General features: G+C 37.3%; 1 protein-coding gene across 4 annotated transcripts; it reads right to left on the bottom strand.

Annotated features, from left to right (window-relative positions):
• Positions 1 to 8,234: 8,234 nt before the first annotated feature.
• Positions 8,235 to 56,766, bottom strand: CNOT6 (CCR4-NOT transcription complex subunit 6). 4 transcript variants are annotated; one of them, XM_043983613.1, is made up of 12 exons: positions 56,641 to 56,766; positions 33,804 to 33,917; positions 30,853 to 31,039; positions 28,728 to 28,813; positions 23,630 to 23,734; positions 23,477 to 23,545; positions 21,980 to 22,137; positions 20,936 to 21,090; positions 19,884 to 20,038; positions 19,109 to 19,339; positions 17,046 to 17,248; positions 8,235 to 12,290 (listed from the first exon to the last, which is right to left on the bottom strand). In XM_043983613.1, exons 2-12 carry the CDS (start codon positions 33,913 to 33,915, stop codon positions 12,078 to 12,080), a joined length of 1,674 nt encoding a protein of 557 aa, XP_043839548.1. In that variant the 5' UTR covers positions 33,916 to 33,917; positions 56,641 to 56,766; the 3' UTR covers positions 8,235 to 12,077. The 4 variants fall into 4 exon arrangements, with proteins under 4 accessions (XP_043839548.1, XP_043839549.1, XP_043839547.1 ...); XM_043983614.1 differs by lacking the exon at positions 56,641 to 56,766 and adding an exon at positions 55,824 to 55,995; XM_043983612.1 differs by lacking the exon at positions 56,641 to 56,766 and adding an exon at positions 55,697 to 55,787 and having other exon boundaries at positions 23,645 to 23,734.
• Between the last annotated feature and the right edge of the window lie 15,323 nt (positions 56,767 to 72,089).

Raw genomic sequence — 72,089 nt, forward strand, 5'->3', positions numbered from 1 at the left:
ATGTGATTGCAAGTGTAAATCCTATTACAATTCATGGCACACCTGGACAGAATTTACTATGCCCAGGCACACCCTTTGATAACTACCAGCATAGAAGGTGGATGTAGAATAGTAGGAATTTGGATTAGAAAAGTAATTTGTGGCCTAAAGACGGAGGGCTATAAATACCATGCTTTAGCATTTGTAGAAAAGAGAACTATTGGGGGAGCAGCTAGGTGGCACAGTGGATTAAGTGCTGGCTCTAGATTCAGAAGGACCTGAGTTCAAATCTGGCCTCAGACACTTGACACTTAATAGCTGTGTGACCCAGGGCAAGTCACTTAACCCTCATTGCCCCTCAAAAAAAGTAAAACAAGGAGGGGGGCAGAGCCAAGATGGCAGAGGAAAGGCAGTAAGCTCTCAGAACTCATTACATGATCACTCCAAACAAACCTCCAAATAATGCCATAGGACAATTCCTGGAGCAGCAAAACCCACAAAAGAATGGGCTGTGATCATTTTCCAGCCAAAGACGGCTTAGGAGGTTGGCAGGAGGCGACTGCTGTGCCAGGGCAGGAGTGGAACTCAACCCCACAGTCACACTGACACAGATCCAGTCCCAGGCAGGCTGAGCCAGGGAAAGAGACCCCCAGAGCCTCTGAATCAGCTGCAGTGCCAATGTCATTTGGAACTAAGCTCATGGTCTGGTTAGAGGGCTGAGTGGTTGGCTGGGGGAAAAATACAGGGGTCTCTGCTGGCACTGAGGTGGAACTTGGGGTTTTCACCCCTGCTAGGAACAATGAAGTAGGCTTGAATGGAGGTGGCCCAGGTTGGGGAGGGGTGCAGGCTTGTTGGAGCTAAAAACCACAGCACACAAAGTTTTGCTGTCTGGTTAATTAGCAAGTTGGCCTGGGGTTATCTACAGACCACCAAACAGGCCAGGCAAGTGAAGAACCTGCCTCTCCTTAAATCATACCACTGGGACGCCCTGAAGCTTGGGACAGTGCAGCCTGGAAACAGTGCCCCACTTTAAGGAGTTAAAAGTCAAGTAAAAGATAGGGAAGAAGAGCAGACAGAAAGGTGAGGACCATAGAAAGTTTCTTTATTGACAAGGAAGATTGAGGTACACCCTCAGAAGAGAATAGCAACATCAGGTCTCCTATATCCAAAGCTTCCAAGAAAAATACGAATTGGTCTTAGGCAATAGAGGTGCTCAAAAAAGACTTTGAAGATAAAATAAGAGAGGTAGAGGAAAAAATGGAAAGATAAATAAGAGTGATGCAGAAGGGTCATGGAAAAAAAAGTCAACAGCTTGAAAAGACAAATTGGCCAAATGGAAAAGGAGGTACAAAATCTCTCTGAAGAAAATCATTCCTTAAAAATTAGGATTGAGCAAATAGAAGCTAATGACTTTATGAGAAATCAAGACACAATAAAACAAACCCAAATGAATAAAGTAGAGAGCAATATGAAATATCTCCTTGGAAAAAACAGCTGACCTGGAAAATAGCAATTGTGAATGACTTAACTACTCTCAGCAATACAATAGAGATAATTTGAAAATTATTGGACTACCTGAAAACCATGATCAAAAAAAGAGCTTAGACATCATGTTCCAGGAAATTGTCAGGAAAAATTTCCCTGATATTCTACAAGCAGCAGGTAAAATAGAAATTGAAGGAATCCACCAATCACTTCCTGAAAGAGATCTCAAAATGAAAACTCCCAGGAATGTTATAGCCAAATTCCAGAGCTCCCAGGTCAAGGAGAAAATATTGCAAGCAGCCAAAAAGAAACAATTCAAGTACTGTGGAGCCATAGTCAGGATAGCACAAGATCTAGCAGCTTCTACATTAAAGGATCGGAGAGCATGGAATATGATATTCCAGAGGGAAAAGGAATTGGGATAACAACCAAAAATCACCTATCCAGCAAAACTGAGTATAATCTTTCAGGGGGAAAATGGGACTTCAATGATTCATGATGAAAAGACATGAACTGAACAGAAAATATGACTTTCAAATACAAGACCCTAAAGAAGCATAAAAAGGTAAACAGGAAAAATAATTAAGAGGGATGTTAAAGGGGAAGCTAGATAGCACAATGGATAGAGCATTGGCCCTGGAGTCAGGAGGACCTGAGTTCAAATCTGATCTCAGACACTTAACACTTACTGGCTGTGTGACCCTGGGCAAGCCACTTAACCCCAACTGCCTCACCAAAAAAAAAAAAAAAAAAAAAGAGGGATGTTAAAAGGTTAAACTGTTTACATTCCTACATGGGAATCTAACTCATAAGAACTTTCTTAGTATTAGGGCAGATGATAGAAATACATTTAGACAGAGAGTACAAGTGGAAATTCATTATGAAGGGATGATATCTGTAAAATATTTATTTTTTATCTTTTTTTGTGGGGTGGTGTGAGTTGGGTAACATGCCTGGGGTCATGCAGTGGGTGTCTTGTGTCAGAGGCCAGATTTGGACATAGGTCCTCCTGGGTCCAGGGTGGGTGCTTTGTCCACTATGTCATCTAGCTGACCCATGGTGATATCTTTAGGGTAAAATTGAGGGGTGAGAGGAATGCACTGGGGGAGGGGGAAGGGGAGAGGAAGAATGGGGGTGAAATCCCACATGAAAGAAACAGGAAAGGGCTTATGGAGTAGGTGGACAGATGGGGGAGGAGCAGGGTAGTGAATGAACCTTACACTCATCAGAATTGGCTCAAAGACCTTAATCTCATCTGAGTTGGCTTAAGGAGTGAATAACATACACATTCAATTGGTTGGCGTAATCTATCTAACCCTGCAGGAAAGTAGGAGGGGAGGGGGATAAGAAGGGAGGGGTAAAAGAAAGGAGGGCAGATTGGGGGAGGGGGCAGTCAGAAGCAAATCCCTTTTGAGGAGGGATAGGGTGAAAGAAGATAGATAATAGAGTAAATATCATGGGAAAGGGATGGAGGGAAAGTTAACAATAGTAACTGTGAAAAAGAGAAAAGGAAAAACTTATACAAAAAATATTTATAACAACTCTTTGTGGTGGCTAAGAATTGGAAATCAAAGGAATGTCCATCAATTGGGGAATGACTGGACAAGCTGTGGTATATGATTGTAATGGAATATTGTTGTCCTATAAGAAATTACAAGCAGGATGATTTCAGAAAAGCCTGGAAAGACTCATATGAACTTATATATAGTGACGTGAGCAGAACCAGGATAACGTTGTGCACAGTGACAGCATTATAACTCTATGAGCAATTGTGAATGACTTAACTACTCTCAGCAATACAATGATCCAAGACAATCCCAAAGGACTAATGATGAAGCATACTATCCTCCTCCAGAGAAAGAACTGATATTAATTGAACACAGACTGAGGCATGATATTTTGTGCTTTCTCTTTTTTTTTTAGTCTTTTTATGTAAAATGACTAATATGGTAATGTTTTACATAATTGCACATGTATAACCTACACTGATTGCTTGCAACCTGGTTGGGGGGGGGGGCGGGCAGGGAATAAGAGAAGGATGGAATTAGCAACTCAAAACTTTAAATAAATAAATAAAATTTTAAAAGAAAAAAAAGAAAAGTAAAAACAAAACAAAACAAAAAGAGAACTATTGAGTCTTTGGGAAACTTGAAGAACAGCAGAACAATGTCTTTGTAGGGGCACTTCTCAAATGGACAAATATAATCTTTGCCACTGCCTTGACAACAGTATTTTCTGACAAGGATCATAGGTTATAGATATAGAGCTGGATAATCTTCAAGAGGCCACATCTAGTCTAACTCTCTCACTTTACAGATGGGAAAACAGGCTAATATATTTTCAAATCTTAATGCTACACAGTTGCTACAGAAATTACACTGAAAAAAGTTTGAAACAGATTTATTGGTTGGCTATGAGTAGTAATATAGTAAATGGTAAAGAAAAAAATACCCTGTGTATCAGGGTCATATGGGCAGACAAGGATGGGAAGAAAAATGGCATGAATAACATTTTGTCTGTACAAGATGCATATCCATTCCCTAATTCTTATTATTTTAAACACATTCACTAATATACTTCTCTTTATACTAACTAAGCTATCTTTTAGATCTGAATTAATGTACCTGAAAAGAGCAGTTAGTTTAAGCCCCGGAGATCCACCACAATGAGAATTCACAATAAATATATTTAAGAGCCCTATGAAAGAGGAAGATAGAATTGTGTCATTTAACCATTTAAATGAATTTTCAGTATTTCTCAAACCATTTAATCTCCCCTTCCACTTCTTTTTACATCTATTCTAAGAAACCAGTGTTTTGGAAGGTTTTCTATATTAAGACCTAAACACATTTTCTTTCAAATAGTTGCTCCCAGCTATTTTCTATTAAAATACTGTAATCCAAAGCTAAACAGATGAAGGAAACAGCACCTGCTTGCCCAGTACACCAACTCTCCCCCCATTCACAATTGACCTCTGGCTACTGAAACTTCACTCTCTTAGCTATTTATATATTTCTTTAGTTCTAAATCCTTCATCAAAAAGTATAAACCAAGGGACATCTTCTCTACATTCTTGGACATTAAAGGAAGCCAGTACAGTGAACCCTAAAAATGGTTTTAAAAATCATAATGGTGCAATAGGATGAAAGTTAGGACATATATAATACAAGCTACCTGGTTGTTCAGTTGATCATGTTCAAACACTGATGTTCCTTGATGTCAATGATTTAGCAAACTTATGTCTGACTGACTAGCCTATCTCCCTTTCCCAAACCAGTCTCTGAAACCCTGCCTGGGGACAACACTTTAATGACACAGATTTGAAGACAGTACAACTCATAGATTATTCTAAATGGCTTTAAGTATCAATAGAAAGACTGAAAGGCCTTCCTCCTTGGTGACAGGGACTGTGTATCATCTAAATTTTGCTTCGTCCCTGACAGCAAACACAGTGCTCTATCCTCAGTAGGCACTTAATATTTATATTGTTACATATATGTCAATCTCAAATACAGGTTAGTCCAAGACTTCTGTTCTTGACAGAAAGTGGTAGGTGAGTCGCTGGGTTATAATTAGGCAGCAGCACTGACTGAATCAGCAGTATGCCAATCTAGCTCACTTTTGCTAGCCAGGTGGTAAGGTAGGATCATGATCAAGACCCTACAAAAACTTCAAAATACTACCTCAGGAATTCCTTGCTGCCTGGTCCACCATAATGTCTGAATGAATCTAGCAATTCATACAATTGGCAGGTGTATTTGAGAAGCTATTAGGTTTGAGTGATTAAAGAAATTTGAAACAATTCTGAACTATTTCAGATTCTAACCAAAAAAAAAATGCCTCCTAAAAAAGGGTGATGTACAAAAATATTTATAGCTGCTCTTTTTTGTGATGACAAGGAATTGGAAATTGAGGGGCTGCCCATCAACTGGGGAATGGCTGAACAAGTTGTGGTATATGAATGTAATGGAATTCTATTGTGCTGTAAGAAATGATGAGCAGGAGGAGTTCAGAGAAACCTGGAAGGACTTGCAAGAACTGATGATGAGTGAGATGAGCAGAACCAGAAGAACATTGTACATAGTATCATCAACATTATGTGTTGATCAACTGTGATAGACTAGATTCTTCTCATCAATACAATGGTACAAGAGAGTTCCAAAGGACTCATGATGGAAAAGGCTCTCCAAATCCAGAAAAAAAAAAAAAAAGAACTGTGGAATATGGATGCGGATTGAACCATACTATTTCTTTTGTTTTTGGTGCTAATGGTTTTCTTTTTTAAGGTTTTTCCTTTTTGCTCTGATTCTTCTCTTATAACATGACTAATGCAGAAATGTTTAATGTTATTGTACATATATAACCTATATTGAATTACCTGCTGTCTTGGGGAGGGGAGGGAGAAAAATTTGAAATTAGAAACCTTATAAAAACAAATGTTGAAAACTATCTCTACATGTAACTGGAAAATAATAAAATACTTTTATAATTTAAAAAATGACCAAAAAAAAGGGTGGTGGTGGGGAACATTTGACCGTTTGGTAGTCATTTATTTTAAAATGCTAAATAGGGTACATGGATCAGTTTGGGGTTGGTTTTTACCGAGCTACAAAGGTTGAAAAAAAATACCACAAAATTCTTCAAAATGTCCCACTCTAGGCAGGCAGGCTGTATGCAGGAGAAAGAACTAGATTCAGAGTCAAATCTGAATTCAAATCCTAGTCCTACTGTTTCTCATAGTGAAAAAAAAAAAAAAAGGAAGATGAGAGACAATAGCTAGGAGGCAGCTTCTGATACCTGTTTTACAGAGGTATGAGGAAAGCATTTAGGAAGCAATCACTATCTACCTCACAGGATTACTATGAAGAAAGTATTTGTAAAGGCTATATAATTGTTATTGTAATTCTTGTTTATGATTTCTTATTATTTGATTTTCTAAACTTACCTATGTGAATGTTTAGCTTACAATTTATATTTATAAAATTCAGATATTGATTCAGACTTTTAGAATATAAGAGCCCTTAGAGATAATAAAGCCTAACCTTTTCATTTCATGGATGATTTGCTTATGCCACCTCATGAGTTAGTGGCAGAGGCAAAATTAGAACTCAGGTCTGAAAATCTTCGAATAACATACTACATTGGTTTGTTTTTGTTTGTTTTTTTAACTTAATGAAATGGATCCAATCCTTGTAAGATTTATAAAACTAATTTTCAGCCAGCATAACAAGAGTCAATGACTAAAGTGAATTTAAACATGTTTAAAATTGTAAAATGCTGCCAAGTCAATATTATGAAATTCAGCATTCATAATAAGCCTATGAACAAATCATGTCTACAAAAAAAAAATGGAAATTCACCTTAAGTCCATGACTCCTCATATAAATCAATCACGCTACCAAAAATTTTTGTTTTATTAGCATGGTAGCCTATAGCACTCAATAGCCTTCCTGTGAAAACTTGGTGCCAAGTATATTCTATAAAGATGAAAACAAAGCAAAACAAAAATATATAAATACCTGAAAAAATTACATGGCTACCATTGCCTTAATAATTCTTTATACTAATGCTACTTCAAATATTGAAGCAGAAAAGACACTTTTCCCATGCAGAAAATAATAAATGAAATCCTTACTCTTTAAGGCTGAGTACATTGCCAAGACAAAATCGAATGCTTTGGCAAACATCCACTTTATTTGAATTATCTCCTAATATGAGTAAATATTTTATTTATATAAATGGTTATTTTTTTTAAAGCACATAAAGCAGGTCTATAAAAAAATGCATCATTTCCATTATTGGAAGAAGATGGAAAAATAATTTTTTGTCTCCTTCCAAATGATTGTGGTTGGGGGGTAGCTAGGTGGCGCAGTGTATAAAGCACCTGCCCTGGATTCAGGAGGACCTAAGTTCAAATCCAGCCTCAGACACTTGACACTTGATAGCTGTGTGATCCTAGGCAAGTCACTTAACCCCAACTGCCTCATCCCCCCCCAAAATAAAAACAAAAACAAATGATTGTGGTTGGGATGGCACAAACATGTTCAAAACCTTTTTCACAACACAAAATATATTATGGGATGTCAAATGTTGGTGGAAGAATCTATCCTAACCACTACACCTACATTATGTTTGAGAGCAAATATTAATCACATATTTTGTTACTTTCAATCCTGCTGGAAGGGCACAAATGCATAACTAAGGGTATCTGTTAAATATGCAATGACCACATTCTTCCCAACAGGATGACTTGAGCACTTTTGCTCTATCAGAGGTCAGTAATATTAAAAAACAAAAACAAAAATCCCACGTCTAAAAGGACTGTTCTCTAAAATATATCGTTCACTCAGAGTTACAAGGAGTAATCTAATCTTGTTTATACCTAAAGCATGAATTCCTTCTAAAATACTGACAAGTCATTATCTAGCCCAAAGGCCTGAAGACCTCCAGTGTTCTCCAAAGCAAACTTTGGTAAATCTGAAATATACATATTGCATGCCCCAAGCCTTCCCTTGCAAATGTTCACTTTGTCAAATGGCTTCATGGTTGGTGTTCACCAAATGCCTTTGAACTTAAGAGATCAGTCCTGTCCTGGGGATAACAAGATTTAGGATTTGTTCCTTAGATCATAAAGTCTTAGATTCAGAACTGGAAGAGCTCTGGCATCCAGTCCAACCCCTTCATTCCACATATGAATATGCAAAAGTACACCAATATTTATTGTTCTTGATACTTGTTACACAATTACTATAGAAATTACACGTAAAAAATAGTTTGAAACAGATAATGAATTTATTGGTCAGCTATGAGTAGGAAAATACATTGGTAAAGAAAAAAGACCCTGTATATAAATATAATACTAGCTAGTTACAATTTGACCAAGAAGAAAGTTCCACTGAAGAGAACAGTAAAAGCCCTTGTTTACCATCAGACCATATTCAGTTTCCCAATAATCTTATTAAAGAGCTGCCTAGACAAATGCAACATTCTTTGAGCTTAGTGCTGATAATGTGCTGGTTTCTGTTACATGAATGGTAAACAAGAGATAGTCCAGTGCATCACACATTATACAGAAGTACTGTGAAGAAAGACTAGATATTCTATTTTAGACACTACTTGAACATACCAAGACATCTATGTGTTATTAAAATATATGTAGCCAAAAAACATTGCCAAGTTAACATATACTAAAATACTGTTTTAGGCTGGGTGAGAAATGCCTACAGGAGCAGTCGCTTGAATAATAAAAAGAAGGTTACAGTTTGGTGGATTGCTTTAAAAATAAATTACAGAAATTATTTTGTCTTGGGTGGTTTATTTCCTTATTAGAGGTGGGACTCTAATGTAGTGAGACTGATTTTATGTAGCTCATAGAAATCCAGCCATATTACTTTAGAGTCATACCATACATAGCTAAAAATAGAATACTGAAAACTATCTGTTGAGAATTTGCATCTGAGAAAAAAAATTGAATGTGAATTTAAAATCCAACATTCAGGAGAATAATTTCCCTAGATTTAAAAGCATTAGGCCAAACTAAGGCTTACTGGATGTCACCGAGATGCACAAGATAACAACAAATTTCCTAGTGGTCTTCTTTGCCTAATTAATGTTACTATTTGTTTTTTAAAGTTTCAATGAGTTCATTTTTCCACAGCTTTAGTTTAAATTGTGCCACAAGTTAATTTAGGTGAACATTATTTTCTCAAAGGATAAATAATCTCCATGGATACTCCAGACTGTCCTGAGCTTCAAGACACTTTACAGCATGGAATTTAATGGCCCCAAATACCTGTTTTCCTATAAGAGAGGAAACTCCAACCCTACACTTTCCCCTCCCCCCTCCCCCCACTTTAAAGAACATTTGTATGATGTGCTTAGCAAGAACACTGAAGGCCTGATATGGCAATACCAAAACTGCATTTAATTAATATTTGTTATAGAGCTTTTGAAGAAAAAAACCTGCACTGTGAAAACATATGAACTTTATTGCATCTTTTTGGGTACGGCTTGTTGGAAACGATGTTGAAATTAGATTCATGACACAGGAAAATATTTTAACACAAAACTTGCTTGACAAGGCATCTCAGTTCAGTTTGGATGTAACTGTTCTTCCCCTTTAGATTCAAAATATTTCTTCTTTGAAGCTGTCAACCATTAGTAGATCCTCGCAATTCAATTTATCACTATCTAAAAGGTGGAAAAGCAGTTTAAACTGACCTGAAGATTGCAATGTGTCTGGTCTAGGCAAGAACAAGTATCTTCAAGACACAACAGGTCATAATATTTTACTCTGCTGCCATAAATTCAAATCTATTTAAGACAGTAACAAATACAGGTGAACATAATGAGTAAAGCTCAAACCTTTAAGAATCTAACAAGTGCACTCCAGCTCCAGCATCTATTAAAGTAAAATATCCCCTACTAACAAATACAAAATGAATAAGTGCTTCCCCCAAACCTGCCATAAAGCTTTCTGGACTTATTATTACATAATCCAGATTATCAGAAAAATAGTTTACTCAATTTGATGAGCTGAACTAGCTCATCTTCACTGGAAATTGTCATGATGCACATTACCAACACATTGTTAAGGAAACATGAGTAAACACCTTTTATTCACACTTTACAAAAAAACAAAAACCAAAAAGAACATAAAAGTTATGCACTGACTCTACTACATCAATTCTACCTGCATTTCAATGTACTGATTATAAACTGGACATGTTTGATGTCTGCACAACTTTAAAAAACCAAAACCAAACCAAAAAAACCCACCTCAAACAAAAACCAGGTCCCAGACAAGAATTCAAGATCAAGAATTTAGAAATTTAAAGTGAAAATATTAGAATTTACATACTATGTAATTTTATCTTAAAATGGTTAAGCACATTTAAGTGCAGAGATTTTATAATAAAATTTTAAGTCATTATTGGCAATGACTCATCCACTGTATTAAAAAATGCTCACAGCATTCTGCATTTTTTCCATTAATTTTCATACAGTGCCCTTTTGCTTCCCTGCCTGCAGTTGAAACAAAAGCAGTTAGACCAAGCTCTTTTGGAATTCATTTAATTGATTTTTGAAAGATGAGAGAGTGGGGAAAGAAAATATAAGTTATAAGTTTTTCAAGATAAAGTTGGCTTTACATCTCTAAACTACTAATGGCACTATGAGCAACAAACACAGTATATGATATAACTTAAGTCTTGCTTGACACTAAAATAAGACTTGGTCACTTTAAAATGATCTGAAGAATTGTCTTAGGAACCTGTTCTGAATATACATCTAATTTACACTGCTTCATAAATGAGAAAACATTACTTTTTTTTCCCAAGGAATGATATTCTCTTTTTTGGAGACAGGAACACACTGAAACTGAAAAGAATTCACATGATACTAGTATTTTGAGTGACAGGCAGCACTGTGCAATGACTCTCTGTGAGCAGTGCTTGGGTTTGGTGAGCTAGGAATTGGGGACCCACATTCTGAACATGTTCAAATATGTGATATTCAATGCTTCACAAAAGGAAAAAATGCCACAGCTTCTACAAAAGCATTTTCATAAAATTTTCACAAATGTTAACAGTATTTTAAAAATATAAAAGAGGATGCACAGATTCTCTCTGCATGCACAGGCAGTGCTTGTTGAGAACAAATAAGAGCAGGCACAGTGGAGATAGGACAAGTAGTATTTTAAACAAAAGTTAAGAAGCTGTACATAAGCATCCCTAATTTTTCTTAACTTAAAAAAGTTAAAGATTTAAAAATATTAGAATGTACATACATTAGCCCATAGAAGTCTACTGATCATTCACTGCTTAGCTTATCTGTCCTGGGAGTCATAAGTTTTTCATACAATTCAGAAATGCATGGATAAGTTATCTCTGGTCAGAGTTAATGTCTTAAGCTTTAAACAGATTTTGATTTAAAAAGGAACGTTCTCAATTTAAAAATAAAGTAGTTCAAGAGGGCCAACACAACCCTAACAGTGCAAATCCTTAGCAGAGAAAGCCTGTGGCAGCTTCTTTTACTTACAAGCTGGCCTAACACATGAAACCAATAAAAATTTAGCCTTAGTTTACAATACAATCATTTCCAAATCGGATTTTTTTAAAGTACAAAATCTCATAAATCAGGTCTTCTGTAGTTCATATACAAGCATAAAGGCTAAATTCAAATTCTATATTTTACAAACAAGTCTGAAAAAAGGAGGGAGTGAAGTACAGAAGAATGGTCTCTGGATGTTACTACTGGCCTCAGAAAGTAGTGCTACAGATTTCTGTGCAAAGAGAATATGCTGTATAAACATTTCCCTATTTCAAGGCATGAAAATATTATGCTGGATAGGAGAAATAGGAAGATTACTTGTAACAAATTAAAGACAGGTGCGAATGCACCAATCCCTGTCTAAAAGTATACAAAGCAGATTGGGCTCAGAATTTTCTCTGTTGATAGCACCTGGCTTTTACTATGTCTTTACCAAATAATCAAGATTTAAAATTCAGATCATCTTTAAGAAAAAAAATCCCTGTTGGCTATACCTCACTCCTCTATATTCAGATTTTACAATTTTACAAATCAGATTGAGGTTGCCCTCTCAATGTACTTGACTACCTCCTGCCAGGAAGGTGGATACCATTGACTGGGGGCAAGAAGGGTAGTAAGAGCTCCAGTTGTGCAAAAAGTGAGAAGTGGTCAGAAGGGATGAGTGGGTGTGGACAGCCGCTTATATTGTTCTCTATTAGCCAATGGTGATCCAGAGGTCCAAGAATGCCTAGGATATTCAGCTGAGGTTTAGAGTAGAAGATGTAGTCAATTATACCCTGAAAAACAAACAAAAACAAAACCCATAAGATGTTATTCAAACATCAAAGGCTTTTTTGAAGGAACTCAGCTTTAAAGTTTTATCACTATATCACTAAATGCTATCACCATTATGTGACCATCATAAATCAAATCATTCAAACAACTTCAGTCAAAGAAAGCAATGAGAATACAAATCATTATGAAGGATTTGACTTAATTCAATGATAGGAAGGAAAGGGCATAAAAGTGGCTTCTAGATTATGCTATTTGGTTTTAGAATGAAGAAAACATAAATCCTGCCTCCTGAGACCCATCCTGATTTCAACCCTGCCACTAATCTAGTACCCAGCAGAATATCAAATGGTAGAAAGGAAATATCAGGTTCCACTAGAGATAACAAAGTTGACTAGCTGAAATGCGTAGAGCTAATTAGTTCCAATGAGCAGTATAAAGCTGTACAAATTAAAATGTTAAATGACCTAATTTGGGGGGTAGGGTAGCAAGATGGTTACAATTATTACAATTAGAACATATCATCTCTATGAAGAAATAATAAACCATAGGAACATTCAACTGAAAACAATTTTTCTTGAACATAAAGTACACTCCCCTTTCCCAAATCCTATTAAGATACTTCATGAGATGATAATGACCCTGGGTTTTCAAAGGCTATGCTTGCTGAGTATAAACATAGGTCATGAACTCTGAGTGTCTCATCTGAACACTATCCTGGTTAAATGCAGAGGGACTCACACACAGCAGGTTAGCCACTACACCAGATGATGAATTTTTGTGGCCCCATTAATTTACTGTCCAAGATGTGGAGGGGCTATAATCTGCACTGATATCTGTACTGATGACTCTTTTGAAGTAAAGTGGTAGGAAAGACATGGCAAACATTCTTTTGGAGGATTAAGGTGTAAGAAATAGCACACACACAGAGAATCTGAATAATTTATAAATCATAAATACATGATGTGGGGGTAAATAATCCATAGAATCACTAAATATGTAGGATAAGCCCTTCTGTGACAGGCCCCTCCATATCCAAAAGCAGTACTTTCAGAAAGACACAGATTATTTCATTGATGCAGCTTTACTTTTTAAAATGAAATTAGCTGCCTTGGTAAGTAGCTATAAATAAATACCTGGTACCTTCTCCTTCACTGATACAGCTAAGTATACAGAAAAGGGACAGGGTTATCCTTAGTAATAACTGACATTTATATAGCACTTTAAAACATGTTAAAGTGCTTTACATACATTCATTCATTTATTCTTAACCCTGTAAGGTAGGTACTTTTGGTATTATCCTCATTTAACAAATGAGGAAACTGAGACACAGAGAGATTAAATTATTCGCTTGCAGTTACACAGTTAAGAGCTGGAATTGGGATAAGAATCCAGGTCTTCCAACTCCAAGGCCAGAGCTTTTTCCATTACAGCATGGGGCGATGTCTTATATAATAAATGAAAACACTGAGAAGGGGATTGTCCCAATGTCCTTATTCAAAGCATAAATCTGGAGGAGCTACTGGGAGTAAACCAATTTTAACATTAAAAAGTTTTTTAATATTTTATTTTTCCAAATTACATGTAAAAAATTTTTAAGATTCTTTTTTTCAAATTTTGAGTTCCAAATTCTCTCCTACCCTTCCTTCCCCCCATTGAGAAACAAAGCAATTTGACACAGGTTATACATGTGTAGTCATGCAAAACACATTTCCATGTATTTGACATTTTCTAATGGGGAAAAGGAATGCAAGTAGGGAAATTAAGGTCAGGGCAGAAGGCTAGGATGAAGAACCAATGAGTACAGTGAACTTTAGCACAAGAAAAGAATGTAAAAGATACAGTTAGAAAGCAGAAAAAGATGGCAAGTAAAGAAAATATCAACACCATCATCAATTAAATGTGTCTTCAGTTTCTTTTCTGGTTTCAGGTTTAATATCTGATGAATCAGATGTTTTTAACATCTTTCTTCTGACAATTTTTTATTGTTTCCCTACTACATTCAGAAAAGTTTTCCTTTAAACACACACACACACACACACACACACACACACACACACACACACACACACACACACACACACACACACTCACACTCTCTCTCTCTCTAAGGTTTTAAAGGGTAGTTTGCTGTTTCCCTGAAAGTTCTATCAATGAATCCTCCCATTTGAGCAATAAGGCAAACACACTCATGTTAACTAGGTTAATAGAAAGTGGAGGTAGGGATGGGGAGGGGAGTAGGGGTGACTCTTGAGAGACAAGCATTTTTTAAAGTACCTATTATGTTGTACCAGGTACTGTGCTAAATGTTTTATCAACATTATGTCATGTGATCCTCACAACAACCCTGGGAAGTAGGTGATACTTTTATTCCCTTTTTACAGTAAGGGAAACTGAGGCAGCCAAAGGTTAAGTAATATGTCCAGGGTCACACAGCTAGTATCTGAGGCTGGATTTGAGTTTAGTTCTACTTGACTTCAGGCCCAGTGCTACCTATCTAAAATAGTGATAATTCCGCTATAGATTTTATTCACAGGCAACAAGTTGCAAACAAGACCAATCTTGGGACCAGCGGTCTACTCTAATGCGAACCCTAAAGTAGAGTTACTATAAATTTATCAAGCATGATCAAGAAATGAAATATACCAGTTAATGAAATATTTTAGTCAATAAAAACTACCCTTTATACACAATAATAGATAATTAACTTAAAAGTTAGAATACATATTATATTGTACATGATTTCCAAAAGGATATCATAGTATCTCAGGAATGGCACTGTAAAAATCTTCTAGACATTACAGTTCATGAAAACATAACACCTTACTTTTGGTTTCACACAGAAATTAAGTGTTATTACATCACCAATTTACATTGAAAAGTTGTTTCTTTCCTCTTATTGAGGGTCATGTATTTTGATCATCATATATTTTTATGATAGATTCCATTCAAATAAGTATGTATTAAGTAAATACATGCTTTTCTAACCTAAAACCAATCCACTCTCCTATTGGTACTTCTTTATATTTGAAAGCTACACAGAAATATTTGGGTGAGGAAGAAAATAACTTTTTTGCTAGCCTGTGGACATAGAAACAGCAATATTTAGTCTAAAGAGTATTAGAATTGGAGCCAATGGGACAAGAGATTTGAGTCCCAGCTCAGCCAGACCTCAGCTGTGTCCATGAGCAAGCCATATCTCTGATTATCAGGTTCTTTCAATGTAAAATGGAGGGATGGGAACCGGAAGGCACCACCAAGACTTCACTTCTATTGCTTTGCTATTAGACAAAGGCAAGTAAGGGGAATTTAAGAACTGCTTTAAAAGTTGACATAAAAATTGAGAATACATTCTTTTTCAAGATACCACCTCACTCACCGCATTTATTTCAGCAATTGACAAATTAAATCACTGAAAGAACAAAAACGATTACATGCTATACCTTGGACATAACCATACTTCAACGTGTACTCTCAAGATGCTTTTTTGAGTAATCCCAACAAGAAAATCAGGAGGTATAACGATAAACTTCCCCATAATTTAATGTTCTAAAGTAAATTTGACTTCACTTAATTCTGACAGTAAAACCAGACACCTCAGTTTTAACAATTTTGCAATCTGAGATGTTGTAATCACTAAAAAAATTAGTTAACATGTCCAATTTTACTCAATATAGTAATATTTCAAATATCCAAAACAGAGCTGGGGAAAAAGGAAGGAAGCATAAGAGGTGCCTAAGAAAACAAAACAGATATTTTCAAAGCTTACACACTGAAACACAAGAACTTTCCTCACAGAATAGTCCCTCATTCAGAGTTTATTTACTCTTATTATGAGTTTGGTAATCTGTTTTCCAAACCCAGAGAAGAACAAAAAGCAGCAAATTGTTGGTTGATTGGAGTGGGGAGAACTGTTAGAAGACATACTAATAATGGCTTTGAGTAACAGTGAAAAAAAGAGAAATAGTGTGGAAAACAAATATAACTTTAAAAGTATAGCATAGTCCAGGGACACAGTCTTATTAACTTCAACAATTTAATCACACTGTATGCAGCACACATTTATGTCATGATCTTGAATAATCAAGAAGAGGTCAAGTAGAGCATACTTTATATATTCCACTAAGGTCCTCCTCTGATGTCTCCCTGTAACATAAAAGGGGCTTTGGATTTCCAAAGCCTAGGTCAGATGAGCACAAAACTAGCTGGTTTTACCAAGCTGGAAAGGCTCTTGATTATAGGGTTGGTGATAAATTATATCTGGTCCAAGGACTAATAACCAAATAAAGTGGGGCTCATCCCTCTCTGAGGTGGTGAGCTGTCTGAAGGCTACCAGATGATAATTGTCTAAGTCATAGAGAAGTAATAGATTTAGTCACTGTCTAAATCATAGATCAATGAAGTATTGAAATATAAATATACTGTATTTTATTAGAAAAATCAGATATCTAAAATGTTCACTGCTGTGAATACCTCCATTCCCAACAAGAAAATGAGGGGTTATTATGACACAAATGTAAGAAAGGTGAAAATTCCCTTTTTATTGATGGTTATATATTTTTATGCTAGAAATGTGAAGCACATGTCACGTGGACTTCTATCAAAGGATTTGCCAGTGCTCTGGAAGAACAGGACAAAAAAGTCTTTTTATCCCCAATTAAAAAACTTGTCCATGTTTTAAAGATGTGCATTTTATTACTTTAAGTGAAAAGGCTACATGATTTTCTAATGGAATAGATGCTTTCTGGTCCAAATCTCACCTTGAAATCAAATGTGTAATTTGTATAAGGCATTAGGCCATTCTCATAGGCACTCTTTAACTTGAAACCATGTGTAATCCTTCCATTTGTCGTTCCATTTTTTCCATTACAGCTGAAGTTAGTAAGACTTTCGTTGTATCTCAGTTCTTTGAAATCCTTATGATTTGTTTCTACTCCACCAGTACTCAAGTATTCTACAACACCTATAATAAACAAAAAAATTCTACTAATTAAATTAAAATTTAATTAGTTAATATTGACTGGCTTGCACTGTTACCTTACACCAATATATAATGTAAGTAAATGCTCTAAAAATACTACTTATAAAAGCATCTTAAAACTCATGTTTACTTAACATCGCATTTCCACAATTTCCAGATACTTTATTACTAAAACTGAGGGATATTACGCAGTGACATTTCCAGAGCATAACCCTCAATCCTAATTAGCAATAACAATTCCCTGAAAGCTTTACAAGATGAGTTGTAGAGGTAAAACTATTTGATACAAAGCTCACTTTTCTAACTGCCCTTAAAGGTTTAGTAAGCAAATGACTTGATATTGTATTTATTCTACCAAATCAAAGAATATTCTTGCACTTTTGATTAGTACTTCAAAAAAAAAGTGGAAATTTTAGTCTTTTCCAATATGTCAAATCATTTCTCCTACCTACAAAGCTTAAGATAAAGGGGAATTTCCTAAGAAAGTCTTGTAAAGAATGAGTGAAAACCAAAAAACTTTATTATTTGCTCCTAGGCATTTTTGATTTGAAAGAAGTAGAGAGGTATTTATGGGTTTATGGAGGAAAAGGGTTGTAAATATAGGAAAGAAATGTAAACAAATATAGCATGTTCCAGTTTGATACCACAAGCTTTACAATCGAATAAAAGTCAAAGGATGAAAGACTTAGAAGTAGAAAGAACCTCAGGGGTCATCATTCCAAACCTTTCATTTTACAAGACAAGGAAACTGAGATCCAGGAAATTAAATGCCTTGTTTAAGGTCACAAAGGTAAGCAGCAAAGCCAGAATTTGAACCTTGCTTCTCTGATTCAAAACTCAACATTCTTTCCACTTTTTCAATCAGCATTACATACCAAACAGTATTTCAATTAAAGTCTGACTCATTTACCCAATTTGGTTGAAGTTAATTTCCTTGAATTTTGTAAATAAAAATAAGACTAGTTTAGCCTACCCTATACCAATAAAAATCTCCTGAGATCCTATGAAAGGATAGTTGGAACCTAAAAGAGGTAATGTTAACAATCAGAATTTAGGTTACACCAAACAGTTGGAGAATACATATAGATAATAAGAGATAAGAACTATCCATTTTTATCAAGGTAAACAAACTTTAATAGTATACATTACAAACAAAAGAAAGACACGAACAGAATTATAAACTATTAATCCTTTTAACTATCATTTAATCCCATTCTAGGTGTCGAGTATAGTGCTGGGAAAGATGCAAAAATAATTAAGATAGGGTCCCTACCCCTCATGGAACTATAAATTTAGCAGGGAAGATAGGACACCTTATTTTTGCCTTTTGAAAATGCAGGATGAACACATCTTAACATTAAATTCAAGTACTGACATGAATTAAGACAAAGAATCTTAACCTGGGGTCTGTGAACAATGTTTACTGTTTGGTTAACTTTCAATATAATTGGTTTCCTTTGTAATCCTATACATTTTATTTCATATATTTAAAAACATTATTCTGAGGACAGAATCCATAGGTGACACTAGGTTGCCTATAGTGTCAATGACACAAAAAAGGTTAAGAACCCCTGATTTAAGAGCACTAATTCAGACACCTAAATACTAATTAGGTCATTTCTCTATTTAAACTATGTGCTTATCATCCAAGAGGAGCAAGGTTTAACATATTAGGATTTTCATTATTCTATTTCATTTTTAAAATGCACAAAATCATTTCATGGCATACATTTGAAGTTGGTCTTTTCAAATGCTAAATCTAATCAACAATATCATCTTCAGTGACTAACACATTTACATTAAAAAATTAGTATTCTATAAAATAAATATTGTTGTTCTTACCAGAGTCTGGCAAAGAATTCAGATCTGCACACAGCACAAGTGGAATGGTTCCAAGTTCTCCCAGTACATTGGACTTGAGACTCCGAGAGGCTTTGTCAATAATGTTCTTTACTTCGGAGAGGAACATCATAGTTTGTACCAATTTAACATCAGAATATTCCGGATCCCAGTGCATATGTGCATTAGCAACAAGAATAAGCTGCTTTTCTGTTCCAAGATGTGGCTTTCCAGCTAAAATCAGAGGACAAGAGAAACCAAATATTTCATTTCATGCAATCTTATGACAAAGCAAATTATTTTCAATGGCTCAGTTAATTTTAAAATACCCTTAGTATCTAAATAGTCTCAAGATCCTTAAAAAAATTTTTTTTGTGCAAAAAATCCAAAAAAACCTCAAAAGAGGAAGACTACTTCCAATCTACTTTTGCTGCCAAAAAAAAGTAGGAAAGTGTTGAAGTTCAATGTATGAATATCTTTTTCATTTCATATTTACCTCTCTATTTCTTTCAAATCAAAAATGCCTAGAAGCAAATGAAGGTTTTTTGCTTTTCACTCATTTTTTACAAGACTTTCTTAGGAAATTCCCCTATATCTTAAGCTTTGTGGGAAGGAGAAATGATTTGACATACTGGAAAAGACTGAAATTTCCACTTTTTTGTAACTAATCAAGCTAATATATATAATCAGCTATTTTCAGATTTCTACTCTTTCCAAAGCTGTCAAGACAACACATTTGTATTTTAGATCCCAATTTCATTAGAAATTAGTCACTTACATGACATTTCAATCAATTCTTTTCGAAGTTCTAGTAGCACTGCAACTCCAATGTTATCTTTTGTCATAACTCTGTTCAGCATAGCTTCAGACCCTTCTGAATTTGCCATTGCTAGTTGATTGAATTCAACAGTATGTTTCTGAACCAATGTGAATCTAAATATAAAAAAAAAAAAAAAAAGCATAGTTGAGAAAATGCTTTCTCAGGAGAGGCAGCATGGTATAAAGGAATGAACCTGGGACCAAGAGACAGGAAGCCTGGCCTTAAGTCCCCACTCTACCACAATGACTTTGGTAAGATACTCTCCTTCTCTGTGAGACTTTTTGTTTCCCCATCTGAAAAATGAGGTTAGTCTGGCTAATCTCTCTAGTTCCAACATTCTGTAATTTGAAAACTGAGGGATATACTAGATACAAAAGATTTCTAATCTCATGTATATTTATGTATATCTAATGGAACTAAGATCACTCAAAGAAACATTCCCCACATTTAATGGCAACTTTCCAAAATTAATTTTACATTTTTTTCAGTTTGGCACCAATCTACATAGGGCTTTAGAATTCTGCACATCTAATAAGGAAGTTCTCTTCTCTGAACATAAATCTGACTTAACCACAACACAACACAATCTCTTCTCATAGCTCTTTTACTATACTTCACAAGGATCAGGCTCAATATAGGCAAGTTAAAAAGTTCTTTGGGAGCACATAGGAAAGCACATTGGTGCTTCCATTGATATGAGTTGAACTCCAACAATTAATAGAAAATAGAAAATAAACACATATGTATATGTGCATATAGACATATACACACACTATGTACGTGTATATGTATGCAGTGTACATGTCTGTGTGTATGTGTAAACACACACACATGAATGAAATCTCCCTTCAATTCTATTTGGAAAAAAAATTATGACAGTAGCTTTATTTTCATTAATAATTTAGTTTCTTTAACTCATTCAATCAACAAATGAGTTAATACCCCCTTAAAAATCCACCTTGAATAAAAAGTTAAATGTATTATGTTTGCAAGGGAGACAGCTTACTTACTTTTCTGTCTTGAAGAATATTGCACAACCATCAACATGTTTTCTTTCCTGTTCTGACATTGTCCTAGCTCTAGATTTTGGACTAAAGAATCCATTATAGCCGCGTTCCTTTAGCTCTACCAGAAAAAAACTGTAATACTGTTCAGTTTCAACCTCCTGAAAAATCATAAACAGTATAGCATTTCAGTTCCCTAAAAACAAAATCATTATGACACACAAACTATAATAAGCACATCCTGCCTACCACAATTAATTGGTTATATTAAAATATAATGTTAGGTGAAAAGAGGCAGTCAGTTTCAAAGGAATACTACTGTTAATAGATGATGATATTATGGCTGACTTTAGTTATAAAATATTAGCCTTTTTATTGCAAAAAGGCATTGTTCAGGGCAATCTTATAGAGGGTATGCCTGTATATCCACATGTTATTTGTAGAGATGTTGCACTTGAGTTATAGAGGTAAGAACTGCAAAGGCCCATTCCCTTTTTTAAATACATTTTCTCACCTGCTTGTTTTTCATTTTACAAGTACAAACTGCCCAGATCAATTCTTTTGGTACCCAGGAACACAGAAAAAAACCTAAGATGTAAAGATGTTGTTTTACCCAGGCAATTTTTAAGTAGTTAATTATAATGTCATTCGAGAGACTGGTATGTAAGCACCATACATGTAAATGTTTCCTATATAAAGTCAATGTGCCTTAATCAAGATGGTGCTAAAAGAAAAATCTCATATACATAGCTCCATTTTCCCAGGTATTTCAGACTAATGTTGCAGCAGTGGGGAAAGTTATGGGCAACACTCAGCTATCATCAAAGGTTAAAATTAATTCACCAGGGCAGTACAGGGTTGCAGTGGAAAGCTGATAGTCTGCCCACCAGGCTCTAGAACCCAGGGGATTACAAGAAACTTATAAATATAGGAACTCAAAACTTGTTAACTGATGGATGCAATTAATGTATACTTCATTTGTTCCTTACTCTAACAATTCTGAAAGATGGGAATTTGTACATTTAAAAAAAGTTTTTCTCCATAAATTACCTGAAGGCTTATGATGTCAGCATTGCAACTCAGGATTTCCTGCATAATGGCTTTTTTTCTGTACTCCCAAGTAAGTGCCCATGACGGACAATAGCCATATAACTGCCGGGTTGCATACTTATCACAAAGAACGTTGTAGCACATGACAGAAAACAAAGCTGTAGGGGGGGGAAAATCACTTATTTACATAAATTTCAGGAAAAAAGATTTTTACATTCTTTAATACTAAACTTTGATTTAAGGTGCCTTAATTTAGAGGAAAACACAATATTAATAAAACAATTCAGACTTGGCTTTTAGATATGATACATGAGCCTCTAAAATGCAGGTTTCTGAGGCTCTCCAATTCCTCCCCATTCTTCTCCTTGCCCTCCCCTCCAACTACATTCATGGAGAAACACGTAAAATTAAAAGAAAGTTATATTAAAAGCCAAGAATGGTCCACTTCTGCAGAAATGCACACTTAACTTATGCCAAAGCATAAGTAAAATCCTGTTACAACTAATTACAAAGTAGTAAACAAATTATTTTCATCAAATTTAGAATTTCAAAGGGCATCAAAGTCCACTGGCAAACTTCTTACTCAACTAAGAATTTTGCTGTCCTGAAAGTCTACTGAAACAAATGCTGCTTGATACAATTGCAGAATTACCTAGATCTTAAAGATTTTGATTTAATGTCTATTAAATAATGCCAGCAATAAGAGGACCTCAAATATCATGTAAAATCTTATTATTATTTTTTCTAACTCTATAAAATAGATTGGTATGACACTGAATAGGTAAATTAATTTAGTTGGAATTGTCATTTTTATTATATTAGCTCAGCCTATCCATGAGCAATTGATTATTTTTCCAATTATATAGATCTGATTTTATTTCTGTGAAAAGTATTTTATAATTGTGTTCTTCACAGGGTTCCTGGGTTTGTCTTGGCAGGTAGACTCCCAAGTATTTTATATTGTCTACTGTTACTTTAAAATGGAATTTCTCTTTCTTTCTCTTGCTGCTGAGCTTTGTTGGTCGTGTATAGAAATGCTGATGATTTATGTGGGTTTATTTTATATCCTGCAACTTTGCTAAAGTCATTAATTGTTTCAAGTAGTTTTTTAATTGATTCTTTAGGATTCATCATGTAAAATCAAAGAAAAATGTGAGGCCCAGCTAGAAATAAGGAAACTAGAGCTAAAACTAAAATCTACCAAATTCCAAGCCAGCTCTTTTCCCATTACATCATGCAAATACCCTCTTGCTGTAACTAAATTTGACTGTACTTTACAGGGTACATTCACTGTACCACATAAAGGCTGGGCATACCTATATGGAGAAGTTTAGTTTTCAAAGGAATGATTATTACTATTTTCCAAATTAAGTCAATTATAGATAGGTTTCTTAGAAAGACTACTTTAAGGATGACCACAATTACTGGTATACTGTAACTTTATATTTAGGAACAACTAGTAGGAAAAAAAAAGCAAAGAAAAACAATGCTACCAACCAGTTGGCCTTGTTCTGTCTGGTTCTTGTAACATAATCCAAGATCTTGGAGGTGGTTGCTCTGTTGCCACTAGTGGAATATTTAACACAAAATGAAATGACAATATTTCTATTTGTCTTCCCAAAAAAGTATTCTAAACTAATTACCACTTACTTGTTTTTCCAGTACCTGCCAAATTATCAAGCAAATAGTTCAGTAGCCTTCTTGTCCCATCTGGTTCCTGATAGAGGTTCAATATATCTTGTGTAAGTGGATTTCCTTGAAGTATTTTAAAAAAGTAAAATAAGACCCAATTTATGAGCATTCAATTTAGAGATATAAAAAACTGAATATTAATAAGACTTTGAAGTTTCATAAACTGAACTAGCCTAAATTATTTTAAATGAAATTGTTTTAGTCAGAAAAATAATCTTGATAAACAATGGCAAAATCTCAGAAATGAGACTCAATTTTTTTTCTTTGGATTTTAATCAGATTAAATGAGAAGGTAAAACTAATTACTGTATAAGTATGAAACAGGTTTGCTTCTCAGATAGTACTCTTTCAGCTGGTAGGTAAATTAGTTAGAAAGACTAATGGATTAATTTGAGCCTCCTAGAGCCCAAGGATCTGATTTGAAGCAGTGGTTCTCACACTTACTTAACTGGTGATTGGCAAGTCATAACCTTTCTGGCCCTTATTTTTCTTCATCTAGAGATAATACTTACATGCCTGGCTGTGGTAAAGAACATATGCTTTGTAAAAAACTAAAACATTAGGTAAAAGTGAACTTTTATTATTATTACTATAATCATCAGTGACTTGGAAGACCTAGTTACCATGTTTATCAACCTCAAAAATGACACAAAAGTGGAAATTACAGTTCATGTACTAGACAACAGAACTCAGATGTAAAAAGATTTTTGACAAACTGGAAAGATGGGGCCAATTTAACATGATAAATGTAATTTCCAATAATAATTTATTAAAGTCAGTATAAAGTTGTGTAGTGTTTTTTAATTTAAGTACAAAAGTATAGGATACCAGCATGGTGAAAAATAGCATTTCGTTCACATCTCAAACAATATGCCATAATAAATTCCCAATCTATTAATGATCTAAATATAAAAAAATTTTAACAAGAAACAATATTGCAATTCTGTAAAAAAAGAATATTCTTATCTAGTCATGAGGCAAAATATTTTATTATATAAAAATAAAAATTATTTGATGCCCCAAAACTAATGCAGAAAGAACAAGGAAAGAGACAGGGGAAATGAAACTAACTTTGACTTGAATACTTCTAATAAAAATCCAAAACTGACACAGTTATGAGAGTAAGAGTTATCCCTCAATAGAAAAGTGCTCAGAAGACAAATTATCAGTAACTATCCAAAAGACTGTTTAAACACTCTAATATCCAAAGTGTCAATTAATAAAACTCTTTTTTTTCTTTTGGTGGGGCAATGAGGGTTAAATGACTTGCCCAGGGTCACATAGCTAGCAAGTGTCAAGTGTCTGAGGCCAGATTTGAATTCAGATCCTCCTGAATCCAGTGCCAGTGCTTTATCCACTGTGCCACCTAGCTGCCCCTAATGCAACTCTTTTGACCTCATGCCCATTAAATTAGTAGAGAAAAATGGTAATAATACAATAATAATTACAACGGTCCATAACTCTTGACCTAGGGATCCCAAGACAAAGACTATACCTTAGGGATATTTGTAATAGGGAAAAATACCCTTCTATACAAAAGTATTTCTAGGTACATTATTGCGAACAGCAAAAAAACTAGAAACAAATCATGTGGTCAATGATTATATGATCTGTTATGCAAATGGAATATTACTTTCTTTTTTTCAGTGGGGCAATGAGGGTTAAGTGACTTTCCCAGGGTCACACAGCTAGTAAGTGTCAAGTGTCTGAGGCAGAATTTGAACTCAGGTCCTCCTGAATCCAGGGCTAGTGCTTTATCGAGTTGGAATATTACTTTCTTAAAAAAAGTTTCTCTAGGGTCTTTAAAACGTAATTTATTATATAGTTTTTGTTTTTATATTGCCTCCACTTTCAAATAGATCCTTTTCCCTCCCCTATACAAGCTATCCCTTATAAGAAAAAACAAAAATGAGAAAAAAATGTTTTCAGCAAAACCTGTCTATATTATCAGACAATATATGCATTAATCCACACTCATAGTCCCCCACCCCTTCTTATACCCAGGGTGGGGGAAGAGGGAAAGGAAGGATGTATATTCTCATCTTTTCTCTGGAACCAAGTTTGGTCATTATAATTACATAGTGCTCAGTTTGGGACTTTTATTTTTCTTGATTGCTGTTCTTCCATTTACATTTCTGTAGTCATTGAATATATTGTTCTCCTGTTTCTGTTTATTTCACTCTTCATCAGTTTCCAAGTCTTGAATGAAGTTCATGTCGAGTAAGGATCATTTCATTCTTTGTACTTGTATCCCCAAGGCCTGGCACAGTGCCTGGCACATAATACGTACTGTTTATCAACTGATATTTCTGAGGACAATAATTCCATTACATTCTTGTACCACAATTTACATAGTCATTCAGCAATTGATAGGCATCTATTTTGTTTCCAGTTCTTTGCCACTAGAAAAAGGGTTGCTATAAATATTTTTGGCATATATTAGACCTTTCTGTTTTTTAATTTCATGAGGCATATATGCTTGACTATGAGATATCTATGTCAAAGGGTACAGACATTTTAACCATATTTTTTAGTATAATTCCAAACTGACTTCGAGAATGGGTGGACCAATCCATAGGTGTACCAGAGTAATATGTTTGTCTTTCTGCAGCCCTTCTAATGTTTATTACTTCCATCTTTTGTAATCTTTGCCAAAATGCAGGTGTAAAGTGAAACTATTTTAGTTATTAGTGATTTGGATCAATTTTTATATAGTTGTTACTAGTTTTCAATTCTTTCGGAGGACTTTTTGTTTGCATCTTTTGACCACTTAATTATTGGAGGTCACTTAATTATTTTTGTTAATTGCCTACATATTTTGGATAACAGACCCATCAGATATGTTGGGGTTTTTTTGTTGTTTTTTTTTTGCAGGGCAATGAAGATTAAGTGACTTGCCCAGGGTCACACAGCTAGTTAAGTGTCAAGTGTCTGAGGCTGGATTTGAACTCAGGTCCTCCTGAATCCAAGGCCAGTGCTTTATCCACTGCGCCACCTAGCTGCCCCATCAGATATGTTTAATGCAAATATGACCCCCCCCAATACCACCTTGCTTTGTTATACTAGCTGCACTGGTTTTGTTTGTGCAAAAGTACAACTGAAATGATCCTATTGTCTTCTGAAACAGGATACTTTAGTTACGATCTTGTTAAAATTATTATATACATTGGAAAAAACTCTAATGGTATAAGGAACTCAGTATGAGGAAACTCTTGCTACCAATGTAGGAAACCATTTTTTATGCAACTTATAGTCTTAAGAGTTGTCTAGGGGCAGCTAGGTGGCGCAGTGGATAAAGCACCGGCCCTAGAGTCAGGAGTACCTGAGTTCAAATCCAGCCTCAGACACTTAACACTTACTAGCTGTGTGACCCTGGGCAAGTCACTTAACCCCAATTGTCTCACTAAAAAAAAAAACTAAAACAAAACAAAACAAAACAAAACAAAACAAAAAAAGAGTTGTCTAAAGCATTGAGAAGTCAAGTAATTTGTCTAGGGTCACAGATCCAGTATGTGTCAGAGGCAGGACCTGAACTCAGGTCTTTGTAGCTCCCAAACTGGTTTTCTATCCACTAAGCAATACAGCAATAGATCAATTGATAGATAATGTGAAAAAGACCTAGAAGTTTTATTATAACCTTAAAATGAACCAACAGTGTAATTTGACTGCCAATTTTATGGTAATCTTCGGCTACATTAAGAGAAGTATAGTGGGGGCAGCTAGGTGGCGCAGTGGATAGAGCACCGGCCTTGGAGTCAGGAATACCTGAGTTCAAATCCGGCCTCAGACACTTAACACTTACTAACTGTGTGACCCTGGGCAAGTCACTTAACCCCAAATGCCTCACTAAAAAAACCAAACAACAACAAAAAAAAAAAGAGAGAGAGAGAGAAGTATAGTGTATAGAACAAATAAGGGAGAAAATGCAGTCATGTATTATACAGTGCTAAGAAAACATTTGGACTATTTTTTTTTTCCAAATCTGAGTACTAAATTTTAAAGTGGTCAGAAAGGCAACTAGGATAGCTGGTCTGGAAATCACTTAACACGAGGAAACATTAACATAAAAAGGAACTGGACATGGATAAGAGAAGACTCATGAAGGACCTGAAAGCTGTCTTTAAATATCTAAAGAGCAGTTGTGTAGAAGAGGGAAACAATCATTCTATATAGTTACAGAAAGAAGAAAATCATACTGATGAGTAAACATTATAGGAAGGAATACTTGGGTTCAATGTGAAGATCTTCATAATAAGATTTATTTAAAAAAAAACAATGTTTTGTTTCATTATGTAATGTACTCCTTGTCACTATAAGCATTCAAACAAAGACTGGATCTTCTTCAGGGACGTGGTAGAAGGAACTGCTTAATGTGGTATGAGGTTCTAAGTAACATCTCATGTTACTTCAACTCTTAAGATTCCATTTACCATTCCTAATTTTTGAAGGCTCTCCCTCTTGTGAGAAAAAGTAGCTACAGTGCATGTAACAAAATGATCAGAGTATGGAGTCAAAAACTGTAAGGAAGTTTTGCATGAAAAAAAAAATAGGGGCAGCTAGGTGGCACAGTGGATAAAGCACTGGCCCTGGATTCAGGAGGACATGAGTTCAAATCTGGCCTCAGACACTTGACACTTGCTAGCTGTGTGACCCTGGGCAAGTCACTTAACCCTCATTGCCCTGCCAAAAAATAAAAAAAAAATTAAAGAAGATGGGAGGCAGATTGAATCAAGAACTAAGGCAAATAAAAAGGGAAATTGGAACAATGACTAAGAGGGAAAAGATATCAAATAGAACCAACCATTATGGAGAAAAAATTTCGCAGAGATAAATGGAGTTGAGATAGAAAGGCTTAACCAGGACTGAAGGTGCCCTTCTAATAAATTGTTTTGTTTTTGTTTTTTTTTAGGTAGTGAAAAACTTAAACATTTTTTCCTTTTCCTCAAATGAGTTTTTTCAAATTTTTCTAAACTTCCTACTTCAAAAACGTCAACTACTTCTCAACTTCTACCCACCAAGACAACAAAGCAAAATGCAAAAGTTTTAAAAAGCATACCTTTTAGACCTAAAGTCTGCAACTGAAACAGTTTTCCCAGCTCAAAAGGTAGAACTCGTAACAGGTTGTTATTTAAATGGAGTTCCCTGTTGGAAAAATAAAAGTTTCAGGCAGTCAGAAATCAACATTAGGCTTCACTAAAGGTTTCAAAATTTATTCCTTCAGAAATAACTCTTTGGGCAAATAACATTTAAAAAAAATATATTCTAGTAGTCTGAATCTAGTCTAGCACACAGGGTACAAAATAGACTAAGTAACAATGAGACAGTTCAGCATTTATAATTAGAAAATGGAGAGTTAAAAAAGGTTTATGTGACTTCGCAATACCATTAAAAGGAATGTGTAGGGGGCAGCTATGTGGTGCAGTGGATAGCGCACCGGCCCTGGATTCAGGAGGACCTGAGTTCAAATCCGGCCTCAGACACTTGACACTTACTAGCTGTGTGACCCTGGGCAAGTCACTTAACCTTCATCGCCCCACAAAAAACAAAACAAAACAAAACAAAAGAATAAAAAGGAAAAGGAATGTGTAGATTGCCTTTCTGTGGTAAATTATTCTCTGAATTTACTCAATATTCGTTAAGATTTACAAATACAGCACTCTGTTTTAGACACTGTTAAAATCATTCACAATTGGATCCTGGGTGCTACCAAGTATAATAACCAGTAGGAATATCAGTTAATAATAAGGGCAAATCCCTGCAACACAATATTATTCTCCAATAAGTATTCATGAAGACTTTTCCTATAATCTTTGGTGCTTTCATTTATATTTTAAATCACCTATTTGCTAATCAGTAAAACTAAAGGATTCTACTAAAAAGAGGGCAGGGAAAATAGGATTTTTAATAACGTCAGTAAGTATTTATTATCTTTTGAGCCATAATTGTATTTAATTCAGCTCCCTTTCCTGGCCAAAAACTACTATAATAACGAACTCTTTAAAAATGTTCATTTTTCATTTGCATATTTTTCTTAGAACTTATATTTTCTTATTACATAAGGCTGAGCCTACTCCATGAGAGCTATAGGGGAGCCAACAAAACTTTGCTCCTTTCCTTTAAATGGACCAAGATAAGGGGCAGCTAGGTGGAGCAGTGGACAGAGCACTGGCCCTGGAGTCAGGAAGACCCAAGCTCAAATCCAACCTCAGACACTTAACACTTACTGGCTGTGTGACCCTGGGCAAGTCAACCCCAATTGCCTCATGAATGAATGAATGAATGGACCAAGATAGCAAACAAGTAAAATGGAATCACAAGAAGTAAGTAATGATTCAACCAATAGCTATTCATTTGCAAATACTACATGCAAAGCAGTGTTCTAGGCACTAACAGAGATACAAAGATAAAGACATAATCCCTACTCTCATAGAGTTTATAATCCAACAGGGAGACTACAACAAGTACACAAATATGCAATCCTATGAAACACTTATATAATAACTACACCAATACATAGGAAATAAGCAAAATGCCAAAAATCAAAGTCATTTCCAGCCTGGGACAGGAAGTTGTGTGTGTGTGGGCTGGGTGGGGAAGGGGAAGGTTGGCGGCACAGAATGGGGAAAACAGTAAATTTTCAGTTAAACTGGACTTATTATTGCAAAAAGCACAGCAGAGATAGGTGGTAGGGGAAGGAGAAATAGGCATTCTAAGCATAGGAAATGGCTGTACAATTATGGTAAAAATGATGTGTGTTAAGTAGTAAGTAGACCAAGGCCCATTCATCTTTTGGAGACATATATAAAGCTAACAAAACTAAACTTTATAAGGTAAGATAGCCTGGATATACTTTATACAAAGAGGTTATACCCAAATCTAAGCTTGATTTAGGAATAAAGTATAGTATAGCTGAAATTTTTAACCCTAACTAATCAAAATTTTAAAACACATTTGGTTCAAGTATTACACAAGGCACAATAGTCTGTAATCTCAGAAAATATGGTAATCACTTGTTACTAAAATGTTACAAAAAACTACAGAAAAGAACAAGTCACAATTTAAAAAATATTTAAGAAGGTAAAGAACTAATAATACATGCATTTTAATTAGTTTCAAGATTAGTCATGCTGCAGCAATGTGTCTGAGGGTGCCTGGTTTTGCATCAAGTCAAATATATTTACCTGAGTGACACCATGTTTCCGAGTTCTGCTGGTAAACTACGGATTTTATTAGAGGACATGTCCAGATAAACCAAATTTTGAAGCTTGGCAATGTCTGAAGGAATTCGGGATAAAGAATTGTCACTGAGATGCAAAGCTGTCAAGTGGGTCAGTGACCATAAAGATGAGCTTAAGCTTCTTACTTTTCCTATAAAAGAAAAAAAGTAATCCAAAGATGTCATATCATTTCCCCCTCAACATTTAGTTCCAAAATGAAACAAAAAATAGAGTTTAACCAAACTACTTTAAAATAGCAAGTCATAAAATGTACACACGAATAAAGTCTAATTTGCTTCAAATCACTTTTTTGCTTAAAGTTATGAATTGTCAAGGGCACACTAAAATTTGTTAAGATACTGTTCTTCCCACAGTAAAACAGGAAATAATTTATCATTAATTGACCTGAGATTTGTCAACATTTTAAGTAGAAAGAAATCAATCATTTATATGTATAATAAAGGGGCAGCTAGGTGGAACAGTGAATAGAGCACCTGGCCTATAGTTAAGATTCAGACATTTTACTAGCTATGTAACCCTAGGCAAGTCACTTAAACCTGTTTGCCTCAGTTTCCTCATCTATAAAAAGAGCCAGAGCAGGAAATGGCAAATCATTCCAGTATCTTTTCTGGGAAACCCTAAATGGGGTCACAAAGAGTCGAACACTACTGAAATAACTGAACAACAAGTTTATAAGAAACTCCATTATATTTGGACATAAGTTTCATCTTAGATTCATGCTAAGAAATAACTTGAGATTAAAAAGTAAGTTGTGCTGTGCATATTCCTACATTGGAGGAAAAAAATACTCATCTTAATAATGATGCTATTAACTTGGTTACTAGATCCAATTTGCCAAGAGCACTTAAGTGGCAACTTCATCCACAACACATTAAGAACCCTAACCCTAAGCCTAAGACAAACAACACTGCCAAAAACAAGTAGCTTCAAAGAATTGTTATCTTTGAGTGGTAAATTAAAGCTAAGCCATTAAGTTAAAGTACTGTAAGCCAGTATATGGAATCAAAGAAATGATAATGCTTCTAGAGAGTATTAAGCCTGATCCCTGGTCCAAAATGAAGACAATCTTCTTCAGGTTTCTACAATCTCTTTAGAACCTGCCCCAGGGGCAGCTAGGTGGCACAGTGGATAAAACACTGGCCCTGGATTCAGGAGGACCTGAGTTCAAATCTGACCTCAGACACTTGACACTTACTAGCTGTATGACCCTGGGCAAGTCACTTAACCCCAATTGCCTCACCAAAAAAAAAAAAAGAAGAAGAAGAAGAACCTGCCCCACAATCTTTGGTGATCCCTAGTGTTTGAGAAAAACTGTTAAGATCTCATGGGAAAATGCTAGCTTTAGCGAACCAATTTCCTAAAATCTCAAAACTATTTCAAATCTGGAAGTAATTTTCTCTATTATTTACTATTTAGAAAGGGACACCACAGTAAAGTTGAATGCACCGCCAGGTAGTCACTATTCTGATTAGTAGCTTTATTTAACTATTCTCTTTTGTTTTAAGCAAAGGATCAATAAGGAGATTGAAGAAGTATACTGTGAAGTGACTGGTATATGAACAAAAATTATCAATAAAACTTTTTAAAGCACCACATAATTGTCAAATAGTGTGTTTTGGGGGTTTTATTCATTCAACAATAACATCTATAAGTACTTCCTATGTATTAGGTGCTATGGAAGAAAAAAACATAAAAATGGATATCTTCCTTCATGGAACTGATAATCATTTTGGAGGGGAGTCAAACACATAAAGTAACAGCAATCAATATGAAACTACAATTTTAAAAGTATCCTTTGCAAGAACACCTGAGAACCATGAAATACAGAAAAAAGAAGCTTTCAGTAGGAATTTAACAAGATTTTTGGTTATCTAAGAACTCAAGAACTGATGTTTGTTTTCTCTTATGAAGTAAATCACTAGCAACATTATAACTTGCCTCTCTGCAAGAAAAGGCTAAAAGGTTTAAAGAATATATTTTTTATACTGTGCTTTACTAAAGAGGATGAGGAAACTCTCTAGAGAATTAGTAAAAAAAAATTCCCATGTAAGAAAAGTAATACAAGAAGGAGGTAAGTAGGAAAATGACAGTTGGGAAAAAGAAAGAAATTGTGTATCACTGAACCTATGCAACAGGTTTGGTTCTCTTCATAGAGAATTGTTCAAAATGTTTTCAAGTAAGGCTGTCAGGAGACCCAGAAGACATAGGAAAACCTTAGGATGGAACATCTGCTTTGCTTTCATCCACCACCCTTCAGAGATCAGGCTCAAATGCTAACCATTTTTCTTGTCAGCTACTAAATTAGAAAGCCTCACTCTGTCCCATTATACTAAAACAGCATGCTAAGGATATTCAAGAGCTAAGTAAACTGCACAAGAGGATAAGTGTGCCCTGGCTGGATAGGTCATGTGAAAAGGATATGGGGATTTTAGTTGGCCACAAGCTTAATATCAACTGACACTGCAATGCAGTTGCTGGGGGGGAAATCAATGTGTTAGCTGAAATTTTTTTTCTTTCTTTTTAATTCTTTATTACAAGGGATAGCTTGGGGAAGAGATTGAGGGAAGAAGGGAGAAGAAGGACCTATTTGGAAATTAAAGTGTATAAAATCAAAATATATACTTTGAATTTTAAAGACTGACGTCTACATAAGCATGTTCCTGTGGCTATATTAGCAGAACAGGGGGAGGAGGTGGTGGTGGTAAAATGCTTTTGTTAGCTAGTCAACTGGGAATCTGTTTCCTGATGTTCCAAAGGCTTAAACTATCCTTCATTACACAAAATGATCTCTAGCCATTTACATATGTGATCATATATACACAATGCAAATAATCACACTATCTTAAACTTTACACATGTCATTAATTTTCATAATTCATTTCACCAAGGCTTACCACTTATTTCAAGCTCTGCCCAGTGTGATTTCTTCCCATTGGCTGCTTCCTCTGAGGACATAATTGTGTACATCCTCCGGGGGTCAGGTGGATCGTACTTTTCTTTGGGCATGCCTGTTGAATCAATAGAAAATAATATGTATATGTATATATATATATATATATATATATGTCCGTATATAATTTACATATTAACTGAACTATTAAAAAATTGTAAGTGATCTTACCTATGCTTAAATTTATTAAAACCATGCCCTAAATTTTAAACACTTAAGTAAAATGATAAATTTAAATAAGTTGAAATATACAATCTCTCTAAAAATATACTTGAAAACAAAAGCAATATCTTCAAAAGAAGACTCAAAAGCTTTAACATTGCAAGTCTTAAGACTTTTGGAACACTGTGTATTATCAGAAATTACTGAAAAGTTACTAAGGAGGGGATACTATTCATATATGGTTATAAATGCTTTTTTCTTGTTTTGGGGGGAGAGAGAATCAACAACAAAATAAAGTTACCAAAAGTACTTTTATAATACTCTTGGCTTTATCCATTAGATTTTTACTGGAAAGAAGATTCATGAAGGAAGAAGGGAATAACTTAAGGGATATATATGTGCACAAGCATGAAAACATTTACTCATTTACTTATTTAGTTTTATTTAATTTTTTGTGAGGTACCTTTGTAACACTTTTGTTTAAATCCATGACTATCATTAAATGGGAAAACTACTTTGACATGATTCATTATTCAATAAATTCTAAAATCCTACCATCCTATGCTATAGACCCCTAATTTATTTTGTGAAAAAGTACTTTTCTCCCTAAAGCCTTGGGAGCACTTGGGGTTAAAGATAAAATGCTTACAGCTAAGTCTCTGAGCAGGCACGGAGAAAGAGCAGATAAAATAAGAGCATTAAGGCTCTGAGAAGAGTAGCAGAAGGGGCATCATTGCCATCTACAATGTGCTCTTTATCAGGAACTTTGGAAAACCCTGAAGGAGGAAGGAGTGTGGTAGGTAATGTGGCAGCTCATAAATAGAGAAAGTTGGCTGGGCTACACTAACTTAGAAATTCCTTACAAGTAATATTGTACTATATCTACCTATAAACACCAGTACATTCACTGGGAACCTTCCTGTTAAAAGTAAGTTTTAAAAGATGCTAAACTGTCTTCTATTATACACTATTACCATAATTAGCAACCACAATCAATGAAAAAAATAATTTTAACTGCTCCCTACTATACAAATTATTCCAGGGAGGAAGAAAAAAGTGAGGAATCTAAAGAAAGTATAAAACACTAAATATATACAACAATATGGAAGAAGGGCATAATCCAGAATGAATATTTTAAAATGGCACAAATTTTTAAAACATCAGAAAGGCAAAAGCTGATAATATGCCAAGGTGGAAGGAGAGATCTAAAGATTATCATAAAAGGTATTTTTAGGTATGTTCAAAAAAAGAAGAGAAACAAGGAATAGGTAGTATTGCTCAAGTGAGATTACAAAAAGAAAATCTATCTTCTCTGACAAGGAAAGTCATCATTGTTGTTAGTCATTCATTCTCAAAAAGGGCCATGGCACTGGGGCGATGTCATGACTTGCAGTGAACTGGATTTTTTAAGTGAGGGAAGGCTGGGCAAGGTTACCAACCTCACTCTTCTCCAAAGCCATCTAGATCCAGTGGCAAGATATATATCAGGATGACTGGAGATGGCCATGGATGTTTAAGACAATTGGGGTTAAGTGACTTGCCCAGGGTCACACGGATAGTGTCTGTAGTGAGATTTGAACTCAGATCCTCCCAACTTTAGGTCCACTGTGCCACCTAGCTTCCCTGACAAGGAAAGTATCTTCAAACTGGGAAAGTAGATCATAAAGAAGGCATTACAAATAAAAACAAAAACAAAAACAAAAACAAAAACAAAAAAACCCACGAAACCCCAAAACAAAAAAGAAGGCATTACAGCCTAAAAGCTCCCTAGTCAGATTTTCTTTCAACAGCTATAATATTCTATATTATATTTATTTAAATACATGCCTTATCATTCCCATTAAACTATAAATTTCTCCAAGAGAGTACTCATGATTCAGAACAGTCATTTCTCTATGTCCCTCATTACAAATAATAGTATTTTGCATTTAGCAAATACTCAAATATGTTAAATTAAAAATAGTACATTTACTATTTGTTTCCCCTCATTGCCAATGCTTTTAAAACTTTAAGCCCCAGGGCAGCTAGGTGGCACAGTGGATAAAGCACTGGCCCTGGAATCAGTAGAACCTGAGTTCAAATACGGCCTCAGACACTTAACACATACTAGCTGTGTTACCCTGGGAAAGTTGCTTAAGCCTCATTGCCCCCGCAAAAAAAAAAAAAATTAATCTGTATGTCCAGAAGAATTATATTCGAGGGTGCTAAGGAAGTAGATGATCTCAGAGCCATGAGGAATCATGACAAAAGGTCACAATTTTCAAAAGAAGAAAACAAATGAATTTTTGAAATGACATTAAATGCCTGGAAAAGTTTTAGAACTGAGTACTAAAAAGCTGATTTGTGATCCCTTAAGGAAGGGTAGTAGTTATCACAAGAGCCAGTATGTGTTCACACATACAAAGGACCTTTACTATTTGGGTTTTGTTCTATTTAAAATTCCAAGGACTTGAAGATACAGAAAGTTTCCCTATTAAACCTACAAGTGGCAAAGCAATAAAGAATAGCTGACATGTTGTAGGAAAATAAAGATTCTAAAATCAAGCTAGGTTAAAGCAAATAAAAAAAACCAAAAATGATATTTAGGTATGGAATATAGGGCCTGGGGCTGTGATTTGTCATAGAGAATTCTTGGATGAGAAACCTAACTGCCTCTACACAATGCAGTTTGATACCTTCTCTATAAATTATAGTCTTGAGCGTTAACTAAGGCAAGGAAAGGTTAAGTGTGAGCACATGATCATATAGCTAGTATGTGTCAGTCTTCCTGACTCCAAAACAAGCTAGTTCTCTACCCAGGACATCATGCTGGCCCTCAATATTACAAAAGATAAGTGCAAAGCTCTACCCTGAGTTTTAAAAAAAACACACAATGTCACAAAGATGGGAAAAGGGAGATGTTGCTCAAGAGAAGTTCATGTGAAACATTTAGAGATTGTCTTAGATTACAGCTTCAGTATGAGCCACCTCTAAAAAAAGCTAATAAAATCTTAGGCTGCATCAATATAAGTACAGTGTTTAGACAAAGGAGGTAATATAGTCCCATGGTGCAATAAGCTGTTCAGATCAAACAACTACTCAGTTCCGAGTATCACATTTTTAAAAGAACCTTGACAAACAAAAAAATCCAGGATGGTCAAGATGGTGAATTGCTTAGAGACTTCCATCATGTAAAAGATTTTTGAAGGAATGAGGATGTTTAGCTTGGACCAGAGAGTTCTCAAAATATTTCAAGGACAATCACGCGAAAAAGAAAGGTATTTTTTGTAGTTCCAGCAGGCATAACCACAACCCATGAGTCTCAGAGACAAAAATTTCTAACTAGAGCTGTAGAGCTGTCCATCTCTAAACCATTCAACCTAGAGATTCTACAAGTGGGCAAATACCTCAAAGATATCCAAGACAGTGGAAAGGGTGCTGCTATAAAACATCAAAATATTCACAGCAACTCTTTTTGGAGCAGCAAATATAAACAAAGTGAGTTCTCATCAACTGGAGAATGGATAGACAAACTACAGAAAATGGAGATATACATATACCTACATACAATTTGCATTAGTAATCTTATCATAAATAATGAATGCGTTCAGAGCAACATGACCTATATGAACTGACACTGAAGTAATCAGGTGAGAAAACAATATAGATAACTACAATAATGCAGATGAGAACAATAAAATGAATATAAGGTCATTATAATGTACAAACTTTGCCCCAGAGAAAAGCATACCTCTGTCTTTGGGAAAAAAATGTGAGGGACACTATAGATGAAGAATATCTCAACGTTGCATATGTTGCCACATATGATTACTATGCCAATTGGTTTTTAACTATTTGGCATTGCTGTTACATGGAAAGATTTATAGGGAAAGTAAAAGGGGAAACAAAAAAAAAAATCTAGAAAAATCATTAAAAAAATTCACATTAGAGTTGTCCAGAACTGTAACAGGATGTCTCACATGGTAGTGAGATTCCTCATTACTGGAACTGTTAAAAGCTAGATGACCATTTGTTAAGGATATTATTATAGATGAATCTATATACATCTAAATCTTATTTCACAGACAGGTAAAATTCACAGTATTTTTATTTCACAGAAGAAGTACTTTACAGGAATGATTCTCTAGCATCTAAGCTATACTCTAGATTATCAGGGAATACTGTGTTTCAACAACATGGGGTACCTGATATTAATCTAAAGATGAAATGCATAAAATATCTAGTTATAAATATAATATCCTTATATTAAACAAATGAAAATGGATAAATATATATCTACAAACCACTTATAGTTTGTATTATATGTGTGTGCATGTGGTTGATACCAACTCTGTAGTATGGGACTTTAGAAAACTGAAATATTACTCAAATTACCTTTACTTGAACTGAGATCATTTAAAATGTTCAAAATATTTCACAAATGCAATTATTTAATTTGTTAGATGTACTCACAAAAGTCTCTGGTTACATTTCTACAACCACAGATTAATTTAAGATGATGATGTAGAAAGACTTTTCTTTATGTGAGGAAGGGTTGATGAACCAAAAATAAAATTCAAGGTATTATATTCAATCATACAAAAAAATCTTGCTTAATGACAAAAATTCATGTAAAGGAATATACTAGTCAAGAAGCATCTCAATAAAACCCCAACCTAAATACTGTATGTAAAAATTCAATATAAAATAATTAAGTTGTTTTATTTGTACTGATCTTACACAAGACTTTTAAATCAAAATACTCTTTCTAATAGATAAAACACCCCAAATCTCCCTACCTTATTTTCCTAATACTTTGGTGAAACATAAGAATTACATGAGTCCAAAAAAAAAAAAAAGAATTAAATGAGTTAAACTTAATCTCAGCTCAGAAAAGAAAAGGCCCATTTTTTTTACAATAAATATTTGTATTTAAAGTTTTGAGTTCCACATTCTATCCCTCTTTCCCTCCCTGAGGAGTAAGCAATCAGATATAGGTTATACATATGCAATTATGTAAAACATGACTATGTTAGTCCTGTTGTGTAAGAAAACTTGAATAAAAGAAAAAAAATGAAATAAAGTGAAAAATAGCATGCTTCAGTCTGTGGTCAATCAGTATCAGTTCTTTCTTTGGAAGTAGATAGTATTCTTTATCATTAGCCTTCTGGAATTGTCTTGGATCACTGTGTTGCTGAAAACAGTTAAGTCATTCACAGTTCTTCATGGAACAATATTGCAGTCATTGTGCACAATGTTCTCCTGGTTCTGCTGACTTCACTATACATCAGTTCATGTAAGTCAGAAAATGACTTTAAGATTTTAAGGCAAATCATTTCCCCATTTCTCTATATTCACTAATTTCTCTTTTTCTGCAATTTCTGTGGTTGATTCAACTCCTGCTAGAGCTTTTGAAGGTGCTCTAAACATGTGCAAAAGGACTGGTATTCAATCTTTGAGGTCAAGTAAACACTGCTTTGATCCAGAACATAAGTGTTTGCAAAGAACCTGGAGGTGTCAAAGCCAACATCTGTTAACCATTCACCAGGATTATCTTTCAGTTAAGAAACTACAAATGCTTTGTAGGAACCTATGTTTCCACAGAATGGTTTGAAAACTACAACTATAGAGGAATTTTCAGAAGTGGACTTAAAATTTGGTATTTCACACAATTCCCAGGAATTTAATTAACAATCAATCATCATGAGCAGGATGCTATCAGAAAAACCTGGAAAGACCTACATGAACTGATGCAGAGTGAAATGTACTATATACAAAATAACAGCAATATTGTGAGATGATCCGCTGTGAATGACTTGGTTATTTTCAGCAATGCAATAATCCAAGATAACTCTGAAGGACTTATGAAAATTGCAATCCAGCTACAGAGAAAGAATTGATAGTATCTGAAAACAGATTGAAGCATAATTTTTTTGATAGTCCCTTAATCTGAAGTCTTGTTTTAGTCTGTTTTCTTTCACAACCTGGCTAATGTGGAGATGTTTTGCATGACTACTCATATATAACTTATATTGAATTGCTTGAGTTCCTGGGGGAGGGGGGAGGGAGGGAGAGAGGGAGGAAGAGAAGTTGGAACACAAAGTTTTAAAAAATTGATGTCAAAACTTGTTTTTACATGGAATTTGGAAAATAAAATTCTAAATAAATTAAAAATAAAATAAAAGCTCAGTGGCTTCCAAGGTTCATCTTTGGCTTCTGAGAGGGCCACTGACTTGATTTTATTGATTAGTTGGTAGCCATCATTAATAAATTTATTATTAATTACCTATAAATAGATGAAGAGATAAATAAAAAAGAGATACAATCAATCAATCAATCATCAATCATTTATTCACCAATAGGCACTAGGTAATATGCTAGGTCCTAGGGATACAAAGAAAAAATGTGCTCTCAAGAGCTTCTATTCTATAGGATAACCAAATGTGCATAACAAAATAGATACAAAGAAAATAAAAGGTAATTGTTGGGAAGAAAAGCACTAGTAGCTGGGTACTATTCAAACTGAGTCTTGAAGGAAACTAGGGATTGTTAGAGATGAAGGTGAGGAGTGAGTGGATTCTAGGCATGGGGGACAATAAATACAGAGCCATAAAGATGAGAGACAGTGTTGTGTATGACTAACAATAGTAAGATAAGTTTGCCTGGACCACAGTGCCTTAAGGGGAGTAATGTGTAATTAGGCTGGGAAAATAAGTTGGGATCAGGCTGTGAAAAGCTTTGAATGGACAAAATGAGGAATCTATATTTAACCTTAGAAGTAAAAAGGATCCACTGAAGTAGGCTGGGAAATGACAGACCAGGAAAAAGAAAAAAAACCTTTGGCAGCTAAATGAATTATAGATTAGAATGGGGATAAACTTGAGGCAGGGAGACCAATTAGAAGGCTAGTGCAATACTGCAAGCAAGAGGTGATGAGAGCCTGAATTAGGATTGGTGGAGAGAAGGGGATGGATGTGAGAGCTGTTGTAGAACTATAAAATTAAAGATCTGGCAAATGACCAGAGAGTTGGGTAAGGGAGAAGAGACGAATTGAAGTTGACATCAAGGTTGTGAACTTGGGTACCCAGGAAGCATGGTGGGGACCTCAATGGGAAAGGGAGAGCTTGGAAAGGCATGGGCTTAAGGAGAAAATTATGAAATCTGTTTTAGACATGTTAAAACTGAGATGTCTATGGCATATACAGTTCAAAATGTCAGTGATGTGAGACTGATACTCAGGAGAGAGATGAAAAAGGACATAAAAATGTAAGTTATATCTGCATGGAGATCATCGAACCCATGAGGTCACCAAGTGAGTAAATGTAGACAAAGAGAAGCACCCCAAAACAGAATTTTAGCATAGACCCAAACCATGCTTTGCTCCCTAACTATAGGAATACTACAGTTATGGAAAAAACTATGGATGATGATCTAGCAAAGGAGACTGGGTAGGAGAGATCAGGTATGTACAGAAAAGAAGAGAGAGCAGTGTCAAGAGGGTATCCAGGAGGAAAAGGGTTGTCTACAAATGAAGAAAGATAAAGGTTGAGAAAAGGTCATTAGATTTAGCAGCTGAGATCACTGATATCTTTGAAGAGAGCAGATTCTTTTGAGTAATTAGGCTATAAGCTAGACTGCAAAGGGCTGAGAAGACAGCAAGTAGAGGTTACAAAGTATACATTTTTTTCTTGTTTTGACTTTGTAAGAGAAGAGAGTGTGAGGGTCTGATAGGGCCAAATGAGAGTTTGTTGAAGTAGGAAAGGAACCAGTTGGGAGGGGGCAGAGAATTTGAGACAGAAGGAAAGGGATAGGAACAAGGTACATATAGAGAAGGGTTCACCTTAGGGACAAGGGCTACCTCTTCAAACACTAAAGTAAAGGAGGAAAGAATAAGGCACAGATTAAAGAGTATCAAAGTGTTTCAACCTCAGAAGATAAAAAAAAATCCACTAAATTTAAAGATATAAATACAAACTAGTTTCTTAAGTGGCTAATGAGACTAAGATCATAAACAGTTCATAGCATAAATGCAAAAATGCTAACAGAATTTGTATTCTCTGTCTCATGTAAATTCACTATTTTAAATAAGTCATATAAATAGTGAATTGACACGTAGTTCTCAAACTGGAAAAATTCCACCATCTTAAATGGCTTATAGAGTTAGGATGTTAACTGTAGAAAGTGCAATTAAAAACAGACTATCCATTAAAAGTATTTTTTAAATGTTGAAACTCAAGCGCTGATCTAGATCAAGAGCTGAGAAATTTGAGAGTTTATGTGAGAAAAAAAACAAAATACATTTTATAGATGAGGGTTAGCAAAAGGAAGTGAATTTGGGACCTGCTTACTTCTATTCCACTGCTCTCTTCTATTCCAAACTGAGTTCTAGCAAGGGCACAGAGAACAAAAACTGAATGTATGGGGGTCATACCGTTTAGGGATCACTAACACTGTTTCTGTTACTGGGATGTAACTAAAAACTGAAAGCATTCCTATTTTTTTTGGTCACCTAACCACAATCTCCCTAGACAACTAAGCTGAAACCCTAGGTGCCATCCTCACCTCCCCTACCTCCATATCCAATCATTCACCAAGTTCTGTTTTTCTACCTTGGTAGCAACTTCTGTGTACACCCCCCTTTCTTCTGGTGGGGACACTATCCTGGTGCAAGTCTTCACGCCTGGACTAGTACTATAATAGCCTGTTGCCTGCCTCAAATCTCTCTGTACTGCAGTTCATCCTCTACTCAGCTGTCAAATTATTCTTCCTAAGGTAAAGATCTGACTATTCTTCACCCCACTGCCCCTCCCCCATTATATACTCCAAGGGCTCCCTGTCACTTCCAGTATCAAATATAAAAATCCTATTTGTTGTTCAAAGCCCTTCACAACCTGGCCCCCTCCTACCTTCATACACTTCTTACATCTCTCCCGACTGCTACAATCCAGTGATATTGGCCTCCTTGCTATTCTTCTCACTTGACACTCTATTTCATAACTCTAGGCATGTTCACTGTCTGTCCCTCATACCTGGAATTCTCCTTCCTCATCTCTTCTTCTTGGCTTTCTTGAAATCCAGCTAAAATCCACATTCTACAAGAAGCTTTTCCTGATCCCCTTTAATGCTAGTCCCCGTTCTCTGTTAATTATCTCCAACTTATCTCGAATATATCTTGTTTGTACAGAGTAGTCTGCATGTTGCCTCCCCCATTAGACTCTAAGTGCATTGCCAGACATATAGCAGGAGCTTAATAAATGCTTACCCAATTAAAAATTTTAAAAAGTAAAGATGAAGAAATAAGAAGCATGGAAGACATATGAATGGATGCACAGTAAAAAGAACTTAGAAAAACAATACATAAAAAAAATTACAAAATGTAAGGAATAGCTAAAAGAAACTAAGTGCTATGTAATTATAATGACCAAATTTGGTCCTAGGGATGAGAAAACGCACTTCTCTCCATTCTTGAAGATATCTTAAATGAAGGTGACAAAATTTAAAAGATATCTTTAAAAAATTTTCAAGGGAAAAAATGAACTGTTTTTTAAGGACATCCAAGCTCTATGAGGTGTCAAAAATAATAGAAGGACTTCTTATAGAATATAAATAATAGTTCCTATCTAAATAGTCTTAAGATTTACAAAGAGCTTTTCTTATAATAAGCCTTTGAAAGGTAGGCAGTTCAAGTATAATTACTCAACACTTTATAGATGGGCAATGAAAGCTCAGAGAAGTTAACTGACTTCTCAGGAAGACAAATGACAAAGTTAAGGATCAAATCCAGATCTTCTCTCTCCAAATTTGGGGGGGGGATGGGGAGAGGGAGAGGAGGGGGGATGAATAACATGAAACAAACAAAAAATCCAAAGATTAATGATCTCTATCTGATAAAATGTGTGATGAGTTGAGAGATTGTGTAATTACAGGCAACAGGAGGGGTAGCTAAAACCAACCCTGCATTCAGGAAGCATGCATCTAGTAGGAAAGATGAGACACACAAAGCAAGAATAGAGAAAGAGATAACTGTTACAAGGGTTTGTTTTGTTAAAAACTCTTACTGAATTTATTCTCAAATTCAACGTGTTGTATGATTTTGCAGAACAAGTTTTTTCCCCAATTTTTAAAAACCTGTTACAAGATATAGCTTGCTAGAGAAGGATATATTTGGAATTGAATACAGTGTAAAAAACAAAAGGCATTAATTAAAAAAAACATTAAGAACAGAAACAGGAGAGTGGGGAAAAGCTATATTTGAGACAACAGGGGGCTAATTTGAATGGTTGTCAACAAGAATTTACTGGGGCAGCTAGGTGGCACAGTGGATAAAGCACCGGCCCTGGATTCAGAAGGGCCTGCGTTCAAATCCAGCTTCAGACACTTACTAGCTGTGTGACCCTGGGCAAGTCACTTAACACTCATTGCCCTGCTCCACAACAACAACAAAAAGACCCCAAGCATTTATTAAGCACTATAGAAGATCCTGTGCTAAGCACTGAAGATAACAAGGAAAAACTGAAGTCACTGAACCTTTAAGAGTTAACATTCTAATAGAAGAGGCAACAGGTCAATCAATCAATCAATATTTATTAAGCCACTACTATGTACTAGGCACTAGGCTAAGCACTAGTGATATGAAAAAGGAAAATGGCAGTCACTACTCACAAGTTCACAATATACTGAGGGAGACAACATGCAAGCAAATATATACAAACAAGCTATATACAGGATAAATAAGAAATAATTAACAACAAGAAGGTACTAGAATGAAGAGTTTAGAAAGGTTTGCTGTAAAAGATGGGATTTTAGTTAGGAGTTAAAGTTAGTCAGGAGAGCACTCCAGACATGAGGAAGGGCATGAGAAAATGCCTAGAACTCTGAGATTGAGTATCTTGTTGATGAAAGAGCCCAGAGGCCAGTGTCACTGAGATCAAAGAATATGTGTTGGGGAGTAAAATGTAAGAAGGCTGGAAAAATAGGTGGTGGGCTAAGTTATGAAGGGCTTTGAATGCCAAACAGGGAATATTATATTTGATCCTAGAGGTAATAGGGAGCCACTGGAGTTTATTAAGTGAGGTTGGTGGTGGGGATATGGTCAGACCTACACTTTACAAAAATCACTTTAGTGGCTGAGTGGAAGATAGATTGGAGTAGAGAGACTTCAGGCAGGTATAGTCCAGGAATGAGGGGAGGAGGGACTGCACTAGAGTGGCAGCCATCTCAGACAAGAAAAGAGGGAGTATTCAAGGGATATTACAAAGTTGAAATTGATGGGCCTTGACAAGAGTTTGGATATGGGAGTGAGAGATAATGAGGGGTTGAAGATGATTTCTAAATTGCAAGCCTGAGGGACTGGGAGGATAGTGTTGTCCTCTACAGTAATTGAGAAGGTAGGAGGAGGGGAGGCTTTAGGGAGAAAGAGAATGAGTTGTTTTGGACATGTTGAGTTTAAGATGTCTACTGGGGGGGTGGCTGGATAGCACAGTGGATAAAGCACCGGCCCTGGATTCAGGAGTACCTGAGTTCAAATCCGGCCTCAGACACTTGACACTTACTAGCTGTGTGATCGTGGGCAAGTCACTTAACCCCCATTGCCCCGCAAAAAAAAAAAAAAAAAACAACCCAAAAACCAAAAAAGATGTCTACTGGACATTCAGTTGGAGATGTCTGAAAGGCAGATAAGGGACGTGAGACTGGAGGTCAGCAGAGAGGTTAAGACAGGATAGGTGGGTTTGAGAATCATCAGCAAAGAAATGGTTATTAAATGCATTGAAGCTGATGAGATCACCACTTGAGGTAGTAAAGAGGAAGAAGAAAAAGCCCAGAACAGAACCCAGTGAGAAACAGAGGTCATGAAATGGATGAAGATCCAGCAAAGGACACTGAGAAGGAACAGTCTGATAAAGTAGGAGAATCAGGAGAGACTGGTATCTCAAAACCTAGAGAGAAAAATATATTGAGGAGATCAATAGTATCAAAGGCTGTAGAGAGTTCACTGAGAATAAAGATTGACAAAAGGCCACTGGATTTGACAACTAGGAGATCACTGGTAACTTTAGAGAGCCGTTTCAGTAGGATGAGGCTGAAAGCCAGATTGTAAGGGGTTGAGAAGAGAATGAGAGGAACAAAAGTGGAGGCACTTATTGTAGAAGACCTTTTAAAGGAGTTTAGTTGCAATAGGTAGAAGAGATACAGGACAATAGTAGAGATGAAAAGATCAAGTGAGAGTTTTTTTAAGGATGGGGAGACACAGGAATGTTTGTAGGCAGTAGGAAATTAGCCTGTAGACAGAGACTGAAAATATGTGATAAAGTGGGGGTGATAGGAAAGGCAATCTATTGGCAGAGGCAGGAGGAATGGGATAGCTTAAGCAGGAAGAGAAATCAATCTTGGTAATGATAACAGTAATGAATAACCATTTGAGCTTGTGTAACACAAATTTGTAGTTTTTCTGTATTTGTAGTGCTTGTATTCTGTGAATACGTATGTATATAGAAAATAGATACAAAGCTAATATAAAGTAATCTTCAAGGGGTAAACATTAGTGACTGTGGGAAGAGAACAGGAAAAGCCTCCAGCAGAAAATGATGCTTGAGCTCAGTGAGTTTTGAAGGAAGCCAAGAATGCTTTTTAGCATTTCAAGTCCCCTTACAACCTAGCTCTAGGCACACACTTAAGAGTCCAGCCAAACTGCCCTTCTTTTCCTCACATACATTCTGCCTCCCCTTCTGTGACACTGCACAGGCTATCTTTCATGGCTGAAGTGGTTTTTTTTCTCACCTCTGCTTTTGGGGATCCTTAATTTCCTTTGAAACTCAAGTACAACTGTACTTCCTATATAAGGACTTTTCTGATCCTTTCCTTGTCCCCAGCTGGCTACTTGCTAATATTACTGTGCATTTATTCTGTATTAGCTTAAACATGTATTGCTTCTCCAGATAGAACATAAGCTCCCTCAGGGCAGGAATTGTTTCATAATCATTTTTGTATCCCTAGGCCTAGCTGTGTTTGGCACATTGTAGGTGATCAATAAATGTTTGTTGATTCTTCAGATGACCTGGCTTAATTAAGCCAAAACACAGTATGTAATCCTTCTGACCAAACACTATTTTCATATCTGATTCAACACTCCAGGCTCTAAAGATATTGTTTAATCTAAACAGTAGGATTATTTAACAGATCAAGAAATCAAGACTATCTTGTCTTATTCCTGGGCAAGGGGAAAGAAAGCTTTCAAGTTCTCTTATAAATTTACTAGAATTTAATCAGGAAAACTGTTCTTGGCAATATTTTCATAAACTTTATGTATTTTTTTTTCTTTTAAAGGACAAGGTCACCTCAAATTTCATTTTTATTAAAGTAAAATGACTAATTCTGGTATCTCAAAGTCCTAAACTTATCCAGGTTTTCCAAACCACTTCAAATTGTTCTCCCTAAAGCTCCTTTTCCTTTTGTTGAAGATAACAATTAGATACACGTTTAAAGCTGTATTGTTTTAAGTTATTTCTATTTTTATGGCTCTCTGAAATGACTTGAAGTCTGAATCCACCCCCAAATCTCCTCCAAAATCTTGGAGAAAGCATTGTAATGCAGATTTGTTGCCATTTTAGCTATTTATTAGTAGCTAATGTAAAATTATCTATTAGAATTACAAAGGCCATTCCAAAACTAACTATAACAAAACTCAGATGTATAATCCTAATTCTAACCTCAAATAAAAGTAAAGCCCAACATAAAACTATATATAAACGAAGAACTACATTAAGTGAAAGAAAATGTTATAAAAGTGTTTAAGACATAGAGGTTAACTTCTGGTGAAAGCTGTTACTCTTCATCCTCAAAAACAGGGTGGGGGAATCAGATGTAGAATCAAGCATTTATTAAGCACCTTTGTGCCAGGGACTGTGGTAGGAGCTGGGGATACAAGTACAAAGAGAATGATACAATCCTGACTTGTAAGAAACTTAGTTAACTGATAAAAAAGATTTGCACAATTTTAGGTCAAGAGCTTTGATTTCACTGGTGTAAAGTACCTGAGGAGTCTGTCTACTAATGCAGATCAAGGACAGCTCTGCAACTTAAAAGTCTTAAAGTTACCTGGGGGGGGCACTGAGAGATTAAGTGATTTGCCCAGGGCCAGACAGTATGTATCAGAGGTGGGACTTGAACCAGGTCTTCCTGACTCCAAGGCTGGTCCTCTATCCACTATGTCATGCTAATCTGAAATGCATAAAAACATCAAATATGGAAAACAGGTCGGGTTCCTAATATCACAGTTATGGATTTTGGATATTATGGAATAAAATTAAAGCCAAATAAGAAATAAGACATTTCTCATTATTCACACTGGTAAACTGTAAATGATATGTTCCTGCAGGTTTCCCAAATTTCCTTTATCCTACTTTGCCTCTTTTGTAATCCTCATTCCCTCTTCTTTAAATAGCCACAATACCAAATCATTTCTGATCTACATGCTTTCACAATTGCCTAGTTCAATAGATCAAGTGAATAACAAAATTGAAAATTAAGTATTATTTAATAACCATTTATTAAGTATTTATACTATGTACAAGAAAATGTACGTATTGTTTCCATATCTACTAAAATAACTGGAATATGGGCTCGTGTCATCTACTCAATCTACAAACTCCTATTGTGAATCACAACATAAGCTCCTTGAAGGCAGGAGTCTATTTTTGCTTTTTTTGTCTTTGAATCCTCAGAACCTATCCAGTCCAGCATATAGTAGGCACCTAAATACCTACTGCTTAACTGATTTGTGGATCTGGTTAGAAAGTCCCACTGGTTGTCAGTCATCTTTGCTACTTAAGTTGGTCACCAATAGATGTGGATATGCCTCATTTCTGAACCATTCTTGGTTCCATTCTTCTAGCTCCCTTCAAACCTCAGTTCAGGTGGCACCTCCTATATGCCACTTTTCCTGACGCTCCTTCCCATTATGTTACTCTATGTCTCTGCGTGTGTAGTTTTATTTGTATGTATATATTATACTAAATGTTTTTGAATGAACAGGCTAATCTAGGAAAATGAAATTTAATAGAAACAGCTATGTAGTGTAATGGATCTGTGCAGCAGGTTTGTGGTCAGGAATACCTGAGTTTAAATCCAGCCTCAGACATCAATTAGTCTATGTGACAGTAGGCAATTCATTTAACCTGTCTGCTTCAGTTTACTCAACTGTAATATGGGAATAATAAGAGCACCTACCTCCCAGGATATGGCTTGAGGATCAAATAAGATATCTGTAAAGCACTGTATAGTACACAGTAGGTGATTAATAAATGCACATTCTCTTTTCCTTTCCTATTAACAGTGCTAAGTGTAAAGTTCTACAGGTGGAGCTTAAAAAAAAACTTGAGTAGAAAAACTGATTATCATGATCAATAAGGTACACACAAGTAGGTAATAGGGGAGGCGTGGTCTGACAATATTATTTATAAATAAGACTTGGGCCCTTTTGTGTACTATAAACTAAAGGCTAGTTAGGGAGAGGCAGATTTTGGCCAATATATGGGAAAACTTACTAAAGATTAGTGTTATCTAGAATAATGGTTGCTTCATCTTTAGAAGTTTTTAATTGGAAATTAGATTACTACTTAATGTGGGGAGCTTGTAGAAAGGAACAATATTTGAGTACAAGTTAGATTAGGTGACTTCTGCTGTCCCTTCAAATAGATTCTGTGAGGTGGAAATGTTTAGCATGAAGAAGAGACAACAGAGGATACATGATCATTGTCTTCAAATATCTGAGGGACATAAAGTGAAATATACAAAATGTCCCAAAAATCTTAATGCAGTTCTAAGTTATTAAAGATTCAAACTACACTAAGACTTTTGCGATGCCTTTAGAGTAATGACATAACAAAAATCATTTAGTAATAACTGCAAATCATAAACTAGTATGGTATATATGAAAGAACTCAATCTGAGCTCAAATCCCAGTCCTGCTTATCACTTGCATAAATGAAGAAATTGATGAACAGAAAAGTTATCGGCTAGATTTCTTCCAGCTTTAAATTCTATGATGATATATTTTTGCAAGAGAAGTAATTTAGCTAGTGGGCAGAAAGCTGGCTTAAAGGAAGACAAAGGTTCAAGTACTACTTTTGATCTTTTGATATATCCTTGAAAATCCCAATTTCTCACTCATCTTCAATGGCATAAAGTCCGAACCCCCCCGCCCCCCCCCCCCCGCCCCCGAATAAGTTCCCTATACCAGTGGTGTCAAACTCAAATAGAAAGGGATATCTAAGGGCAGCATTTTGCCTTAGAAAACCACAAATTAACATCATCTGTGTTGTACTGTATTTTTATTTATTTTGTTAGACATTTCCCAATTAAATTTTAATCTAGTTTCAGTTTATCTATTGGTAGGAAGAAATGACTTTTAAAGTCTCTTGCTTGGAGGGAAATAATGATAAAATCTATTGCCTAACCCTCCCAATTTTGTATCACTGGCTAAGCAGGGCTATCTATTTTTTTTAAGTCATTGATAAATATAAGCAGAACATGGTCAGAGAAAGAATCCTGTGGCTACTACTAAAAATACTTTCTTCATTTATGGTGATTAATCAATAGTCTCTGGATACTGTCATTCAACCAATTACAAAACTACTCAACTGGACCACAGAATGAGAACTGGAAGGCTCCTTCCTTCGTGGCCACATTCCTCAACCATTATATCCATTTGTACATGGGTTTTTATCAAATGATGCATATTTTTATGGAGGACACTTGCACATGCAATGCTAAATAAAAACATCGCTTCAATTAATAATAAACTCTTTCATGCCACTATTCTCTTCTTAAAGGAGTTTGTTATTAAATCAACTTATGAACCATTCAGAATATACACCTATAACATTAGAGTTAACATTCCAGAAGCTTAGCATTCTCTTAAATATGTAAATCAGTTTGTACAACAGAAGACCCTTGAATACCATAAATGACTTCAGAATGGTCTTCCTCCTCTGGTCATGGTCTCTCTCTTTTTTTTAACTTTTTAAATCACACAGATTTTAATAAAATGTGAACTGACATAAAATACTAATTTGCTGATCCTATGCCTAGTTAGTACTTCTGAATTACTAGCCATCAGGCCACTGGCAGGAAAGTCACATCAACTTTGGACCACTGAGAAAGAAAAAAAACACCTTAATATCAAAAAAAAAATCTAAGAAAATTATGCTATAGATGGCAAGAAAACAGGTGCTGGAATTGTGTTGAGTCATAGATTCTATTTTTTTATGTTCTAATCTGTATTACTGAATTTGCATTTAAGCTAAAAACCATGAGAGCAGATTATAAGTATTTAAAACTATTTATGCTCCAACCACAATACTTCAAGAGATGGGATTTTATCAGTGTAGCAGGGCAGATGCTCCTTTAGCCTACTTAGAGTAATGTCTATATACCACAGTATATGTTTTTTGTGTGCTGCTATAGTCAAAAAAAATCATCTACTGGCTAATGTTAACCTTCTGTTAATAAGCCTTTTCACATTTAGCTAGGATAATTCCTGTTTGACATATATGCAGTTCATTGCCAGAACTGTACTTAAAGCATTCACAGACTGACAAAGCCTGCTACAGCTTCCATAGTGTTTAAGAACCCAAGGTCAAACAATCATGCCAGGATAAAACAGCAGAATAGGACTGTAGTTTTAATATTTCATGAAAAGGTGGAACAATTAGAAGAAAAAAGTTACCCATGTATTATCGAAATCATATTACTTGCCTTTTCTAGGGGTGGGGAATGGGTAGGAGAGAGAGAATTTGGAACTCAAATTTTAATAAATTAAAAAATTTTTACATGTAATTGGGAAATATTTAATGAAATAAACAAAAATATATTTTAAAAAAGAAAAACAATTCAAATGAATATTTCAATCCAACCAATATTTATTAACTGCCTACTATGTGCAAAGCACCAAGCCAAATGCTGGAGGTACAAAAAGAAAAAAGTTCCTGCACTAAAGGAGCTTATATTCATCAGGCTAAAATGTTATTAGCTCATTTACAAAAAAGAGGTAACCAGCCCCACCCAAAGTTTGAAAAAAAAATTGGGGTTATTTGAAACTAAAAGAATTTCTGGTTCCAATTTCAGATGCACAGGAATTAAATATATTGCCTTCCCTTCTGGAACTCAAAGCCTGACTGTTTTAAAAGTAATGGATTTCATGTTTTGTTAGAGCTAAACCTTTCCCAAATATTATGTCATTTCATTTTGTTTTTAAATAATCCTTTAATTTTACACATTTGGCCAGCGTTGTTAGAGAGGTATTCCCAATAATAGCATTAAAATTCAGGACACAACAGATTTACTTTACTATATCTGCAGAATATCTAATAACTATATTAACATCTAACAATGATATAGCTCATTTTAGACACTAAGCAGCACCTCTTTATTACTCTCTCCATGAAATGACTTACCAAGAAAATTTAAATGGTAAGTACAGGTGGAATAATTCAAAACCACAGAAAGAAAACTAAAATTGAAGTCAGCAATAAAACTCACCTTAAGTCCATCTTATGCCCAAATCACATTTCTACTTTTGTATTATGAATTCAATACTGACAGCAATTCACACGTATGTAATGCTTTAAAATTTACAAAGTACTTTCCTTAAACAATTCTGTGAGGTAGCTGCTACAAATATTATATCCATTTTTCAAATGATGGAAGTGGAGCCCAAAGAGATGAAATGATTTGTTTATGGTAATACATGTAATTAAGTGTTGAAGATGGATTCAAAGTGAGGGGTCAGTGAATTTTTCCAGTTATTGTACTGCCTTTCTTAACCACTATGAAATTCTGTAATTAAAGATCTAAAGTAACATACCCTACTAATAGCACATAGATCATGAATTTAAATTGCCATATATAAACATAAGTGAAAGTCAAGAGGGATTTAAAATCTTAAATATTTTTAAAGTTAATCAGTCAACAAGCATTTATTAAATACCTACTGTATGCCAGGTACTGCCCTAAGCACTGGGGATACAAAAAGAAGCAAAAAGACAAACAAAAAACCAGTCTGATCTTGAGGAACTAGTCTGTTTTTTCCCTTTTTTGGTTTAACAGATAAGAGTATTTTTTTCCCCAAACAGATCTTATGGATCTGTGATCCCATCTATGTAGGCAATCCCTTTAACAACTGATTCAAATACCCAGTCCTTTTTATCCTATGCAACTTATGTACATGTCTTTTGATAAATCATCCCTGGGGAAGAGAAGATGAAGAAAAGGGAGGGTATGAATACTTTTTAATGGGGTACTTCCCTCCAGGTCTTTTAACATTACATGAGTGCTTATACAGCTTGAGTCTCACTATATGACTTAGCCTACTCCCTTTTCCCCATTATGGCAACCTTTTCAAATTTTTTGAGAAAGAAATTTGTCAGTAATAATGACTTTTCTTGGCAAATAGAGATCTGGAGCTACAATTGGAGTTTTGTGACAACTATGCTTTATTCACAAAAAAATGTAAAAATACATTTACCCAGAAATCCCAAAATTATTGCCAGCAAAACTTACAGTGCTAGATGGCCTCTAGTTAATTTTTTTTTCCTTCCAGTGTTGTAAAGATACATGTATCTATAAACCTTTAAGTTCATAAATACAAAGAGGATACATATATTCGCAAACCTCAATGTATCAATGGCAATATAAATTTTACACATTTAAAAACTGTATATAAAACAGGAAAAAATGAGTTCTTCTAAATTAGCAAATGATTTTGGGGTTTTTCCACTTAATAAAGTCTCGTTTTAGAGTTGGAAGTTTTCCTAACCAACTCTGCCTGATAAATTGAATTATGCCCACTAAGAAGCTTCTGGAATTTTATATTCATTTAATGAAGTGTTTCCACTTGACAATGCAGTATACAAGATATGAATAAGATGTAGTGAGATTGAGTCCTAAGCGGATACATTGGGAGACAGTCTAATAAAGCTTAGGCCACATTTGAAATTACTATAAAAAATCAGTTAGATACAAATGGTCCCACCTCTGAATAAAAAACAGAATTACCCAGTTGATTTATCTACCTTATCCACCAGACTCAGTGATTCTGAAAGACTTTTGGCTATTTTCAGAAAATAACTCAACCCTAAAATGATAGAAAGAATACTTAATTGGGAGTCAAAAGATGTGGTTCTAGTCAAAGTTCTGATACTAATTAATCTGACTTTGGGCAAGTTACAACTTCTTTGGACCTCAGCTGTCATCTGTAAAATGAGTGAATTATGGAGCAGCTAGGTGGTGCAGTGGATAAAGCACCTGCCCTGGATTCAGGAGGACCTGAGTTCAAATACAACCTCAAACACTTAACACTAGCTATGTGACCCTGGGCAAGTTTCTTAACCCTCACTGCCCCCCCCAAAAGTGAATTAGATTATATGCTCTTAGATACCTTAAAGTTCTTGAAAAGAAAGAGCCTAATTTTACAAGTCTAACTCACTAAATATTGCTGCCACTTGAATATATTTGGAACTAGATATAAACTCAAGACAAACCCCAGAGATAATCTAAAAATGTTTGAAGCAACAGAATCATCACTAAAATATAGAACTTCCCATAATACCTTGTAAAAGACAAAACTGTCATTTCTATATACTTCTATTATTTTTGTTTTTTAAAAGTTGTTTCAAAACCTTAATCATATTTCATATTTAAATGTTTTATTTCTATACAATCACCTTTATTCTCCTTTGAAATTATTTCAAGAATCCAAAGAGGGAAAAAAAAATCAGTTTTATTGGGCCTATAAAACCAAGTTGGAAAATAAATAACATTAATGAAAATTTAGACACGTTCATGTAACACAAGATTTATTTCTCATTGCAAATTGCAGACTGTTAAGATGACTATTTGAAATATGCCTAATTCTTCTGAATTAGTTTTTGTAAGTCAGATCTTGATTTTAGGCCCAATTCCAAAAAAGAGGGAAAATGGATTCAAACCAGCATTATAATAGTTATTTTTAAAAAACTTAATTCTCACACTACTAGAGAGGCAGATTACCACAGCACAAAGAAACAGAACCCAGGAGGCCTGGGTTCAAATTCCACCTGACATACTCTTAGTGACATGATCTTGGCAAGGAATTTACTCTGTCTCAGTTTCCTTATCTGCAAAACAGAGATAATAGCATTTACCTCTCACATAGTTGTGAAAACTTAAGTACTCTGCAAACCATACAGTACCATATGTTTCAACTATGTCATTACTAATAATGCAAAATTTGTGTTCAAAAGCCTGAATCAGAACTGAACTTTGTAGTCAGAAGATCTGGGTCTGCCACTAAATATTTATGTGACCTTGGGCAGGCCATTTGAGTTTCCTCACCTGCAAAATGAGGTTTGGTATATAGGATCTTTTAGGTCCATCCAGCTCTAACATGCTAGAATCTATAAAAATATTCTATAAAGTTAGTGTTACTGTTCCAGTTAATGGCTTAAAAAAAAAAATCTGCTCCCATGAATCACTGGATACAAGAACACTAATATAAAACATGCATACACACACCCATCTGAACATGAAACCAAAGTGGATACAATTCCCTCCCCTGAAAATCAAAGTTACACGTTATCCAAAAAGTAATCATTTCACCCTTGTTACAAACTTAAGTCTGTTGTCTAGTCTCTCCTACTAGCTGAATACAAAATTACTCACTCTGATTTTCAAAAAAACATCCCCAAGCAGCAGGCATGTTCTTGGAGTTATCCCAAAGATGGAATTGGAAGCTATCCTCTACTGTTGATTCCTAGCATGTGTAAGCCTCACAGTCTCAGCCACTTACCTGCTAGTCATGGTAAGTCCCACCCATCTTCCTTAGGTTTCCCTGCGATTTGTGTCAATCAAAGCCCTAACTCTCTTTCTAGTCGGTTTCAGGCTCAGCCTCTGACTGCTCACTGCTGTGGTAGCTTTTTTTAGTGCCAAGTAGGCCTCAGCATCCCGACCTGCAGCGGCAGCAACAGCAGTTGCAGATTCTTATCAAAACAACCGACAGCCCTGCTTTAACAAGCTGCTCTGCGGTGTAGGGGGTTTCCCCCCTACTTTCACCGGACAAAAAAAAAAGTTGTGGTTTTGTTGTTGTTGTTGTTAAAGTGCTGGTGTTTCTGTGCTTGTTGGGGGCTGGGGGGGGGGGTAAGAGAAAGGGAGCGAAATAGCACCCCAGGCTGAGATGAATGATAGGAAAGGGAGCTCGAGGTGGAGAAGCTGCTAAGGGAGGAAAAGGAGGTGGCAGCAGCGGAGACGGAGGTGGCAGCGGCGACATCCTGGGTCCCCGGACCGGGCGGGGGGGGGGGTGTGCGCGCCCCTCGGCCCGGGCGGGTCAAAGATGGGAAGTTTCGGGGAAAGACAACTTCTCCCGGGAGAACGGCTGTTCCTGGAAGAGCGATTTGGGGGGGGGGCGCAGGAAGAAGAGTCTTGGTGCCCGGGAACCCCGCGAGGGGAACCCAGCCCAGGACGCTCGCCCGCCCCGGCTCCCCTCCCCCCCTCCATTAACATCCCCCTCCCCTTTCGCCTGCCACCCTCCTCCGGCCCCAGCCTTTCCTCAGCGTCGGCCCCTTCCCCCGCCCGGGCTGGTCTGAGGGGTCCCGCTCCAGAGCGCTTACCTCTCGGGGTTCTCCTCCTTCCTCCGCCTCCTCCTCCTCCCTGTGAGTGCAGCGGGGTCTGACCTCTGGAACCACCATACCAGTCCCCCCAGCTGCCGCCGCGCCGCCGCCGCTGCCGCCGTCGCCGCTCCCGCCTCAGCCGCCGCCGCCTCAGCCTCTGCCTCAGCCTCCCGCTGCTCTTTGTTCCCTCCGAGGGGCCCGCGGCCGCCCGCCCGGAGCCCGGCCGCCGCCGCCGCTACTCCCTCCAACAGCACCTCCCCGCCGCCGCCGCTTCTTCTTCGCCACCGCCCTCTTCGCCTTCCCCGCCGCCGTCTCCTCCTCGCCGCCGCCGCCGCCGCCGCCGCCACCGCCGCCTCCTCCTCCTCGCCCCCCTCGTTTTCATTGAAAGCAAACAAGCATCATGGCGGCGGCCGCCGTCCCCAGCCAGCGAGAGCCCACACAGCGGCCCAGGCTCCCAACATCCCCGCCGCCCATTGGCCGCGGGCTTGGACGCGACCATTCAGGGACCAGCTCGGGGAGCAACACAACAAACGCCTACTCCCCCCGCCAAAGGGCTGCAGTTGAGCTGGCCTGCCCCGTTTGCTCTCTCCTCTTTCCCCCCATCTTTTCTTGCTTTCTTTCCTTTTCCTCTCTTTTTCTTATCCCTTCTCTTTCTCTAATCTTCTCATCTCATCTCTTCTCCCCCCTCCTCTCCTCTTTCCTCTACTTTCCCTCTCCTCTCCGTCATCTATCTTCTTCTTCTTCTTCTTCTTCTTCTTCTTCTTCTTCTTCTTCTTCTTCTTCTTCTTCTTCTTCTTCTTCTTCTTCTTCTTCTTCTTCTTCTTCTTCTTCTTCTCCTCTCTCTCCCTCTCCTCTCCCTCTCCTCTCCTCTCCTCTCCTCTCCTCTCCTCTCCTCTCCTCTCCTCTTTTCTCCTCTCTCTCTTTCCCTTTCCTCCTCTCTCATCTCTCCTCTATTTTCCCTCTCCTCTCCCTCATCTATCTTCTTCTTCTTCTTCTTCTTCTTCCTCTTCTTCTTCTTCTTCTCCTTCTTCTCCTTCTCTCTCTCTCTCTCTCTCTCTCTCTCTCTCTCTCTCTCTCTCTCTCTCTCTCTCCTCTCCTCTCCTCTCCTCTCCTCTCCTCTCCTCTCTCCCATCCCTCCTCTTCTCTTCTCCCCTCTTCTCTCCTCTCCTCTTTTCTCCTCTCTCTCTTTCCCTTTCCTCCTCTCTCATCTCTCCTCTATTTTCCCTCTCCTCTCCCTCATCTATCTTCTTCTTCTTCTTCTTCTTCTTCTTCTTCTTCTTCTTCTTCTTCTCCTCCTCCTCCTCCTCCTCCTCCTCCTCTCTCCCATCCCTCTTCTTCTCTTCTCTTCTCTCTCCTCTCCTGTCCTCTTCTCTCTATCTTCTCCTCTTCTCTCTTTCTGCCCTCCCAGACTCTTTTCCTTTCCTTTTTCTTTTATCCCTTCCCATTCCCCCCCCCTTTCTCAGCCCCTCTACTTATGTGTAGCACAAAGAGTGGGAATCAGGAAACCTGACACTATCTCTGTAACCTTGGGCAAGTCCATTCACCTCTCTGAGCCTCAGTTTCCTCCTTTGTACTATAGGGATGATAATAATAGCTTGTACTGCCTGCTTCACTGTGTAGCCTGACACTTAATAAGTGCTTAGTAAATGCTAAATGACTAATGGATAACTGGAGAAAACACTTTATAAACTGAAAGCTATATATAAATGTAAATTATTATTGTTACTTCCCTTTATCACCCTATTAAGATTATTTGTAGGAGGCTGTTGGCCCCAAGGTCATTCTCTCTCCTTTATCTAAAGGGACCTCACTGACTTCCTTCTTGCAGTAACCTAGCCCAGATCCTTGGGGACTCTAATATGTGTTGCTATTCCCTCACATACCTGAACCTTCCATTTTATCAGTCTCTACTCCAAGAACTATAATTTTGCTTCACTGCAGCTGCACAGAGAAAGTCATAAACTTGCTCTCACCATCTCCTATAATCTTTCCAACTCTATCATTCAGAACTCTGAAATTCCTCCTTCCATTGTAACTTCCTATCCTTCCATTTCTCACTTCACCTCACTCCTAAAACTATTCTGTATCATCTCCCTGCTTTCCCAGGGTACCTTTCCTTCTCTGACCTACCTTAACGATGTAGCAAACTACTCCTTTCCAATTTGGGTCTTCTTCTACCCTTGTTTCTTTTTCTTTGTCACCACTCATGCTTTAACAAACCCTAATCCTGGGGTGTTCCCAACTTTTTTGCTCCCATTAAAATGATGCCAAATGGAAGAATCCTTTATTAATTCATATTATATAACCTCAATTGAGCTTTCACTGTTGTAGGACAATACTTTTATTCTTCTCTGACTTACTTTCTATCATACTCTTCACAGCAGCTATTCTAAATCTCTTTAAACCTCCTACACTGTCCTTTACTAACCCCCCTTTCAGCTGACGACAGTGCCTCCTACTTTACCAAGAAAATAGAGGCATCCATGAAGAACCCCCCTTTTTTCCTTCTCTAGATATACAAACTTGATCTATATCATCTCCCATTTACTCTTCCTTTGCTTCAGTCTCTGACAAAGAGATATCTCTCCTCTCCAAGGCCAACCCTTCTTTGGGTACCGTTGGTCTTATATCCTTACTTCAGTCATCTTCTTTATCTAATCTTCAATCTATCTTTATATACCAGGTCCTTCCTGAGCATGCCCTGTTCTTCCTAATCCTTTAAAAAAGAAAGAAGAAAAACCCTTCACTTCAAGCTATCTATATCTCTCCTTTCTTTCATAGCTGAACTCCTAGAAATAGCTGATTGCCTTCACCACCTTCCTCCCACTCATTTCTCAACCCTTAGCAATCTGGCTTTCAACCCCACCATGATACAGAAACTGCTCTTTCCAAGGTCAAATGTCAGTTTGTCATTTTTATTCTTCTTGACCTCTCTAGAGTTCCTTTATTTGTGTTATTGATGTTTTGTTCCTTTACACTACTGGCCACTGCATGGTTTTGTATACTGTCTCTTCCCTCAACTTTGATGATACATCTCTTTCCTGGATCTCCAAGTTCAACCATTCTTTTTCATTCTCTTATTATATAGCATCTTCCATGGAGCAGCTAGGGGGCACAGTGGATAGAGCACTGGCCTGAAGAGCTGAACTGAACCTGAGTTCAAATGTCACCTTAGACACTTACTAGCTATGTGACCCTGGGTAAGTCACAACTCCAATTGCCTTAAAAACATCCGCTGTCTGGCCTCAGAAGCTTGACACTTACTAGCTGTGTGACCTTGGGCAAGTCACTTAACCCTCATTGCCCTGCAAAAACAAAAAACAAACAAAAAAACCATCCAGGGTCATCTCCAGTCATCCTGATGTATATCTTGACACTGGACCCAGACGACACTGGAGGAAATAGGTGAGATTGGTAACTTTGCACGGCCCTCCCTCACTTAAAACCAATTCACTGCAAGTCATGACATCACCCCAATGCCACAGTCCTCTTCTAGAATAAAGGAGAAACAACAACAAGAAGCATCTTTTATGACTGGCCCCCTAACCATAGGTGTCCCTCGGATGCTGTCCTAGGCCTTCTCATCAGTTCCCATTGATTCAATTATCATCGCAATGCAGTTGATTTTCAAATCTATAGATAAGAGCTCCAATTTCTTTTTGAACTCCAGTCCTTTATCACCAATTGCCTGTTAGATGTCTCCAAAAAGACATCCCATAAGCACTTCAAATTCAACACACTCAAAAAAGGAACACATTAACTTCCCCCTCATCTCCACACCTCTTCTAAACATCCTCATTTTTCATGAGAGTGCCACCAACCTTCCAATCACCCAATTTTGCAACTGCAGATTCATCCCTGACTCTTCCCTCTCCCTCATCCCCCACATCCAATCACTTGCCAAATCTGGTTGATTCTGCTCCACATTATCTCTCATAATCATTTGCATGCACAGTACCTAATGCACATCCTAATTCAAGTCCTCATCATCTTTCATCTGGCCTTTGGGGGGGGGGGGCAATGAGGGTTAAATGACTTGCCCAGGGTCACACAGCTAATGAAGTATCAAGTGTTTGAGGCCAGATTTGAACTCAGGTCCTCCTGAATCCAAGGCTGATGCTTTATCCACTGTGCCACCTAGCTGCCCCCTTCACCTGGACTTTAGCAATAACCTAATTGGTCTCCCTTCATCCACTCTTTCCTCTTGCCAATCTACACTCCACATAGCTACCAAACTGATCTTCTTAAGTCACAGATCATGTCACCAACCTACTCAAGAATCTGCAGTACCTTCCTATTGCCTTTAAAATAAAATAAAATAAACTCCTCAGCTTGACATTTAAAGCCCTTCACATCAGATTCTGCCCCACCTTGTAATTTTTTTAATTTTTCGTTATTCTTCACATCCTCTACATTCTAATCAAAACAGCCTACTTATTTTCCTGAACTCAGCACCCCATCTTCTACCTGTGTGCCTTGCATAGACTGTTTCCCATTCTTGTAATGCCTTTCCTTTCCACCCCTCCTCTTAGAATCCTTAATTTCCTCCAAAGCATAGTTCACATGTCACCTCCTATAGGAGGCCTTTGCTAATCCCTCAACTTGGCAGGTTGGTGACAGATCTAGGCTCAGACATTTAGTAGCTGTGTGACCCTGGGCAAGTTACTTATGCTCTATTTCAATTTCCTCAATTGTAGAATGAGGATAATAAAGTACCTGCCTTATGGTGTTGTGAGGATCAAATGTGATATTATTTGTAAAGTGCTTTGGACATTTACTGGCATGTAGTAGATGCATGATAAACATGTTTCCTTCCTTTCTCATTAATGCTCACTTTCCTCAAATGATCTTGTATTTATTTATCTGTGTACATGTTGTACCCTCACCCACTAGAATTCAAGGAACATGTCCATTCAACAAGCTTTTGTTATCCATCTGCCACTGCTGGGTACTTGGCTAGAATTGTCATTTTGAGGGCAGGGACTCTTTTTTCCTTTAATCTTTTTCTCCCTAGTACATCTAGGACATCACCTCTTTCTCTTAAGAATCAGAGCTCAAGCCTGGTGATCAAAGCTCTTTGCCTCTGCTATAGGAGAAACTAAGACTGGCAGAGCTCTTGAACATGGGAGTTCTACATTGTAGTGGGCCAAGTGGGTATCTACATCAATATGCAGATATCAGTATGGTGAGCTGCTGGGAGTGAAGCCCACCAGGTTGTCTAAAGAGGGGAAAACAAGTTCAGGTCAGAAACTGAGCAGGTCAGGTCAAGACTCTGGTACCAATTAGTAATGGACTTGGGGTGGTCAGTGGCTCATCCTCCTCCAGTCTCCGCAAGATAGGAAGATCTAGTCTTACAAAAAAGTAGCATCAAAGTTCAACTCCATATATGCTTAATAAATGCTTATTGACTCAACAACAACAACAATAAATGCTTATTAACTCAAGTTGAATTAAATTTCCTTCTCTCCTTTATTCCCTTCTCCAAGTTTCTGTATTCCTCCTTTCCTCTCTTCTCCACTCTCCCCTTTTTTTCTTCTACTCTTCTCCTCTTTCCCTACCACTTAGCTCCCCCTTCAACCTTCCACCTTTCTCCACTTTTTCCCTCACTTCTGCCTCTAGGAATTTAGTTTCCTGTCCTCTCTAGCACCAAGCATTCAGCATTCATGCCCTAGGTGAGTCACTAACACCCCTTTCCTGTTCCCTGGCTCATGTCATTGTGCTGATAAGGCAGCTTGGAGGAGGCGGATACAAGCAGACTATTACCCTCTGGGACTAAAGGTGTGGGAAGTGAGTAAGAAATAGATGATAGAATATTGCTTATTTTAATTCCTTCTTAATTAGTTTGCAATCTATCTAAATGAATGCCCCCTTCTTCTGACTATGTTGTCAAATTTTTCTAATTCTATAAGGGTCAATTTAGCTTAGGTGTCCACCTCCAACATGAATCCTTTCCTGATCCACAATCTGATAGGTCTTGCCTTCCAAAAGCTAGCTCCTATTTATTTTTGTATATATTCTATGATTATATATAAACATGTCATCTTTCCAGTTAGAATGTAAGCTCCTGGAGGGCAGAAACTGTGTTTCTTTTGTCTCCTTCACCACAGCTTAGTTCAAACTCATCATGTGCTAAACAGAACCCCTAAACCCCATATTCCCAATTTGCCTATTACTCTGTGAGGTACCACCATTCTTGTAGTTCCTTAAGCTTGTAGCCTCAGTGTAATCCTCCACTCTTATCCATTCTGTTGTCACATCTTGCCATTTTAGTGAGGCAATTGGGGTTAAGTGACTTGCCCAGTGTCACACAGCTAGTAAGTGTTAAGTGTCTGAGGCCAGATTTGAACTCAGGTACTCCTGACTCCAGGGCCGGTACTCTATCCACTGCGCCATCTAGCTGCCCCACATCTTGCCATTTTAACCTTCAAGATATCTTTTCTATAGGTCCCTTTCTTTCTACTCATATGGTTACCACCCTTGTAGAGGCTCTCAACACATGGACTATTTCAATAGCTTTCTATTGGTCTCCCTGCCTCAAGTCCCTCCTTACTCCAATCCATCATACTCTTAAGTTCAAAAGGGAAATATCTGTTGGACCCTGAGCTTTCCCAATGCCACATGTGCCCTGAACCTCAAAATAAAGGGATATCCTTGCCCCTGGGCAGACCATCCTGTAGTACTCTTCTTTATGCCTGGCTAGTACCTATACTTGGAGACAATACCCTCTCAAGCACCAAGAATTCAGCATTCATGCCCTAGATGAGTCACTAACACCCCTTTCCTGTTCCCTGGCTCATGGCATTGTGCTGATAAGGTACCTTGGAGGAGGTAGATACAAGTAGACTATTACCTTCTGGGACTGGAGGCATGGGAGATGATAGTTTTAAGAAATGGATGATAGAATGTTTGCTTATTTTAATTCCTTGTTAATTAGTTTACAGTCTACTCTAATTGAATGTCCCTCCTCACTGTGTTGTCAAGTTCGTCTACCTCTATATAGATACGGGTCAATTCAGAGGAAAATAAGGATTTAAAAGCAGTGGTTCTCGCAAAAAATAAAAATAAATAAATAAAAGTAGTGGTTCTGAATAGATCTACATGGGTTCTAGGAAGCAGAATGTAGCATCTGTGCTACAATACTTCTCCTTCCCCCCCACACACCTTTTCCTTTTTTTTACTTAAACCAGCCAAAGTGGGATAGAACACCATCATCGTGCTACTACTTCCTCTGGGCTAGACTGGAACTATAGTTCCCATGGAGTCCAAGTTCCATTTGTTAATAATTATAAGAGTTTGGGGGGGGGGAGGTGGATTGCTTTGAGTGTTGGCCTGAAGCCCTCCAGGAAGTTTCGTTGCCATATTAGGGAGGTAGACAACTGAACTGTGAAGTTAAAGAACCAGCAATTGCTTCAGTAGTCAGTCACATAACATTTGTTAAGTGCTTACCAAGGTATATGGGGTGTTAAGGGAGTACCAGCACCTCTGGTGTGAAAGCTTACCAAGCCCTTTTCAGGGGTGCTCATCCACCTTTGGTGTCCACTTGTCACCCAACTCTCATCTCCGGCTCCAAGAAGCTGTAACATGTGCAGTGGCCACATCCTGGTAAAACCATCTTGACAGATGGACTAAATGAGGTTGGGGGTCACTGCCAGGCCTCAAACCTATTGGAAAGTTAGGGTGATGTCTACCACAAGCATAAGAAGACTTCCCTCTGCAAAATGGGTGGATGGGAACAATTTGTTCCAATGGTTGTAAAGGTGGCTGAAGCAGGTAACATGGAGCACTTAGAGATCGGTCAGACCTTGAAGACACCATGGTCATCCTCTGCATCCCAGGCCATCAGCAGTCATATTGACTTTTGTCTCATCACTGGACTTTGATGACTCTGGAAGATAGAGTGAGGCAACTCTAACTCACTTAAATCCAATTTACAAACAAGTCAAGACATCACCCTGTGATGACACTGGTCCTCTTTGAAATGAAGTACAAGTGCCAACTACATGCCAGGCAGTGTGCTAAATGCTGGAGCTACAAAGAAAAACAAAACAAAACAAAACAAAAAAATCAGTCTCTTCTCTCAAAGAATTCACAGTCTAATGGGAGAGATAATATGCAAATAACTATGTACAGACAAGATATATGTAGAACAAATTGAAGGTAGTCTCAGAGGGAAGGCATTAAAATTAAAGAGGACTGAAGAATGCTTCTTGAAGAAGGTGAGACTTGAGTTGAGACTTGAAGAAAGCCTAGGAAGCCAGGAGGTGGAGATGAGGAGAAAGAGCATCCCAATGAATCAATCAATTAACATTTATTAAGCACTTACTACTTGCGGAACCCTGTGCAAAGAGCAGGAGATACAAAAGGGCAAAAGAAAGTCCCTGCTCTCAAAGAGCTTACCTGAGGAAGAGCCAGGAAAAATGTTCACAGAGTTGGGAGATGGAGAGTTATGTGTGGGGAACAGTAAGGAGGCTAGTGTAACTGGACTGCAGAGTATGTGCAGGAGAATCAGATGTAAGCAGGCTGGAAAGGTAGGAAGGGGCCAGACTGTGAAGGGTTTTGAGAAACAAAAAGGAATTTATATTTGATTCCAGAGCTAATAGAGAACCACTGGTATTGCAGGGGTGGAAGGGAAGAGAGTTGAGAAGTTGACCCTGAGGTTGGCACCTTGAGGGTGCTTGCAATCAGGAGATAAAAAGGGAGAGAGAATAGTTTGTGGGTTCCTATTGAGCTTGGTCTAATACCTATTAGCTGTATAACAGATACCTTGGAAAAGAGGCAAGGAGAGCATGTTTATGCTAGGTAAGACCTTTCTCACAGTAGAACATATGAAAGTCCAGAGGGTCTATTATCCCTATGTGGCTTTACTGATTTTATTCTTTATCTCTCTGTATTGAGTGGCTCCGGGGGAAGTCTTACATGCTGGGATATGCCATGATCTGTCTGTGGTCTTAGGTAGAGAAAACACTGAAGGGGCTAGGTCAGTGATAGCTGTGACTTTGATACCATCTTAAGAGAGATTCTCTATTCTTTTTTAGGTGTACTTATGTCAGAAGTTCAAGGACCCTTGTGGTCAGAAGTCATGTGATTATGACTTTTGGGTTTTTGCCCTGATTAGGTGATGCAGTGGATAGGGCCCCTGCCCTGGAGTCAGGAGGACCTGAGTTCAAATCCAGCCTCAGGTACTTACTAGTTGTGTAATCCTGGGCAAGCACTTAACCCTGTTTGCCTCAGTTTCCTCAGCTGTAAAATTAGCTGGAGAAGGAAATGGCAAACAACTCCAGTATCTTTGCCAAGGAAAACCCTGAATGGGTTCATAGAGAGTCAGACATGACTGAAAAGACTCAATAACCTTGTAAATACTAAGAAATGTAGTGCAATCTTACATGAAAGCCACCAGGTGGTGCTATTGTCTGTGGTCCTTCTAGTTCAGAAAGGCAATACATACTGTGAAAATCTTGAATCTGGGGAGCCGAATTTTCTGGGTCTCCCCACCCTGATAGGGGCTCCATGCACTATCAAGACAATCAGCCATTCACCTCTTATGCCAATTCACCACTAAAAGGAGGGGGAAAAAAGCAGAACTTCAGGGATCACCTAAAATAACTCTTCCCCACTCCTTTAACAATTGAAGAAACTGAGGCCAAATGAGACACTTGCTCAAGGTACCACAGTGAATCAGAGACCAAAGAAAGAACTGGCTCCCAGAGCTTCTGACTCTCAGGCCAGGGAACTTTCTACTTTTTCCCACTCATTGTGCTTCAGGAAACCAAGGCAGTTTCAACAGGGAATCACAGGGTGGCACACATACGCTCAGTTTTCTTTCTGCCCTTTTTGTTAGTGGGAACATCACCCAGTTGCTTTTTTCCTAACATTTCAATAATTATTAATTAAGGGACTATCATTTCCAAGGTCCTATACTCCTGGGTACTGTCTGAAGAACTCCTTTGTTTCAGGAAACAGTAGAATCCTGTGTTTAGGATTCGCCAACCTCCAGTTTGTCAAAAGCTGGAGTTCCAGGCTGTCTTTCTTTGACTCTCCCTTTAAGACATGAATCCCTGAGGAGATTCAAGGTCTTCTTGTCCTACCTAGAAATTTGTTCCACTTCCCCAAAATTGTGTAGCAGTGCCAGCTTCCAGATTTGGCTTGGAGTGCTATGTCAGCAATGTCTGAAGGACACGAACCATAGCAAGTTAGATATTTAAAACATAAAGAGCTTTTATGGTGCCTCAGCTAATATAGCATTTGGAAAAGTGCATACAAGGCATGTAGCATTTATTCCTCTAAAATATTTTGGAAATGCATTTTGCTTTTTCCCCCCCTACCACAAGAATTTCCCAGTAACCCCCTACCTCCTCTCAATATACACAGAATATCTTTCCTTAATTAAAAAAAAAGCCCATGACACATTACTACTCTCCACATGACACATTATTACTCCCTAAGATCAGGGGTTAGTTTGGTAGAAATACAGCCAGCAAGGATAAATTTTGTAACCCGTGACCCAGAACCACAAACTTTGGGTTTACATGTACTTGGGGGACTTAACATTAATTTGTCTTTGTCTTGTGCCCCTATCTAGAATTTTTCCCTAGGAATATCAGAATATAGTTAGTTCATGTCTCAGTCTCTATGCATGCCAATAAAAGGGCCTTTTGTTCCCAATCAAACACTCAAACTATCAGAATCTAAATAGATTCCCAGGATCACCTGAAATCTCATCCCCATACTGTTTGACTCACTTTTTCTACTCAGTTGCCTCTCCCCTCTGATTGGAGTGCTGGAGGGTAGAGCAATAAACTCCTCCCAAGGCCTTCCTTTATAATAGGGCTAAGATTAGAAGGCTAAGCAAACTCTGCTTGGTTTCAATTCCATGGAACATCAAGCTCCCATGCCAGGTACCTCTTGGTTGTTGTTGTTCGGTCGTGTCTAACTCTTAGTAACCCCATTTGGGATTTTCTTGGCAAAGACACTGTAGTGGTTTGCCATTTCCTTCCCCAGCTCATTTTACAGATATGGGTACTGAGGCAAACAGGGTTTGCCCAGAGTCACACAACTAGTAGTATCCAAGGTTGTATTTGAACTCAGGATGATGAGTCTTCCTGATTCCAAGTGCAGTGCTCTATCCACTCTGCCACCTGGCACACCCAGGTGTCCTCCCCCTTTTCATCTTTCTCTTATGTGTTGTATTCCTCCATTAGCTTGTAAGCTCCTTGAGGACAAGGACTGCCTTTCTTTTCCTTATTTATATCCCCAGCACTTAGTACAATGCCTGGCACGTAATAGATGCCTAACAAACATTTATTGAATTGAATTCAAAGGACAGTATTTATTTAATCCCATAGGAAAAATGTAAATGGACAAATAAGAGTTCATATACAGTCAAAATCAACTCTTCTCCTTCTCCAGTGAGTCTTACCTTCCCCCAGAGACCTATACTATCCTCCAGATGCATAGTACTACCCTGTGGTTGAGGCTCCTTCAGAAGGAAAGTATACCAGGGCTTGCTAGAGAGTCAACTTCTCTTTTCCACAGGACCTTAACAATCTGTACCACTCACTGTAGAAGTGGTAGACAAGGCACAAATCTGAGCCTCTATATTGTGGTTCAGTCCTCAAGCTCCAGGGCCTTTTCCTTAACAGGAATTTGGTCTTGATAAGGAACTTGGAGTTTTCCAGGAAATTCTCTTCTCCCCCTTCAGCAGTTTAACTCTCATCACTCCAACACTGCCCCTGCATTCTGGCACCTCTTGGGTCATATGCATTCCCCTCTCCAAGAATTCTTTGGCATCAATACTACTGTTTCTCTATAGTTTCCAACTCTGGGGCTAAGGGTTTCCTGGGAGATTGTGCAGACTTCATATCCCAGAGACTCAAGACTGGTATTTGTTCATGTATGCTTTCTGATATTAGCAGAAGAGCTCCATCAGCCCTGCTTTGCTCTGCCTTTATTATATGCCTCCTTCCTACCTTGCTCTTTCTGCTCCTTTTTATAACCATAGTGCAAGAGTCTAACTCAGATCTTCAATGGTCAGGTATTTCAACATGTTATATAGTGATGTCCACCCATTCCACGGGAAGATTGTCAAAGGCATAGCAAAGACCTCACCTTTTTAACCTACTCATGTTGAGCAAGCTTCTCATTCACACCTCATTAAGGAAATGTCATCACTCATCTCAGTGTGGATGTCCCCACCTAGTTTGAGAAGATGTCTTCAGGCTATTCCTGGTTACACCCTCTATAATGCTCTTAATGATGATGATGATGATGATAACTGCCATTTGTAAGTTTCCTCATCTATAGAACAAGGGGGTTGGACAATGGATGGCTTCTGAGGTCCTTTCCAGGTCTAGATTTATGAACCTATGCAATGCTTTATGATTTGTAAAGTACTTTATATGGGCATCCTGGGCTTCTCTAGGCAAGTCTAGTTCTAATATGGCAACATGCTTGAGAAGGGTCTTTTGAATCTGTCCAGTTGGCTAACATGGAACCTGTGTCCCCTGAGTCCACTACCACATGGATTAGAATAGTCACCTTTGTTTGGCTATCTGCATCTTTAAACAAGATGGCATCCTTTTCCACTACTCTTCTCTGCTGCGCTCTTTTTGGCAACTTTTAGCTTCTTTGTCCAGTATAGATACCACAAACTGAATTGGTGAGAGGGAAAGGAACATTTTCCCCTTGCTCCTTCTCTTTTACCTGCCTCTGAGAAATGGACCTGGGGGTGTTTGTTTCTGTTCTTTGTCCTTAGTTTCAGGTGCTGGAAGTGATTTCCTTAGGATCAATAATTCAGGCCATGGCAACCTTGGAACCAGGATTATGGGAGGAATGGGTGAAGCCTCAGGTTACATATACATTAATTTATTTGAGGAATAAATTTCCACAAAAGTATATATAACCTTGAGGAATTGCTGCTGAATTACCACAGGAGCTTTGGCACTTATCTCTCCCTCTTCTAGACCCAGGCATGGGGTTGGATCAAGTTAAGTTCTGAGGAGTCTAGCCTCTAATGGGAGGGGCTCTCTTTTCCCATATTCAATTTATTAAATTCCTCCCTGACACCCTCAGGGATAATTTTTACTTGTGGCTTATATCCAGGGCTTCCCCCAAAAGGAAGAAGTGAAAAAGTTGCTCAATGTACATTATGAATCAGGTATGGGAAAGATAATTTATTCCTACCCACAAAAGGAATGATAAACATAGGATTCTCACAAGTGCACATAAGAAAAGACTTAAAACAGTATTCAGCAAATTCTCTGGTGCAATCTGCTGGGAGGATGATACTTAAAACCTCATCAAAACATAAAGTCATGTGTGTGAGATCACTGAATAGGCATTTTACATTTAACCTTGGCTCTGCACGATTGCTTCATTGCAAACCTGAACCTCCTCTAAACTTTGTCCTCAGCTACTTCTAAAGGTGCTACTCTGCTGCAAAGAAAGACTACTTGATGGACCCAGGAACTTTAGACCATTCAGAATCACAAGTTTGCCTCCAAGTCTAAACATGGAAACCTAGAGATTCTCTAAGTTCAAAGTGGAGAGAAAAACCTTCCTACACGAAACCTTTCCTGGAAACATGTTCAATCTATTCAGGAAAAGAAATTGAAAGTGAAAAAGACAGCCAGGGGGTCCTGAACCTTGAGACAAGTACACTTTCCTGCCTATATCCCTTGGCCTAGGCAGACCCTCCTGACCAAATGAATGCCTGGTTGGGTGTACTGTCCAGTAGTCAGATACAGTTCTGCCCCACTACCAACATGCAGCTGTTTTACAGAGTGAATGAGAGAGAGAGAGAGAGAGAGAGAGAGAGAGAGAGAGAGAGAGAGAGAGAGAGAAGGGAGGGATGCAGGGAAGGAGGGGAGAGAGGGAGGAGGAAGGAGAGAGAGTGAGAGTGAGAGTGAGAGAGAGGAAGGGAGAGAGAAAGAGGGGGGAGGGACAGATGGAGGGAAGGAGGGGGAGAGAGAGAGAGAGAGAGAGAGAGAGAGAGAGAGAGAGAGAGAGAGAGAAAGCCAGTTTCTCCTTCCCCCACTGGACTGGCCTCATGGCCTTGCACAATTTGCTGCACTCTGGAGCCACACCCATGATGCTGAGGTCTGCCTGGTCTTTAACCCAGTCAAACCCTATTAGGTCTATTTCCCAGACAGAATATTCTATCTTCTGCCTCTGCCTTTGTACATATGGTCTAGGATGCACTGTCTCTTCACTTCTAACACAGAGAATCCCTAGGTTTCTTCAAAGCATAGATTTAGTGCCATTCCCTACAAGAACCCTTTCCTGAACTCTGTTTCCCCTGCTCCAGTTATTAGCCCTCTCTCCTTGAAATTACTTTTTATACACTTTGTATTTACTTCTGTGTCCATGTTGTACCCCCTACTTGAATGTAAGCTCCTTGAAAGTAAGGGCTGTTTGATTTTTGTCTTTGTGTTCCCACAGTACTTGGTATATAGTAGGTGTTTAATCAATGTTTCCTGAATTGAATTCTATTCTTTATTCAATAGCAATTAATTGTTTTCCATTGCTATAGGATAAAATCCAAACATGACTTTCTTTCTTTAACCCCTACTGCTTTTTGTACCCTGGGCTACTCTTCTCTAATCAGATCCTTCAATTAGGGAATTGCCTCCCTGCCTTTCCTCCACCATTTCCTAGTCTCAGAATACCCTCTCTCCCCTCATTGACCATTGAGTTGCTCTTACTCATCCTTCAAGGCCCAGGATGAGTCTTTGGTGGTAGCTTCTGTCCATGTGGTACATAATATGTAACCCTTTTGTCAGAGACTCAAAAGACATGAAGTTCCATAGAAACTTTGATATTTTGGAGATTTCCCCCCCATTTTTTTTTTTTTGGCTCATACCCTTCTCCTAGGAAACCTAGGAAAATCCCTAACTGATACCAACCAGTACATGGAGAGCAACTTGCCTTGCATGCACACAACTCACAATATTTGACCCCAGGAAGTTCTGAGTTCAAATCCTGCCTTGAACAGTTGCTGCATGCTATATGGATAAATGAATGTTATTGAAATGAGAAGGAAAACAAATCAGAATCCTTAGAAACTTAAGAGATATCCTCCCAATGAACATCATTCTTCAGAAGATGTGAGTAGGAGGGCGGCTAGGTGGCGCAGTGGATAAAGCACCGGCCCTGGATTCAGGAGTACCTGAGTTCAAATCTGACCTCAGACACTTGACACTTACCAGCTGTGTGACCCTGGGCAAGTCACTTAACCCCCATTGCCCCGAAAAAAAAAAAAAAAAAAAAAAAGAAAGATGTGAGTAAATCCCAGTGACTTACAGTCCTAAACACATTACCTTCTGTCTGTTATATTTTCAAGAACAACTGGTTTTTGGAGACACTCTTAAGTGCCCTCTGCTGGTGGATTGACTCAAAGATTCTACCTTAGTTCATTCTGCAGGCTTATAGTCCTGGTAGGTACTTTGCTCTTC

This window comes from Dromiciops gliroides, chromosome 2 (genome assembly GCF_019393635.1).
Source record: "Dromiciops gliroides isolate mDroGli1 chromosome 2, mDroGli1.pri, whole genome shotgun sequence".
Taxonomy (NCBI): Eukaryota; Metazoa; Chordata; class Mammalia; order Microbiotheria; family Microbiotheriidae; genus Dromiciops; species Dromiciops gliroides.

What these genes read in the sequence shown, in the direction of transcription:
- CNOT6 (XM_043983612.1), bottom strand. Translation starts at nt 55,733, where the DNA reads ATGCCTGCTGCTTGGGGATGTTTTTTTGAAAATCAGA. An exon ending in GGCAGAGCTTGAAATAAGTG is followed by an intron (nt 31,040 to 33,803) that starts GTAAGCCTTGGT and finishes TTTCTTTTATAG; the next exon opens with GAAAAGTAAGAAGCTTAAGC. An exon ending in GGAAACATGGTGTCACTCAG is followed by an intron (nt 28,814 to 30,852) that starts GTAAATATATTT and finishes TTTTTCCAACAG; the next exon opens with GGAACTCCATTTAAATAACA.